Raw genomic sequence first — 72,089 nt, forward strand, 5'->3', positions numbered from 1 at the left:
TAATAAATTGTGCTATATGTACACCATGGAATATTATGCAGCCTTAAAGAAAGATGGAGACTTTACCTCTTCCATATTAACATGGATGAAGCTGGAACATATTCTTCTTAGTAGAGTATCTCAAGAATGGAAGAAAAAGTATCCAATGTACTCAGCCCTACTATGAAACTAATTTATGGCTTTCATATGAAAGCTATAACCCAGTTATAACCTAAGAATATGGGGAAGTGGGAGAAGGAGGGAAAGGAGGTGGAGGATGGTTGGAGGGAGGGTGATTGGTGGGATTACACCTACAGTGCATCTTACAAGGGTACATGTGAGATTACTTAGTAAATGTAAAATATAAATGTCTTATCACAATAACTAAGAAAATGCCAGGAAGGCTATGTTAACCAGTGTGATGAAAATGTGTCAAATGGTCTATAAAACCAGTGTTTGGTGCCCCATGATCTCATTAATGTACACAGCTATGATTTAATAATAAAAAAAATTTTTTTAAACCTTTAATAAAATATGTAAAGTCATGAAAAATATTTTCAGTAGCTATTTATTGTAAAAGTATTTTTCATCTAACATTGGGCTAGTTGCATCAGAAAAAATAACCAAGAAAGAAAATGACATGATTCTTGATCTCATAAGCTTACAATCTTTTAGTAACATAACAATAGTACTTATTTATTTCTCTATCATTGTGCTGAGTGCTTTACTCACAATCTCATTGAATTCTTAAAACATCACTGTGAGGCAGGTCTCATTGCTCCAACCCAACCTAAAAGGGGGAGGGAGGCACCATTATTTAAAGAGGCTGGGTAGACTTCCCGAAGTCCCATGAGAAGTTAGAGCAAAAACAGGATTCTAATTCTAAAGTTCTTAAACATGACTAAATGCCTTTTAAGACTTTCAAACACAAAATATTTAGCAATGAAACAAATCAAACATAAAGTAGGACACAACTTTATATTTATTTATATTCTGTTGTCTTCCTCATGTAACATGACATGACAAAATAAATGATATAAACAACAAAGCATTTGTTACATTGGAAAGGCCTGTAAGAATAAATTTCTTGTCATGTATAGATCTTGAGATAACCTTTCAAAGGACTGCTATTCTTGGATGATTGGAGAAAATTAGGAGAACATTTGAGACTTTAGGGCACAGCAAAAAGAAAGCCACAAAGAATAAAAAATGGAGGGATTACAAGGAATTCACCAAAGTTGGACTTGCAAATAAATATCTTTTGAAATAATGGATGTATAGAGGATGCTTGAAGATCAGGTTGGAATGGCAATAGTAGGATATCAAAATGCCACAGGCTACACTTGTCTGGACTAACCTGAAAACTAAATGTATGACATCCATGGTTTGTTGATGGTATTACTAGTCTTTATGAGCCAACTTATTTTCCTCATAAAAGATGGTCTAAAACCAAACAATTTGGAAAGTTAAGCCAGTGTACATGAAAATAACTATTTTTAATTGAGTGTCATGTCAACACAAGATTTTCTCCAATTCTTCCTTTAAAACATGGATTTATTTTCATGCCACAAAAAATATATATGTAAATGTGAAGATTAAAATGTGTATTTTTAAATAATCTGCAGATTCAAGGTAAATCAAAGATAACCTACACCAGGGGTCCTCAAAATTTTTAAACAGGGGGTCAGTTCACTGTCCCTCAGACCATTGGAGGGCCGGACTATAGTTTTAAAAAAAAAAAACTATGAACAAATTCCTATGCACACTGCACATATCTTATTTTGAAGTAAAAAAACAAAACAGGAACAAATACAATCACACCGCCTCATGTGGTCCATGGGCCACAGTTTGAGGACCACTGAACACATTTAGAAGAAAAAAACCTATACTTTTTTAATTAAATTGCTAGTTAGTTCCTTACTGCCAGAGCTGCCCTCTCTAATGTGCAGCATTGGGAGCTGCAGGGAGGAGGGAGCCAATCAAGGATCTCATGGGTAAAAAATAAAGTATGCTGAATTTCTAGGTTATTTTTAAGAAAAGAAAGATAATAAAACATACTCAGTAAGAGTAAAGATACCCGCTGTATACTGTGTACCGTGTTGTGTTATGGTAAGGTATGTGGCAAATGGGGACTATCTTAAGGTTGGATTTGCCTGTACAAGAAAAGAGCTGGCTAGAGATTTGAGGAAAAGTCAACAGGAAGAGAAGCACCGAATCTGAAACTGAGCCTGTCTCCTGAATGTAGGTGAAGGGAATGACTCCTGTGGTCACAGCTGGACAGGAGCACAGCACCATGTTGGCAATGCAGGGTTTCACAGATTCCTGTTCATGCCACTTATGCCTTCTGTATATTCTCTGTGATATTTAAAGCACAGCCAATGGCTTCAAGAACGGGGATGACAGGGCAGGGAAAATATCATTTTTTACTGCATGCTACCAGGACCTGTGCTGCACATGGTCATTTACTAAAAGAGAAAGTGCAGAGAGAAGGTTAGGGCTGAATAGACTAAACACATGGTGAGTGCTTGATAAACGTTACCTCAGGGCTACTCTTCCCCAAGATTATCACAGTGATTTGGAACAAGACATCTGAAGGACTTATCATATGATTTTTGTTCATCACTAGGTGTAGGACTAGCATGCCCACAGAAAGATGTTGTGACTCTAAGATTTAGGTGTTCTTGTCCTGTGTTCTTTTGCTGACATAGCAAGTCTACCCCGGTCCCAGCCTTACCAAGTGTTACACTAACTGCATCTCTTAATGAACACAGTGTGAGAAAGAAAGCATCCCATGCCTTTCTTCTAGCTAGCATCAATCCTTGGCATTCTTTGGTTTGTAGCTGCATAACTCCAGTCTGTGCCTTAAACTTCCCATAACCTTCTTCCGTTCCTTACACAGATACTTGTTATTGAATTTAAAGCCTGCCCTAATCCAGGATGATCTCGAAATCTTCACCTCAATTACATCTACAAAGACCCTTATTCCAAATAAGGTCACATTCTAAGGTTCTGAGTAAACCTATCTTTTGGGGGCCATAATTCAACACATGACAGTTAGGCTGTACTATTCACCATTGTTTAACTGCTGTAATAAACAACCCTAATATCTCAGATCCTTAACCAACAAAAATTTATCTTTTGTTCACATCATAAATCAACATGGGTGCACTGAGCTCTTTGGCAGTCTATTAAATCCTTTGGACTTATTCTCAGAATAATGTTTTTAAAATAAATAAAATACAGATAATACATAAGATTATAATAAATACAATACACAAAATTACAAATGAAAACAATTATGAAATTTAGTTACCAGAATATTAAAAAATAGCAATATGTGTTTTTTTTATTAAGGCATTGAAACAAAATCTAGAAATGTATTAGACAAGTATGATAATGTCAACTACTTGAAGTTGTTATAGTTTGCCTTTTTTCTTAAAGGCAACAATTACCCTCTGGTAAGAAAATATCTGTAAAGTCTGTTGATATCAAAGTCATAGATACTAATTTGGTGAGATTTTGCCTTCAATCATAACCAAAGATAATGTTAAATTTCAGATAAAAGTTAGAGGAAATAAAAATGTGATTTTTGTTCCATCTTCACATTTATGGACTCCCTAATTTCTCTCCATAATTCTTTAGGGGATCATTGAACCCCAATAGGAACTCCTAATCTGGTGGTTCTGGCATTCCTTAGGTCTCAAAGCCCTGTCCTGTATTCTCCGCATTTTGTCAGCAGACAGGGATGAAAGACCACAGAGAATTATGCAGGAAGTTTTAGGAGCTAAGCCTGTAAATGGTACATGTCACTTCTACCCATATTTCATTGGTCAAAACTCTATCATATGGGCTGGGCGCAGTGGCTTAGGCTTGTAATCCTAGCACTCTGGGAGGCCGAGGAGGGTGCATTGCCTGAGCTCACGGGTTTGAGACCAGCCTGTGCCAGAATGAGACCCTATCTCTAAAAATAGCCCGGTGTTGTGGCGGGTGCCTGTAGTCCCAGCTACCTGGGAGGGTGATGCAAGAGAATTGCTTGAGCCCAAGAGTTTGAGGTTGCAGTGAACTATGATGCCACAGCACTCTACCAAGAGCAACAAAGTGTGACTCTGTCTCAAACAAAACAAAACAAAACAAAACTCTATCATATGCCCCCACCTAACTGTAAGAGAAACTAAAACTAAATCAGCAATACTGACAGAAGCCTACATGTCCAAGGCTGATAATATACTCCACTATTCCATACGCAAGATGAGGCTAAAAATTCACTCAGAGACAATGGTGAGTTCTCACAATTCTTTTAAGAAAAAAAGCTTTTAAAGAAGGTATCTTCACAGTCAGAGATGATTTAACAATCAAAAAATAGAAGAAAACCAATGAAAGAAAAATACATTCAGCAAATAGAATTTACTGTAGGCTAAATAAAGATAAGAGAGTGAAAAGGACTTTTAAATGAATACTTTTAATATCTTCAGAAAGAAATAAAGGAGGAAATCAGTAAGTAAGCAAAAATGAAATAGGAAAGGCAGTTAAGAAAAATAACCAATTAGATATCTGAGAAATGAAAACTACATTTGAAACTTTAAAATCTCAGAAGAGGGGCTAAATAGAATGAGATACAGATGAGAAGCAAATTAGTGAGCTGGAAGACAGAACTAAGATCCCAGAACCAAGATACAAAATATAGAAGAAATATTATAAGATATTTAGGATATATCTTTTCAGGAGGAAAGACTACAGAGAAAGGTGGGCGGGCATATCTTAAGAGATAATGACTTATAATTTCCCAGAATTAAAAAAAAGGACTTACGTCTTTATATTTTAAAAGTTTATCAAATGTTGAGCAAAATTAACATTTTTTTTGTTTTGGTTTTTTTTTTTTTTTTTTGAGTCAGGGTCTCACTCTGTCGCTCTCGGTAAGTGCTGTAGCATCATAGCTCACAGCAACATCAAATTCTTGGGCTCAAGGGATTCTCTTGCCTCAGCCTCCCAAGTGACTGGGACTACAGGTGCCTGCCACAACACCCAGCCATTTTTAGAGATGGGGTCTCTCTCTGGCTCAGGCTGGTCTCAAACCTGTGAGCTCAGGGCAATCTACCTGCCGTGGCCTCGCACAGTGCTCGGTTTACAGGCATGAGCCACTGTGCCCAGCCCCAAAATTAACTTTTAAAAACTCCATATGGGAATTAAGAAGGAATAAATGGGCAGAGCATAGAGGATTTTTAGGGAGTAAAATATAATACTCTGTATGATATTATAATGGTAGATACATATTACACATTTGTCCAAACCCAAAGAGTGTTCAATTCCAAGAATGAACCCTAATATAAACTATGGACTTTGGGTGACTATGATGTGTCAAAGCAGGATGACCAGTTGTAACAAATGTACCACTTTTGTTGTGGATGTTGATGATGAGGAAATCTATGCATGTGTGGAGGCAGGAAGTATATTAAAAAATCTCTGTACCTTTCTCTCAATTTTACTATGAAACTAAAACTACTCTAACAAAATATTCAATAAAAAATAAAAACTATACTTAACTCTAAACTCTTTCAGAGGAGATGAAATATGTCCATTGCTTCCCAGCAATAGGCAACTAGATTTATGAAACTATTCATTTAAAAAAAAAATCCAATCTCCGTATCTAAACGCATGATGAAAATTGTGAAAAATAATTATCAATTTTCCATATGGAGGGCAGCATCTGTGGCTCAAAGGAATAAGGCGCCAGCCCCATATGCCGGAGGTGGCGGGTTCAAACCCAGCCCTGGCCAAAAAAAAAAGAAAAATTTTTTTTCCATAGGAAAAACACAGAATACTATAAGGAACAAAAAAATACTGCCATTAACTTTCTCCTCAATAACACTGAGATCTAGAAGACAACAGAAAAATATATTCAAAATACTAAAGAATAACAAAAAAAATCCTTCAAACATAGAAAATCTTTGCCAAGTCAAACTATCACTCTAGTGATGACCGAATAAATTTTCAGACACATATGAATACAGAAAATTTTAAGAAGTAGATTTTTGCAATTGCAATTCTTGAAGCAAGCTTGGTTTCAGAGCTTCCCTTTCAAACAGTGTTAAATCAAAGTCAGGGGATGAACTTTTCAGAACAACAGAAAATTAGAGGTAGAGAAATTAGCAGAGACATCAGGTAACTATCTGTGCTTTGCCCAACACCCTCTCCCCTCAATCCATGAAAATGTAGCACTAAGGGTACTAATAGCTTAGAAGAATTTGATTTTCTCAATTCTGGAAGTTTGTTACCTGTGGAGAATGTCACAATGACTGTAGGTACCATAAGGAAATTAAAAAGTCTAATAAGAGTGGTTTTAGAACTCTACTTCTGACTGAGATGGGAGTAACAGGATCTAGATTTATCTAGCCACTAAAACAACTAGAAACAATCAAACAGGTAAAAACAGCAAAAAGAAGTAACTGTTTGCAGACACTGGACAATAGGAAGCACAGGACTGTGATCCCTAAGAGGAGGGGAAAAAACAAGCTGAGCCCAATAATTGCATGAGTTTCCTGTCTTTAGGCAGTTTCCAGTCTGCAGTTCAAGGGGATGGAATACAAATAAAGTCTGGTCCTATCGCTGGCTTGTGAAGACAGTGATTAGAGTTTGGGCAGCCAATGAATTTGTGGTACCAGAGTAAAAGGAGCTCTGCAGAGAAGAGCTCTAGACATCTGCAAAGGGGTCCCTCAAATCTTTTGAGTATTTATCTTTGTAAATGTGAGAAGAAACTACCCAAGATAGGATAGTGAAGTAGGCAGAACAATTCCTAAAGCATATACGGGCCTGGGAATAAGTTGTATTCCTATCAAAAAGAGTGGGAAAATCTCATAACACTCAAATGGGTTTATCATCTTGGTTGCAAGGCCTAATTAACCTTGGCCTAAGGCTACTCTAGGTATGCCATAACAAAACTTACAAGCCTCAAAAGCATCCAAGTAATTAGATATAAGTTAATGGCATATCATAAAATTCTATGTAAAGAAATACATCAAAATCCAAAACCATCAGTAGAAAATTTATAATGTCTGCCAATCAAAAAACTCACTCCATGTCTGTAAGAAAAATCATTCAACAGAAATTGACCCAGAAATAAGAGATAATGTAACTAACAAAGATATTAAGATACCTAATTTAAATATGTTCTATGTATTTAAGAAAATATGAGAAAATAAGATAATAATGAGGAGAGAAATGGAAAAGATAATGAAGATTCAAATAAAACTTCTAGAGAAGTACAAGCTCAGGAATGAAAAGTACACTAGATGGGACTTAGGGTGGATTAAACACTTCAGTAGAAAATATCAGGGAACTTGAAGACAGAAAAAGAAACTATCCAAAATGAAGCACTAAGAGAAAAAGACAAGGAAATAAAAGAATAGACATCTGGGATAATACGTGCATTGAGGGGTCTAACATCTGTGTTAATTGGAGTCCAAAAAGGAAAAGAGAGAAGATGACAGAAAAAATAGTTTAAAAAATAAAAATTTAGATATTTCTAAAATTCATGAAAACTACAAACCCACCTATCCAGGAAGCTCAAGGAACCCCAGGCAGAATGAAAATAGAGAAAACCACGTCAAGGCACAGCCTAACAAGATTGATGAAAACCAGTAATAAAGAGAAAAATGTCAAAGTAGCCAGTGGAGAAATGACACCCATGTACAGATGAACAAAGATAGGAATTACAACACACTTCTCAAATACCTATGCAACTCTACAAGATAATAGATGCATAACTTTAAATTACTAAAAGAAAAAAGACTTCACAAAGATTTCTTTGTCCTCTGGACAAAGAATGTAAAAAGTTGAAAGCAAAATCATTCTTCAGAGAAGCAAAAAGTAAGAGGAGTCATTACCAGCAGATCTTCCCTGTAAGAAAGGTTAAGGGAAGCAGAGAGAATGGCGAATGGACATATCTTAAGAGAGAGTGACTAACAATGGGGAAACTGCACTTGGAGGAAATTTGGATCTACACAAAAGAGCACCAGAAAAGATGAATATGTGGGTAATATAAAACGCACTTTAAAAAATTTTTTGGTTTCTTTAAAAGATAATTATCAAATTATCACATATTCTTTGAAAATATGTGGAACCATTATGTATTAATAAATAGAAGAAAAAGATAATTGATCATAGGAGGCTAAAATAATAATTTATTATTTATACAATATAGCTTTTCCTGTTTATTCTTGTTTATTTTTCCATATTAATTTTACCTTTTTTATTTTTTTGAAGGGGGGTACAAATGTTTTGGTTACATGAATTGCTTTTGTACAGTTTGAGTCAAAGTTATAAGTAGGTTCCTCATTCAGTCCAAATTAACTTTAAAATTAACTTTTTCAACTTCAGAGAAAAAATTGTTGGTATTTTTATTGGAATTATATTAAATTTATACACTAATATGGGGAGAACTATCAGCCTTATGACATTTAGTGCCTAACCAAAAATGTGGTAGGTCTTTCAATTTGTTCAAGTCTACTTTGTGTTTCTCAGAACTGTTTTACAGTTTTTTTCATAGAGATCTTGCGTATTTATTGAGAAACTTAAATCTTAAATATTAGGAACTGTTGACTTCTGAAAATGAACTAAAGACTACCTGCCTCTGAAATTAAAATACAAGTCATTGGGAAAGCAGGACAAATTATAAAGTTTTATTAACATGATTTTCCAAAGAAATAAAATCTAGTAAGTATTTATAAAAATAAGTGTGATGACTAATAACTATAATGAGAAAAAATTTTCCCCCTTGAATTTGAGTTGTTTTAATTAGTTTATAATCTACTAAAATTAGCAACTCACACACTGTTTTTCTGCTTTTTCTACCAATTACTGAGGGGTAATAAAATCTCCAAAATTAATTGTGAACTTTATATTTCTCTCCTTTCAGTTCTATCAGTTTTTGCTTCAAATATTTTGAAGATCTGTAATCAATGAATAAACATTTAGATTATTAAGTCTTCTTGATGAATTGACCCTTTAATATTATACAATGGTCTTCTGATGTCTACCTTGTCTGATATTAAAAATAATCTTTCCAGGGCCAGGCAAGGTGGCGCATGTAATCCTAGCCCTCTGGGAGGCAAAGCAGGTGGATTGCTTGATGTCAGGAGTTGAAGACCAGCCTGAGCAACAGACAGACCCTGTCTCTCCTGAAAATAGAAAAACTAGTCAGGCAGCGCAGGCCTGTAGTCCCAGCTACTTGGGAGGCTGAGGCAAGAGGATTGCTCAAGCTCAAGAGTTTCAAGTTGCTGTGAGCTATGATGACTGCAGGGCAGCACTCTACCCAGGGTGAAAGAGTGAGACTCTGTCTCAAAAAAAATAATAATATTCTGGGTGCAGACACAACAACAAGGACTCTTCCTAACAAATGCAAACATTGTAACCTAATTGTTTGTACCCTTGGATTAATCTGAAATTTTAAAAAACTCATTAAAAATAATATTTCCAGCCTTATTTTTTATTGGTGTTTGCATGGCATATCTTTTTCCAACTTTTTACTTTTAACTTCTGTCTTTACATTTAAAGTGGGTTTATACAGTGAGCATACAGTTAGAGCTTAATTTTAATGCAATGTCAATCTCTGTGTTTAGACAATTTAACTATTGATATGGTTGGATTACAATCTATTACCTTTTCTATGTGGTCCACCTCTTTTTTGTTTCTACTTTTTTGGGTTTTTTTTTTAATTAACTAAGGATTTTTATAATTCTTTTTCCATTATTAATTTATAATTTATACCTCATTTAAAATATTTTTTATTTACCCTATAGTTTATAATATATATCTTTGATTTATCACAGTCTACCTTTAAATATTGTATTGCTTCATAGTTGTAAGGACAACTATGTACTTACAATTCCTCCCTCCCAATTTTTGTGCTATGTTATCACACATTCCTTTTGCACATGCTATAAATCCACAATAATTTGTCACTGTTTGCTTTAGATAGTCAGTTATCTTTAGGGCAAATAAAAATAAAGGAAAAGTATCTTATATATGCCACTTTAACCATTTCTTCAGATCTTCATTTCATTGTGTGGATATAAGTTTCTTTCAGGACTCTTTGCCTGAAAAACTTCCTCAACATTTCTCATAATACAGTTACGGTAATGATAATACTGGTAATGAATTACATTAGTTTTGTTCTCTTCTAAAAATCTTTATTTCTCCTTCATTTTTCAAATGGAGATGTGGAGTCTAATTTCCCATCCTTTGAGTACTGGCCAGACATAGTTACTTGGCTCTAACAAATTAGCCAGAAGAAAGTTACAATGTGATTTGAGAGACTAGGTCCTAAAATGTATTTGTGGCTTATGTTTTTCTGGGTTTCTCCAGAGTTGGTAACACAACACCAAACAAAGCCACTCCTGAATTTCACCCACAGAAACTGAGATAACACACGATTACTGTTTGAAGCCACTGAGTTGTGGGCACACAGCAGTATGCACCTAATATTGAGGTTCTCCAGGCTTCTTGGACCTGTAGGTTTCTGTCCTGCATTATTTTTTTGAAATTCTTGGCATCGTCTCTTGAAATATCTCTTTGCTCCATTCTCTCTTTATTCTCTTTTCAAGATTCCTATTACACATATCTCAGACTGAATAATGTCGTGCCTAATGCTTAGATGCTCTATCTGCAGACTTTAATACTTGTAAATACTCACCTTAAGACATCAACCCCAGCAGAACAGTACTCCCTATGCTACAGGAAAACACTGGGCTGGTTCCTCTAATCTCCTAAATTTTAATAATTCTAAACTCTTCCATTTATTCCTCCAACCCTAAAGGGGTTAGCTTCTTCCTTATACCTTATTGTTTCCTGTTACATATTTCTGTGATATTTTATTATTTTCTTATTGCCTTTTCAGTGAACTGATACTGTATTCTAATTAACAATGCTTAAATTAACTTTTCTCTGTTCAAATAACAGGTCAGGTTTATGTTTCCTAATTAAAACTTGAATGACACAGAAATTGGTCAAGGAGTCCCAGTAAATAAGTCCTCAAAAATGGGAGTTTGAGATTAGTTTAGACATGTCCTTGGACTTGATCACACTGCTAAGCTCCTTGCTAACAGGAAGCAGAATGCTGGGATCCACTGTAGGATAAGTATATCAAATTGTAGTAGTTCAACGGAAGAGAAAATAAGCTCTTCCAATTTTTTTTGTGAGGAAGGATATGAGGAAAGACTTCCCAGAAAAGATTTTCTAATTGGAGTTTGAAAATGGAAAGGAGTTTCCCAAGCAGTCCAGAAACAGAAGGCATACACAAAAACTTGGAGACAAGACATAGTAAAGTTTTGAAGAAATAAAAGCACTTTTAGGAGGATTAAGCACCAGTTTGTGGCAGAGGAGACCAGAAATTCAGGTAAAGGCGAAATCATGAGACGAACTTTAAATGTCATTTCAAGGAACTGAGACTTAGGTACCAGATCATAAGAAGCCAAATATGACAAATACCATTTATTTTTCCTTTTCTATATTAGGAAAAATTTATCTTATCACACATGTAACAAACATCAGTTGAGAACATACAATACCTCAGGCATTTTGCTGACCACTGGATTATTCAATAGAGTTGTGCCACTGAAGTTCATCATAAATATTTTTGTGGATAAGGTAGATAGCCATGATTTTATTAATGGTTTCTATCCTCCCAGTTAATTCTTCACATAAGCCTGCAGGGCAGTATTTCTAACTCTGTTGCTAATGCCAACACCAACACTTTGAATAATTTCTGCCAAGCAGCAGATTTTTCAGCAACCCACTTCATAAACTGTAATTAGTTTCTATAAAGAGTAAATTATTTCCTTTATTGCTTTTCTAAATTTCATAGCTTTTATTATATTTTTGTTAAATATATACATACATACAATATCTATAAATTTCTATTTGGAGTTAGCCCAAAGGAATCCACATCTTTTCAGCCTACCAATGCTTCTATTTAAAACAGGATTTTCTATTACAGAAGAAAAAAAGAAAAAATTCCAAAATGAAGGGAATAGGCATCAGGGAGAGAGTAAGAAAGATCTTTAGAAGAAATAATGTGCAAAAGAGTTAATAAATTCTAAGTATTACAAGAAGAGTAACCCTTATCCATGATGCTTAGAGAAGTGTTTCAGATTTCATTCTGGGGAGAGGGATTTTGGAATATTTGCATACACAATGAGATATCATGGGGATGGTACCCAACTCTAAAAAATAAATTCATTTATATTTCACATACATCTTATACCCATGAGTAGAAGATAACTTTATATAATATTTCAAGAATTTGGTACATGGAACAAATTTTTTTTTTTTTTTTTTTTTATTTTAAGACAGAGTCTCCCTCCTTTGCTCTGGGGTGGAGTGTCATGGTGTCAGAACTCACAGCTACCTCAAACTCTTGAGCTCAAGAGATCCGCGTTAGCCTCCTTAGTAGCTGGGACTACAAGCATGCACCACCACGTCCAACTAGTTTTTCCTGTTTTTTTTTAGTAGAGATGGGATCTCACTTTTGGTCAGGCTGATCTCTGAACTCCTGAGCAATCCACCCGCCTCAGCCTCCCAGAGTGCTAGGATTACAGCCATGAACCACCGCACCCAGCCTTGAACAAAGTTTTAACTGTGTTTTGACCGTGACCTATCATATGGGTTAGATATGAAATTTTCCACTGGTGGCATTGAAGCACAAATTCGTTTGGAATTTTCACATTTTCAGATTAGGAATATTCAACCTATACCTAAGTAAGGAACACTAAGATTACAAGTCTGGATATTGAATCTCACAATTGCATAGAGAACTGACATAAATCAAATGGACATCGGTTAATTAATTCTTTATTAGGGGTTGAAGTAAAACTTGAAATTTCATAATTAGTGATGGCAAATAAAAAAATGAGAAGCACCTTGCTAAAGACAGTATTCTTTTAATGTGTAAAGCATATTCCCAAATATGTTGCATATCAGTAGATTGAATATTTGAAAAAAGTACTTGAGACCCAGATGAAAACAAATGTTCTGAAACTGATTGCTAATTTGATATAGACCAAAACTTCTAGTTACCCCATTACCATGATTGTCCATCAACAAGAGAATCAGATGCAAAAAAAAATATGCTAATATTGCAAAGAATCACGAATTTAGGTTAGCTATGAGGATGAGTGGCTTGAATGAGAAGGTTGCTCAATTTGGAACGGGATATTGTGAAGTCTTTTTCTCTGGACATAGGCTGGACTTGTATATCCTGCTGCTAATAAGAGAACAGGCAAGATTTCTCAAGATCCTGTCAAGCTTGGTGATCCACAAGTCTTTGGAAATGAAAACCTAATTAAGAGACTCCCTAGGGACAGATCAAAGTAGTTCTTTTATTCCTACCGTCCTTATCCCAATTCCTTAATGCCTTATTCTTTCCCTTTTATTCAGTCTACTCTAAAACTAAAAAATACATGTTACACCAATTTCCATCTCTACGTCCTCTAATGTAATTGCATTAGATTACTACAATTAAGAGCTTGAAATCACGTCTCTTATCTTTAAACAGATAATGTATATTTTTAAAAGTATTTTTGAATAGAGCTTAACACTAAAAATTCTCCTTAAACTTTTTTCCAGTTGCATAATTTTTTAAAAAACATTAAAGTTTGACTAAAATATTACAAAGTCCTCTGAACATCTTTATAATAAAGCTTAGGATAATACTTTATCAAATTCCAGTTCCATTTTATGTTCTTTTCCTAATTTCAAAGATTGTGGTTGTATATTAGTTATTTGGGTTAAATTCCTGCTGGAATTATATCAACAGTGTTTCACTTCTTCGAAATAATTTTAGGGGTGAGCATCTTTACAGTTATCACCCAGAGAACAGCAATTGATGCACATTTTAAAACTTGATATAAATTATTTTACAGTCTTAAGATCATGATTGTCATTCCCTTGATATTAAAAATGAGGCATAATGGGGCACTTTCCTTGTTCTTTTACATCTACCCAGCCCCGCATGGAAAATTAGTAATGTTGATTTATATACGTTTTAAACAACCTTGAAGAGATTAAAACGTTCTGGTTATGGCAATTCTCTGTGAATTTTCCAAAGTTTAGAAACACGCTTGGGTAACGCTCCACCCTGACCAGCAGTCTTCTCCAGACCCACGTCACACCACCAGATTAAAATTTCAACTTTTAAGGCTCAAACTCTTAAGATTTAACTACAAGTGTCTTCTTACCAACACACATAAGGAACATCTAAGAGTCAAGGTAGGCTTCATGACGCTAACTCTTAACACATCAAGACTCCAATCGACACCCTCAAAACAGCATCAGCTCTGCGCTAGTCAGCGATTACCCTCCAAATTCACGACGCAAGGTGGAGTTGCACCGGATTGGTTTACGTGCTTATCAGTCGCATCGAGGGGGTGGAGTCTTAATGCCCGGATCTGAACTAGACGCTGTTTGTACGTCATCGCTGAGCGACGAAAGCTGAAGAGGGAGGGGGTGGGGTCGCGTGTGAACCTTGGTGGTGGTGGTGGTAGAGCCGCCAGGGTATCATGGCTGCTGCCACGGACCTTAGTCGCCCGAGCAGCGATGACAGTATGCTGGAGCGAAGCTGTAGGCCCAACCTCTCCCAAGAGGTGCTCTGCAAAGTCTTTCGCTCCCTGCACGCCCTGGCTGAAAAGGTGAGAGGTGGCATGAGGGACTGAAGGCGGTGTGTGTGGGGGGGACCATGGGTCCCCTCCCCCCTTCTTTTCCTCTAGCAGAGGCGGGGGGCAGCCGAGGCCTACCGGAGTGTGGGACGCGGCCCTGGGACGAGCCGGGGCCTAGCCGCCTTGGGTCGGAGGAGGGGTATCGCCGTGAAGGCTTAGTTAGGTGCGGGTTGCAGACTAGATTACCCTGCATGTGTTCTTCCCTGGAGTGTGGATGGTGTAAACTAGTGAGGACCCCGGTTCGCGAGGAACAGGCTTAGAGAGAAGGAATGAGAAAAAGCTTCGCTGAGGCTTTAGGAGGCGGCTAACGCTCAGGGTCCTTTTTCCTTCCACTTACTCATTATAGGAATTGTTTGGTCTGTACGGCCTGAGATTTTTGGAAAAGCGCTCTTTTCGTCTTTTTAGGGTGACTAGTCTTAATAAGTCACTTAGTTCTGTTTGTTTTTTCCTTCTGACAGTTGTGTGCATCTGTTACTCTTTCGAACAGGAAGCAAAGTAAAAGGAATTCATTAGAAATAGCGTAAAGTTGGATGAAGTTATCCATGGTTGATGCTGTTTGCATTAGAACTGTCGCTTAACTAGTTATTTAACTATTAACTAGTTTAACTGGCAGATAAATCGCTTTTGCAGAAATGTCATAGTAAAATTGTGTTTTAAAAAATAGGCTCCTTACACTCTATTCAACCAAGTTATTACTTCGTTTCGTGATGAAAAATAAGAAGCAAATTTTAAAGAGAAACAACTTAAAAGAACGTGTGTTAAACTGCTGATTAAAAGGAAATATTTTCTTTTACATGTTATATGAACCATTTTCTAACTATGAAAGTTTGTTCTTGTGCTGGTAGGAGACACAGCAGGCATTTAAGTCAAAGATAATGTTAAATTCCGTGGAAAATAGTTTGTGAAAATCATTTTTCAAAGCCTTAAGTGAAGAGTCAGTCTTTTAAAAAGTTATTTTAATATCTTAAAAGATCTTTGCTTGTTCATTGTAACTTACAAAGAACAGTACTAAAGTGCTTAAACAGTCAGTTTTGTGTAATGAAGCAATTTATAGAATCTCCTGACAGATTTAACTTTAAAACTCAGTTTTTTGCCAAGGACGTAGCAAGAAAAAAAATTTTTTTACAGACTTGGAGACTTCTGTTATTAACATTTCAGTCTTTAAATGGTTTAAAAGAGAACTTTTTATGGCAATGTTGGAGCTTTAAATTTTACTCATATTCTGATGTTAAGGCGAAAAAAGTTTATGCTCACCTGTTATTTACAGAAGCTTATTTTTCAGTGATGGAATTTTTTAAAAATAAATGAACAATGATTTAAACATTTCTTTTGAAATATGTTGCATGCTGACTTTTTCAAACTCATTTAAAAATTTTAAACATTCTTACCTTTAGCAAAAAGTACAGATAGTAGAGTGGTTAAAATTTACTTAGTCACCTGTCAAAAATGTTTAGGGTAAATGTTTGGTGAGTTTACTCAGACACAGTAAAGGGACCTTGTGTACGCTATATATACAAGTGTCAAAACTAAGATTATCTTACCAATTAAATGCTTACTATTTTGATGACACTCAGTTTTTTGAAAAGTATTAAGAATGAAAACTAGAGTACCATACTTATAATGTTGTCACCAGGGGATCGCTATTTCCTTTTGTACCTAATTTAAAGGATTTTTTAAATGTATGTTATAATATGCCTAAATTAATCCTGCATCATCCTAACTTCATTGTATTATTAGCACTCTTGAGTACAAAACATAAAGTTGAGTGTTTAAAAGCATTTTCTACTTCAGCTCACAAAACTTACTAATTTTAACCTTTTTTACTTGCCTCTGGATGGCCCCTTTTACCAAACTAAAGATTTATTTTTAGTTTTTGTATTAAGTATGGTTTTTACTGAAAATAATTAGTGTACATTAGTAGACTACTAGAGATTTTTGAGTGAATTATTTACCCTTCCAAGTCCTATAGAAGAAAAATGGATAGAATTCACATTACTAAATTTGTGGAATGATTAGTTTAATGTACTGGGATAATTTTAAAATTAATTTGTGACATCATGTGATTTTTTTAAAAGACCAAGTATTCTTAATTGCATTTGTAATTAATAGTTCTGCTAAATTGAAATGGAGAATATGATCCAAACATTAACACCTATTTTCTATTATTTTCTCTAGAAAATGTGATGCTTTGCTTTCGTTGAGGATTTGTCTGCTTTATCCCCAACCATATTCATAAATTTGCTATAATCAATTGTAGATCTCATTGAAAACTGTAAAAGTATAATAATGGATTATTTCCATATATAAGTTGTCTAACAAAATCTTCATAGGCGTTAAAGTAATATAAATTAAAGTCAAAGCATTAATCTTTATGTAAAATCTTAATTAAATTAATATAAACTAATCTTTGCCAGAACAGCCTACATAAGATTTCGTATTTCTTTATATTTGTCCAATGTGGACTTTAAATGCTTCTGCCCTGGTGTTCAAGGGTGGTAAATTTCTACCCACATAGCATTTATTCAACATATCGCAGTTGGTTTTCTTTTGTAATTTTAGATCTTAGATCCTTGTATAGTGATTCATCTTTTGTTTTATTATAGTTACAACTTAAAAAATCTGTATTTGAACTCAAGACTTCACTTTGTAGAAAATATAATTAATTTTTAATAAATTATTTCTGAAAAATAAAATATAGTTAATATGATTCTACTGTGGACTGTATCCTTATGCTGTGCTAGTTAAAATACATGTCCCTAAAAAAGTTTATGGTAGGTAGTTTACTTTCATTCACTCAAAAACTGCAGATGGAGGCTCTCTAAAATTTTCACTGATTTTAATATTTATATACAAATTTTTGGTAGTTTTCTGGGTATGATTTTATTTAATGTATCACCAACTGATAAGAATTTTTCATATAATGAGCCCTATATCTTACTAGGAAATAGTATTTAATATAAGTTCTGGACATTGCATCCAGTTTCTGGCAATTTTTTCACTGTTGTGGAGAAGTCTTTGTTTTTTATTTGAAGTAGATAAATACATTGTCATTTATCGCCAGACTTTATAGGTATGAATAATCTTGATTTTTAAATTATTTTAAAAATAAGTTAAAGTTGAAAATAATAAAAATATGATTTGGAGGACATCGGAATAATGACATACTTCTGATATGTATTTGTGTACATATTAAATAAAGAGAAATGTTCGTATTAGAACTTTTGTGAAATGATTGTGCCTCCTCTGTTGAATGCTCTGAGCTAGAAATAGGAGGAGTCTGAATAGAGCAAGCCTATTTTGGACCCCATCCAAAGGTTTTTAGATACTGAAGTATCAAAAGAGCCTTCATCTTTTCATCTTTCATAGGTGGTTTCTCTTCTGAAACGGTCCCATTACGCAGACCCAAGAATAGAATCAGAGGGAGATGTCATTTTGTTGTCATTTTTAATGAAAATATGTAACTTCTTTGGCCTTGTAAAATGGTAATGGGGAAAGCATTTTAACGTTATCATTAAAAACTTGATAACTTTGAGCAAAATAGATATGTTACTCCAAACAGATCTTATTTTTGTGACAATTCCATACATACAGTTTAATCTTGCAATTTTTTGATGTTACTGGTTTGCCCCTTTGAAGCTGAGCCTCAGAGATGATGTGGTGAAAATGACAATCGATTGGAACAAGCTCCAGAGCCTCTCAGCATTACAGCCTGCACTGCTCTTTAGTGCACTTGAGCAACACATTTTATATTTACAGGTAAATTTCTTGTTAGAAATGCTAACGCACTATTGAAAGTAGAAATTAATTGTGATTAAATTTGCTGGAGTCATTTCTATCTTAACACTGTATTAATAGTGTTACGAAAGGTTACTTACATACAAATTGGCTCTAAATCGGTTAATTTCAGTAGTGATCAGGACAGTATGGGAATATAACCCAATAGGCCGATGTGGGCATGAGATTGAACAAATGCAACTCTATTCAATTCTAAACTTGCACTGAAAATTCAATACAGTTCCATCTATGGTGGGTTATAATTAAGCAATAAGACACGGCAGGTGTGTGTCATGCTATGATAATGATTCCATGCCTTGGGTGAGTTTGGAGGCTCATGGAGTGCTTTCAGTGGTTCAAGAAGTGGCATTATCCCAGCATGACACATCCTGGAGTGTCTATTGCAATTAAACAGTTTCAGCATAGTTTTTAAAAAGAAAGTAATTTCTGTGACATTAATGTCTCATCTTAGTAGCCAGTCACTATTTTAACAGTTGAAGATAATTCACTATATAAGTCAATATTGAATTGTTATTTATGAAGTATTTTTAATATTTTAGTTCAGTAACTAAACAGTATTATGAACTTGCTGGTTTCTAATTGAACATCTCTGTAATTAAAATTGATGTAAATTTGTATCTCTAATCAAAGTGTAAAATGTAAAGTGTCAAGAAGATAAGTGAAAGAACTGTGTACATTGGTCAGTTTACTCTGATTAACATGTTATCATGCTTTAGAACAGTATTTGGTATAGGAAATAATGGAAACAAAATTATGGTATGAAAAAATAATTGGAACATTTATAAGTAGTAGTAATTTTTAACTAATGGAAGAGGCATTAATGTTCACCCCTCCGGAATTCAGTGACATTGTGGGAAAATTCAACTCTGTGCTTCATGTTAAAAGTAATAATTAACCTCGGTTTTAAAGGGCAGAATATCGTTACATAAAACTAGAACGAGGCCTAATTATGGGGGGAGGGAAGACAGTAAACGGACCATATAACTTATTCAAAAAGGTATTTCCCACCCCCCCAATATAGTGATAGAACATTTATCTGTTTTCAGCTATGGATCGTGGTAAGGTTTTTTTCTTGCCTGTCCATTTTCTTCTTTAAAATTTAATTTCATGACCCAAGGAGATATTTTGCCATGTCAGGAAAAGTCTGAGTGTTCACTCAGCATAACACCTATATATTTCATGTCTGTGCTCTCATTCACATTGGCCAACTGCAGTTTCAAGTGGAGAATCTCCAGTGATATAGTGATAATGCAGGGCTTTGCTGAGTGAGAGCACTGGCTCTCGTGTGAAGGAGGAAAAATACTAAGCCTTAGTGTTCTGAGGAGGCATTTGAATGACATGTTAATTAAGTGGCATTGGTGCCAGAGACTGAAGGCTTTGATTTGGCACAAAATAAAAGATGAGTGACATAATGATTCTCTCAAAGAAAATTTTAAATTTCCTCAGGTTTTCTTTCCTTCTTTTTTAAAAACCAAATTTATAGCAAATGTTAATGGTCAGTATAACAGAGAACAGTAAACACATGTGGTCAGATGTATGTATTCTGATGTAGCAACTTTTTGTATTTAGTAATGATATTAAATATTTTCATTTACTTAGCAGAAATTTATGTAAATATATTAAATTAATTGCACAATTAATTTGGTTAGTGTGAACCTTAGCAGATGGAATTGTGTTTTTCTCAGCCTTTTTTAGCAAAACTTCAACCTTTGATTAAAGAGGAGAATACAACTGCTATTGAAGACATAGGAAAGACAGAAATGGGGAACAAGAATGAAATAAATGCCAAATTTTCCATCGGTACCCTGCAAGAGGAAGAAAAGCACAAAGATTGTGATTTAGGAGATGTGAAAAAGACACAGATCCATTTTGATCCAGAAGTAGTTCAAATAAAAGCTGGAAAAGCAGAAGTAAGACGTTTTGGGAGGGTGGGGAGTAGGAGGATATTACTTAAAAAAAAAAAAAAAAAAACTCACTTTGTTTACATCGTTAAAACATACTTATTGTTTGTAGATTGACAGACGAATATCTGCATTTATTGAAAGAAAGCAAGCTGAAATCAATGAAAACAACGTCAGGGAATTTTGCAATGTTATTGATTGTAATCAAGGTAACTACCTAAAAGTTAATTTTTATAGGATTTTAAGCACAATTTTTACAGTTCTAATCTATCTTTTTTTTTTTTCATGCAAAGTGGCTTTTATTCCACCTGGAGTGCAGGTGGGGTGAGATTCCTGACTAGGGAGAAATCCACCCTAATCTTTCATTTATTTCTTAAAATGAATAACGCTAAAAACACAATTTATTTCACATATTTAGTTAGTAACTAAGGCAATGGAATTTCCTTCTGTTTAATAATAGACTATATTACAAAACTTGTTTTCATTTTGGTTATTCAGAAATCAAATGCTAACACAAAAAAACTAATGTTTATCACAGGTGAAAAGATTATATTAAAATTCCTTTAGGAAATGAAGGGGAAGCGTGGGTTGCAGTGCTGCTCTGTCACTAGTTTAAGGAACAGAGCTGTATAAGTTTCAAACCTGTTAATGTACTTATGAAATTAAGATGTTAATATATAAAGTAAACTTAGTAAAGTTAATTATTCCTCCAGAGGGAGCAGTTTTCTCACTACTCCGGAGCTATTTGAAACATTTTATCTCTGGATGCAACCAATTTGCCACAAAGACCATGGCGTCTTAGGCTTTTTCCCTTTCTTATAATGCATACATGTACTGTTTTTCTTCTCTCCACTTGGTTGTAGTATGCTTACAGATCTGCAGGTATGCTGCAGAATACAAAATACTGCAAACTACTGCCATAGATCATACTCAGGCATCATAGTAATAATCAGAACAAGTAGTTCTTAGAAAAAATTATCGAAGAGTTTCATAATTGGAGTGAACATTTTTCTTGTTGCTTCTAATATCTCACGGCTAATTATGAACACAGAATTGTGAGATGAACCTAGAAGTTACTTGCATCACATTTACACACTGATTCTCTTAATAATGAAGTAAGAAAGGTTATGATTGGGTCGTAAGTTCATGTGTGTGCTACTGTTAACATTATACATGTATATCTTTGAATCTGGTATATTTTCCTGTTAAGCTTTTCAGAATAAGTGCAACAGAGGCAAAAATCTCAGATACTATAATCCAACTGCAAGCAACCCATGAGAAAGGGTTTGTTGAGGGAACAAGCACATGTGTCACTAATGTTATTCCTCTGTTCTCCTTGCTAACTCTATTATTATAAACCACCAGGGGATAGAAATTTACAAGAATTGAAATGCTCAGCAGGATTCCTTGCCCCATTCAATCCTTTGCTGGCTCAAAACAGTGCTAGCAAGAATTGCTGTGGAGAGTGACTAGCACTCATATATTCCCTATCTTCACACCATGCTGAATTTCTCACTGATGGGTCAGTTAATCTATATGTTTGGCATATAGCTCTGCAATGGATGATAGCTTTTTTTTTTAGCCCTTAACCCCAAGAAATGGTAGAAAGAGAATGGAGAAGTGATGACCCTTTAAGCATATTTTAAGGTAGCTCTAGAAAAAAACAAACAAACCTCTGTTTAGTCTCTACATATAAAAAATAAGTGGATTTGGAATTTTATTCACTCAACTTATCAGCATAGCTATTAAGGAAACAGACGAAGAAATATAAATGTATTTTAATGTGTTATTTAAATAGTGGATTTTTTTGGAAATCAGATTCCATGGGGAAAAAGGAATTTTTTTTCAGTATCTCACTTTCCATTTTTTACAAAATAACCAGGGGAATTTTCCAGGAAGTTTATTGCCAATGCATGGTTTTACAAATGTTACTTCAAACATTAGTATATTATTATTACTATAGTCTATCATATGTTACTATGTTAATATATAACATTTACATGTATAAAACACTAGTATATGTTAATATCTTCACACTTTTGTAATTTGTTGATTACTTTTCAGCTTGGAAATAAATAGAAGCAAAATTTTACAGCATTATCTGTTCTAAAATTGCATTTCTTGAAAGTAGTAGGATGGGAAGAAGTAGATGACTTGTGATTAGGGACTTTAAAAATAAGCACTGGAAATCTAGATGGAGTGGAAGGATACGTGTACTTTGGGTTTCAAGGTCTTTGTGCAGAGTTTTGAAATAAAAAGGTGTTTAATGTATAATTAATCCTTTTTATTGGGTGTTCACTAATTCTGTCAGTAATAGAAAAAAGGCTAAGTTTTTTAAAAAAGATATTTTAGTAAAAATGAATTCTATTTCTATGGTGAAGTAGAATTAAGATACTCTATAATATATAAATTATTTTCTCCAAAGGCCCAAAGGTTTTAGAGATAGTGGTTTTCATTAAAAATTCTGTTGCTATGCCACTTAATGGTATGTAAATCTGAACATTAGATATTATGATACATTTTTAGAGGGTAAAGGTCATTCACTGCTTATGTGATGGTAATTTAATGATTATTGTTCATAATTTAAAATTTTCTTATGAGTAATGTGTAATATGAATTGTTGGAAGTTTATCAAAATCTCATACATTTGAAGTGAAGAATATATTTAAACATATTTGTCTAAATTCTCCTTAGAAAATAGTTGTGCAAGAACTGATGCCGTTTTTACCCCTTATCCTGGATTTAAAAGTCATGTTAAGGGTAAGTAACCACCACGTATCTGAGTCACCAATAGGAGTTTATTCTAGCAAAATGGAATAGAAATAGCTTTCCTATCTAAATTTTATTTTAAAACAAAACAAAAAATTTTGCCTTCTTCACATTTGGGTTCATGGTTAGATGGTCTTTATGAAAAGATCATAAAATACACAGGCAGTCCCCAAGTTACAAAAATCTGACTGACGTATAACTCATACTTACAAATGGAGGCTATTATAAGTAATAGGTAAATGTACCTGTTCCAACTTACAAATTCAATTTAAGCACAAACCTATAGAACATATCTTGTTCGTAACCAGGGACTGCCTGTATTAGGGAGAGACAATTGCTGATTTTAAAATATAAATTTAGGCTCAAAAGCTTCTTAATTTAGTTTCTAGAGTTGTGAATACATATGGACCACAGACTAGATCTGAAGGAATTCAAGGATCAGTTCATAAACCTAACAACATGCTTCGAGATTGTGGGAATCAGGCAGTAGAAGAACGGCTGCAGAATATTGAGGCTCACTTGCGATTACAGACAGGTAAACCAGTGCAAGGTGGTGTTCCATAAGGTACACCTTTGCAAGTGGTTAAAAATTCCAGTTCATTTAGTTGCCAGATTTTCATTGAGTACCTATTATGTATGCTGGTACAAAAGTATTGTCCCTTCTCAAGGAATTTACAGTTCTTTTTGTCTGTGTTCTTCCTTCTTTCACACTTCTTCACTTTCTAAAATTGAGAGAGTCCTAGTAGAATGGGTACAGGTTCCAAATGAAAACTAGTCATCTTTGCCTGTCCCCTGTTTGATAACTTACAATGACCACCTCTCATTCTTATCACCTATTATGCTAGGTACAAAGTGTTAATTAAATGTCCTAGTCCTCAAGGAGCTGTCAGTGAGAATAAACATATAAACAAATAAATGCCATAGGAAAAGCGAACTAACATTTATTGAACTATAGTAAGTGCCAATCACTAAAATTGTTACGCACATACCAGCTCACTTAATGTTGAACAGTACTGTTGTGAGGTATAGTGCTGTTATCATTATACAGATAAAGAAACTGAAGTTCAAAGAGCTCAAGCAATATTCTCAGGATAGTTAAGTGCCAACTGGAAATGAATCCAAGATCTTAACTAGCTGCAGAACCTGAGTCTCCCTCCCCATTTAGTCATGTCCTATTGATGCTGCCTTCTAAATACCTCTCAAATCTACCCACTTCTATCTCCATTGCTACTACAATAGTTGAAGCCATTCTGATCTCTGCCTTGGACTAGTGGAAGGATATTAACTGATCTGCTTGCCATTAAACTTCTTCCTCTAGGTCTGTGTCTACTCTGTGACTAAATTGCTTTTTCTAAAGCTGAAATCTGATCTTCCTCCCTAGCTAAAAATTCAGAGATTGGAATCAAGTGTGGGTTGTAATTTTAAATAGTATGGTCCATACCTGTAGTTCCAGCCACATCTCTGGGCTTCTCATCTCCCACTGATTTTGCTGCCCTGCAGTCTTTATACCCATGTTCTTCTTTCTGTCTGTGCTTTTCCTTCCTGATACTAGACCAGTGCAGATTTCCCTTTTATATAGTCTCATAGCACCTTGTACTCCCAGCCCTCCTTTAAAACAGTTATGATTCTGTTTGTTTAATTTCCGTCTCCCCTGTAAGACAGTAAGGTTTGTAAGAATAGAACTATGTCTGTCATACTCATTACTTTTACCTAGTATAGCACCTGGCTTAAAGCAAGGGCTCAAATGTTTATTGAATAGGCAATTTCTCATTTTACCTTGTTAAGGAGCAGTGAAAAAGGGAATGTTGGGAACATGGAGGCTTCATGTGAAGAGGTTCAGGCATGGAGCTGAACCAGCTTAGAAAGGTACAGTGGTAAAGATGAGGGCATTATAGATAGTAAAGGTAGCACCAAGAGCAAAGTCAGATAAACAAGTGAGTCATTTTACTTTATTCAACAACAAGAACAATCAGAGTCCTAAGATGAACACATTCTCAAAAAAAACATTTTGGAGTTTTTATATTTAACAAGTTGATACTTTTTTTTTTTGAGACAGAGCCTCAAGCTGTTGCCCTGGGTAGAGTGCTGTGGCATCACAGCTCACAGCAACCTCCAACTCCTGGGCTCAAGCAATTCTTCTGCCTCCGCCTCCCAAGTAGCTGGGATTACAGGCGCCCGCCACAACACCTGGCTATTTTTTGGTTGTAGCCGTCGTTGTTGTTTGGCGGGCCCAGGCTAGATTCGAACCCACCAGCTCAGGTGTATGTGCCTGGAGCCTTAGCTACTTGAGCCACAGACGCCAAGCCAACAAGTTGATACTTTTAATATAAAATTTCACACATTCTTTAATTGCATAATGATTATCTAATCATGTTTTCATTCAATCATTAAATATTCAGCACCTGCTCTGTGCCAGCCATTGTAGTACAGTGCCCAAGCTGCACAGTCATACCCGATGAGCAAAGCAAATAAAACTCTCTCTTTATTTGGAACTTACATTAGAGTGGGGAGACAGTAAATAAACAAAATATGTGTATACAGAACGTTGGGTGGTAGAAAGAAAATGGAAAAAATTAAGATAAGGAGGATAGGGACTACTGGGTAGGGTGAGATAGTAGTACTACTGGTATTTTTTGTGTGTGTGTGATTTTTGGCTGGGGCTGGGTTTGAACCTGCCACCTCCGACATGTGGGACCAGCGCCCTACTCCTTGAGCCACAGGTGCCGCCCAACAACTGGTATTTTTAAAAGGATGGTCAGAGAAGTCCTTAATGATAAGACTTAGAGTTAGCCAGAGTGAATACGTCTTGGGATTATGGAGGTAGAGGGAACCACAGTTGCTAAAGCTGATGAGGTGCATATGGGACATACATCCCCTCTTTCCAGCCATATTTACGCTTTCTGTATTGCTAAGAATTTTACTTTCTAAGAAATAATCAAATGGCTAGAACTATTAAATACAGGTTTGGGGGAGAAAATCCATATTGTGTGGGGCCCTGTAGGACATCTTAAAGGCTTTGATTTTTAATTGAGGAAATGGTAAGGTATTGAAAGAGTTTGAGCAGAGAAATGATGTAAGTGCTTTGACTTACATTTTTAAAGGATCATTGGCTGATGTGTTGAGAATACTCTCTATGGAGACAAGGCAGAAGAAACAGGGAGCCCAACTGGGTGTTATAATCCAGGGAGAGATGTTGGTAATCTGGACCAGAATGGTCACACTGTGGAGGTGGTGAGAAGTGGAAGGATTCTGAATATACTCAGAAACTTGAAATCTGATGCTAATTTGAATTATCATACCACTCCCCAGAAAGTTTATTAGGTTAAAATTACAGTGAAGCCCCTTTTTAACATTCTTCTAGGTCAAAGGAAAAAATATGGCATATATAAATTGAGGAAAATAATGATATAACATCACAGTCATGGAATATTAAACCTCCCTTGTTACTATCAAGCCTATTAAATATAAAACATTCTGTATACAGTATTTTGTAAAATGAATTTAACATAAAATTCCTAGCAACATAGGAAGCTTAAATGGGTCTGGTGAAAGGTAATGTGTGTTCCATAGTGTATAATATGAAAATATGAGAGAAGGAATTCATTCTGTTTTACTTTTGTTTTTTATTTTAAGTTTAAATATTTCCCATTCATTTGCATAAGTGTCTTTGCATGCTATTTTAAAAATAAAAATTGTAATAACAATTACTCAGGGCTGGGCCTGGTGGTTCACGCTTAGTGCAATCTTAGCACGCTGGGAGGTTGAGGCGGGTGGATTGCCTGAACTCAAGTTCAAGACCAACCTGAGCCAGAGCAAGACTCCATCTCTAAAAATAGCCAGGGATTGTGGTGGGCGCCAATAGTCCTAGCTACTTGGGAGGCTGAGGCAAGAGAATTGCTTAAGCCCGAGAGTTTGGGGTTGCTGTGAGCTATAAAGCCACGGCACTCTACCAAAGGTGACAAAGTGAGACTATCCCCCCAAAAATTTATTCAGTAGTACTTCACAATGTTTTTTAATGTATTTAAGGTGGTCCCGTGCCAAGAGACATTTATCAGCGAATTAAAAAACTTGAAGATAAAATTCTTGAATTGGAAGGCATCTCTCCTGAATATTTTCAATCTGTAGTAAGTATAAGTATCTTTTTAAATAAAAATGTTACTTTATTTTAGGATTCTTTGTGGTTTAACAGCTTCACTTATTTGACCTATGTGTAAAACACTTTCAGTAATTCAAAAGTGAATGAGCATAGTCCTGTGTAGAGGTGTATCCAGTTCTTTAAAAATTCTGATTCTGAGTATTTTTTTACACAAAACATGGTCCATTTTCATGGCATAGTGAATCAGCCTAGATAGTGGTTGAAAGTGTCATTCTGAACCTGCTGCTATCTTGTGAAACAAAGGCTTCCTCTGGAATCTTGCTCTGAGAGTTATCACTTTTGTCTCTAATCCCTCTGTCCCCACACACCCCTTTGCTCAGCTATGCATGGTTATATTTTTCCATACTAAACACACACACACCTCAAGCTGCCACCCTTTTTATTTTAACCATACTTTTGGAAAGACTGTCTGTATTTATCTCATTCCTTAATTCTAGCATTCATTTATTCTTCTAATAAAATTAAACAATTTTGTGCTGGTAAGTATCTCCTTTGACACATCAGCATTTTTTAGAATAATCCTGAGCTGTTGTGTTACTTTCCTTAGTCTTTGGCAGTGATTATCTGTAATACCTACCTTTTCTGAGTTCATTTTAAGCAGTGCCTTGTTAGAAATAAAATAATGTAAAACTGAGATTATACTAAAACTCATTTCTGAGAAATTATGTAAAATAGCTCATTTTAGTATATAAATCCCTGGGGAAGATGGAGTTAAAAATAATTTTAAGTATAGGAGTAATCTTCCTGAAGTTACAGATTGGGTAATAGGGTCAGATACAAAAAAAGAAGCATTTCTAGAGGCCCAAGTCGGGTCACATAACAAAGGGGTACAAAAAATCCTAAATGACAGAAATTCAGAAGAGGAAATTTAGTGATTACTCTAAAATGTAAAAATGAGATTCTAAAAATACTAAGGGTTGAAGCAAGGATTAAATGACTTAATGCTGATCAGACACAGTGCCTAGCACATGGTAAAACCTCAGTAAATATTAGTATTTATTTAGTTTCAGAAACCGTGAAATGGCTATATAAATGTGGATAAGTCACTCTTTTCCTCTGGTCTTCAAATATCTACTTTTAGGAAATTTGTTGGTTATACCACATAATTACAAAGGTCTTTTCAGTTTTAGGATTATTCTTTCAATATATCTTCGTAGAAAACATAAAGACCCTATGACTTTTTCTAAAGCAATCTACCATTAAGTTTTTCCCATTCAAGCTGCCTGCATTAAGTAATCTATAGAAAGGTTATTTTTCCTGTTCAGTTTTATATCTTATTGATGTAATTCTTAAAATAGAACTGATCTTGTGAGAGACTGGGTAGTTAAGCACCTTGAGGACCTTGCTGCAAAATTTCTCTCTTCTCTCTGATTCTGATGAATAAAAACTTAACATATAGACTTGGTTAATCAAAAAACAGGCTCTTGGGCGGCGCCTGTGGCTCAGTGAGTAGGGCGCCAGCCCCATATGCCGAAGGTGGCGGGTTCAAACCCAGCCCCAGCCAAACTGCAACAAAAAATAGCCGGGTGTTGTGTCGGGCGCCTGTAGTCCCAGCTGCTTGGGAGGCTGAGGCAAGAGAATCGCGTAAGCCCAAGAGTTGGAGGTTGCTGTGAGCCATGTGACGCCACAGCACTCTACCCGAGGGCAGTATAGTGAGACTCTGTCTCTACAAAAAAAAAAAAAAAAAAAAAACAGGCTCTTCAGGGCAGGGCATGGTGGCTCATGCCTGTAATGCTAGGACTCTGGGAGGTGGGTGGTTTGCCTGAGCTCACAGGTTTGAGACCAGCCTGAGGCAGCAAAACCCCATCTCTAAAAATAGTCAGGGGTTGTGGCAGCTGCCTGTAGTCCCAGCTACTTGGGAGGCTGAAACAAGAGAATCGCTTGAGCCCAAGAGTTGGAGGTTGCTGTGAGCTGTGATGCCACAGCAGTCTAGCAGGGGCAACAAACTGAGACTCTGTCTCCAGAAAAAAAAAAAAACAAAAAACTCTTCGCATCATCGTCTTTTTTTTTTTTTCATTTGTTTGTTTTGATCTGTTGTATATAGGATACAATGTCTGGTTAAAGAGAGAGGTAGCCAAATTGTAGAGGACCTAAAATGCTGTGCCCATAAGTTTAAAAAATCTATTTTCCAGCACAGACAAGGGAAAGCTATAGAAAGTGTTTGAGCAGGAAAATAACTTTTAATGCAATATTTAGAAAGATTTATCTAATATACAGTGTGGGAGATAAATGAAAAAGGAGAAACTAAGGATTAGGAGGCAGTATTGTACTAGCTTAGATGTGAAGTATGATCCTAACATAGGGACATGAGTGTGAACAGAAAAGATTAATGCAAGTAGGAAAGAGAAGTTGACAGAGTACTAATGATTGGATATTGAAAGGCATGAAGCAAGGATCAGTCCAGTTTCTGGTTGTAAAAGTGATACCATCATTGATAGAAATAGGAATGTCTTGAGGGAGAGATATTTTTATGGAAAATGCAAACTTGAAGTCGTAAGAGGGTATGAAAATACAAATATCAGGTAACCTTCTTGAGATTGAGCACCTACACTGGAGACAACTGTGAGAGTCTATTTAGAGATGATAGTTAAAACTTCAGTGGGTAAGAATGCGAGACTGTCAGAGGCCTAAAGTCAGAATGTTGGTGGCTGCCCAATTTAAAGAGCAAGAAGCATCATAAATATAAACAGGAATGGCCTGGCCATGTTAGGCATTCAGAAAAGGGTGAATAATGGCAACCTAGCATAAAATTGATTTTGAAAGATATTTACAAGTCTGTTAAAAACAATATATCTTTGATTAGAAGAACCACTTCTGAATTAGTGTTGGAAGTGACATATCCAAATTAATGGTGACCTACAAGGGAGCACAAAACACTGGAAACTTCGAACATTTAGACTGATTTTTCCTCCAGGCCTATGACCATATATGGCACAAACCTTGAGGGAAAGAAGATTTTATAGTCACCTTTCAATAATAGAACCAATGAGCCATCCCTAGGAAATGCACTGTTTGGAGTCGAGCCATCTCTAGAATTATCCTTGCACATGGGGAAGTTGAGCACACACACTATAGAGGACATAGCATGTTATTCATCACCTTCATCTCATGCTGGGAGTTACATGCATGGTAATTGCATAATTTTGCATATTTATCCCTCAGAGGTATACAGAAGAAACTACATATGTAACAGTCCACTAGCTTCTTTGTAACAGAAAGAAGTTGAAGAAAGTTGAGCCCATTCAGTTTATTAAGGATTAAACTTTTGTTGTTACTTTTGAACTCTGAAAGATTTTAATTGAAGTATATTCATCTAGATTCACATGTAGATGAATTGTAAACATGTGGGAGCATCTTACAGTTGTGTAGAGATTATCATGGCTAACACTGAAGTAAAGCATATGAAAAGGAGAACATTAACAGGAAAAGATGTAAATTGTATTCATTTTATAAAACTATCAGATTGTGTCAATTTCTTTTCATCTTATAAAATAGATATAAAACTCCAAAATAAATTGTATGTAAAACAGGGATTATGACAAAGGCTAATATCGTTGTACCCTTTAATGTAAGATCTTTACTGTTAACACTGAACATGGAAAGATTTTAATGTGGTAATGTTTTTAGAGTTTTAAGGACATGGCTTAACAGACTATTTAAAAGATAGGAGCTTTATGACTTTCCAAAGAATTACTTAACTGATCTTAAATTAATGACACTTGAAAACAGTTAAGTATAACATCCTTTACAAGTATATTTCTGCAGCACTTTGTTCATTTTATAACACTTACCACTTACATATTTGCACATCTCTTTCTCACACTATATTTTGAACTTGTTAAGGGCAGGAACTGTGTCTTGTTCATCTTTGAGTACATAGAATATAGTAGACATGAGTAGATGTGTGAATGAATGGATAGGATTTGTCTTATAGTTAATTACTGGACTTTGAGAGTGTGTTGTCTGTTACAAAGTACTGACTAGGCATAATTTTTAGCCTATAATGGTAACTCCTGGTCTTAAAGGGAAGTTATGAGGGGAACGGAATGCTAAAGACCAAGTCAGCATCAGGTGCGTAGGCCATGTGTGTGAAAGTGCACGGTGAGCCTGAAGCATGAGTAAACAGCTGGGGAATTAAGATTGTAAACACATTTTGGTATATCTTAAAAGTCATACTATTCAGTTTGCACTTCCAGTATCAATGGAGCACAGCTAAGTTTTTGAGAACAAGAATAAAACCTGTCATTTCAGTTCCTGTCTCGTGGCATTGTAAAGTCTGAGTTGGAGAGAAACTGGAGTTAAGAAAATTAGGAAAGATGTCATTATCCAAGCCAGAAAGAAATAAGGTCTGAATGAGGAGACTGGGAAGAAGCATATGACATTGCATAGGTAGAATCAGTTGGCTTTTACAACTGATTAAAAGGAAGGAAAGTAGTTGATCATGGAAGAGGCCTTCTTAGTCTTGAGTTTCCTTATAGCACTGATTGCCTAGATGTGTATGGGTAGTATCTTTTTTATTAGGAAACAGGCATTATAAATATAAATTAGTCATGCTCCAGATAGCAGTGTTTTGGTCAACTGTGGACCACATATGCTACCATGGTTCCATAAGATTATAATGTGATATTTTTACTTACCTTTTCTATGTTTGGATATGTTTAGATGCACAAATACTTACCATTGTGTTCCAGCTGCCTACAGTATTTATTATAGTAACATGCTGTAAGGTTTGTATCCTCTAACCAACAGATTCTATCCCATGTAGTTGAGGTGTATCAACATAGCTATGTTTATGATGCCTGTGTCTTCATGATTATGGAGCTGTGGCTGCTGCTGCTGCCCAACATGCATGAGATTATTATACGGCATATCACTAGCCCATGAAAAAAATTAAAATTCAAAGTGTAATTTCTACTGACTGCATACCACTTTGGTACCATCATAAATTTGAAAAATTGTACATGAAATCATTCTAAGTTAGGAACTGTCTGTACTGAGATTTCCTTATGCCTAAAACAAATTGTAAAACTAGTCTAGTGTATCTGTAGTAGATGTGGTGTTTCTCGGTGTTCTACTTGTCAAAATATTCTGCTCATACCTAAAATAAGTCCCAGAGGCTGCATTATACAACGTTTTAAAGTTATTTAGCCACTAATGTCCTTATTATTATCATTCTGGTATTTTTCATTTTGGTTTCATGGTACAGTAATAATCTGACAGCTTAATGACATATCAATATTCTTCAGGTTGAACTGTTAGGAGAACCAAGGGGAAGTGTATTTTCATCAGGCATATAAAAAGCCAACTCTTAGGAAGTCAGGGGAGTGAGCAAAGGCCAAATTAAACATTAAGCCTTTCCCTGCCCATAGGCTCAACCACATGTATCAGCTCAGTTTGTCAAAGAAAGGAGAACATACGTATCGGACCTCTATTATTCCATAGATGTTTGTCTGACCCAAAAGAAAATAAGTTTTAATGTTCTCTTCTAAATCTCAATGCTCAGAAATACTCATGAGAAAATTCTGCCACATGTATTAACAGTGTCTTTGTCCAATATACTTATTTACTAATTTGCCATTCAAAGGCTTGTGGTGATCTAGAAAGAATTTATTAGATGATGGTTTAAAAGGTTCAGTACTGTGTCAGTGAGAATGTTGACAGATCCAGCTATACGAAATTTGAACTCAGACTGGCTTGAGCAGTATGGAGATTATCTTATAAAATAGGAAGTCCACTGGCAGCACAATCTTCAGAGTTAATTGTTCATTGGCTAAATTGTGAATGTCAAAGAATGTCCTTCCGCTCTCAGGCTGCTTGGTGTTGGCTTCTTCCCCAGGCAGATTTCAAGATGGCTACAGCTTTTTCAGGTGTCTTATCCAGAGAAACTGTTTTGAAGGCTTTTCTCTTGAAAGAAATAGGGAATCTTTTTCTAGAAGCTCTCCTCTTAATTTCCAGGAGAATTCTCCTTACTCATTGGCCAGAATTGGACCTTTGCCTATTTTGGTCACTGACAAGATGATGGGTATTATTCCCTTGAGTCACACAGTGAAGCAGTGGATACATAGCTGCTTACATAGACACATGGTGTCTATTATAGTTAGCCAAGGGGGTGTGTGTGTGCTGGTATGGAAAAATTCCATTTCTTTCACTATTGTTTTACTTGTTTGACATCCTGGAATGGAAGGTTATAAAAAAGGAAACTAAGTAGAAAATCTCCAGAACACCTCTTTCCATAGTCACTCAGTTCATTAGCAGCAGTTAATGAGAAAGGATGTATGCGTAAACCCAGGAATGAGCTTGTTGCAGGAATATTTCTTCTATTTTAATGTCCTTATCTGTTCAAGGGCAGCTTCCAGATAGAAGGAGATGGATATTGATTGCAAATAATGCTTGGTGGGTCAGTGGTTTTTATTTCTGTCAGGGTTCTCAAAGGCTCCACGTAATTTGTACATTATTGTATAAAGGAAAATTGATGCTTAGATTTTTTAAACATTGATTACTTATTTTTTTCTTTACTTTTAATCTAGAACTTTTCCGGAAAAAGAAGAAAATTTCAACCACCTCAAGTAAGTTATGTTACTGTTACTTTCACATTAGCTTCTGAAATCGTTTGCTTAGTTTTATACTTATTAACAAAGTTTCTACTGTGGTTGCTTTTAGGTCATTCCTGGGTAAGATTTATGATTAGAAAAAAGGGACAATATAAACTAATATATTTGCATTAGAGAAATAACTTTATTTTAAAGGTATGGAACGACTCCGATGGAATAAATATAAAAATCTTCATCCTGCTTTTTAATAGAATATTAGAAAAATGTATCATTTATAAGATACTTAAAAATAATAAGTGACTTCAGTCTCCTCACTGCCCCCTTTTGTGGGCACTTCTAGGAGCATCTAAAGAAAAAAAGGGTGTTTGGCAGAGGTTGACTTCAGTCCATCCCATCCAAAGTACTACTTTATCAATTAATTGAATCTTAAAAGTAAGGTTTTGCTAGCCTTAAAGGTGCTGGTGTAAATTTAAAATGGGGAAAGCTTTTAAAAATTTTTTTTGTTTTTTTTAAGAGTAGCATGTTACTTTTTTTAAATTATAAAATTTTGAGTGCAGCTATTTTTCCCAGGGGAAGAAGTTGATTGCAGTGGATCCCTCAAAAGAGAATTTCTAGGTGTTTTAAGTAGCTATGCTAATCCTAAAGTTTATTTTTTTACTATTGAAAGTAGTTAGGTTTTTAAAAAAAGTTTTCACTATTCTTTCAAAGTAAACAAGGTTCAGGAGAGAGAAAGAAAGAAATATTTAAGCCTTGTTATTTTGTACCTTTAAATTGGATATAGGCAATATATAGTTCAGTTTTAAAATTATTTTCATGAGAAAAAATCTGTCATGCTTTTGAATATTTTAAATATTTATAGTTCATTTAGCACTTTATCTGCATTAAGATACTTAAGAATCTTATTCAGCAATTTATGTTCTTATTGTTTACAGCAGAACTATTCACTGGTTGAACTTGATGAGAAAATTAGTGCCCTCAAACAAGCCCTCCTCAGAAAATCAAGAGAAGCAGACTCCATGGCAACTCACCACCTTCCATGAAAAACTCTCATCCTTGTCATTTTACTTTCTTATATATATGTGTCACTTATACTGTAATTAATTAAATGATATCTGTTTGTCAATGTAGATTTCTCTGTGAAGTCAAGGTTTATTTTCATATGAGTCCAGCTTACCGAAAGTAATCTTCAGATATTCTAGTGCAGCGGTTCTCAACTGACAGGAATTGTATTAAAGGGCCGCGGCATTAGGAAGGTTGAGAACCACTGTTCTAGTGAGTTTTGGAATAACAAATGCATTGAAAATAGCATTGTTGGGTGGTGCCTGTGGCTCTGTGAGTAGGGCACCGGCCCCATATACCGAAGGTGGTGGGTTCAAACCCAGCCCCAGCCAAACTGCAACAAAAAAAATAGCCGGGCATTGTGGCAGGCGCCTATAGTCCCAGCTACTCAGGAGGCTGAGGCAAGAGAATTGCCTAAACCCAGGAGTTGGAGGTTGCTGTGAGTGGTGACGCTACAGCACTCTACCAAAGGTGAAATAGTGAGACGCTGTCTCTAAAAAAAAAAAAAGAAAATAGCATTGTTGCAATTTATTCCCTTCTGTTGTAAAGAAGGTGTTTAGAAATTGAAGAACAGGTTCATCTTTTTCCTTTTGTGGACCACAGAAAGGAAGATTCGTTTTGATAGTGATATTTAAAAGGACTTAAAAATATTGTTAACTAGTTTATTGGTTTAAATTAGTACTTTGCATATAATAGGCATTCAATAAAAACTTATTGACTGAAATGAATTTTAATTGCATGTATAAAATTTTATTTTTCAGATGGTAACAGATTCTACTTGATGTCTTAAGTTGGCTCTGTGTCCTTGAACAAGTTACTTAAACTCTTTTTCTGCCTTAATTTCCTTCTCTGTGAAATAGAATTAGTAATAGAACCTGCTTAATTGATTATTACAGATAATAAGTGAGATCTTGCATGTTTGAAACTTGACTGTTCCAAGAGAATTGCTCAGTAAATGTTAGCTATTATTATAAAGTCAGGTCTATCTTTGGACAGCAGTTAGGGTGGTTCAAAGAAATTAAAATGTCTCTCCCTTGAGAGCCTCACCTTTACAGTACCCCAGTTATATCAGACAATGCATATACTGCCATAATTGCAAGTTAAACATTTAAAAGATGCAGCTACAGTCAGGTCAAGAGTCTTTCATGGAGCAGCTATTTAGGTCAAGAATTGTTTGGTTGGAAGAATCTGAAATCTACCTAAAATTTTAATTGCACGTATAAAATTTATAAGAAAAGAGTTGTTAAAAACAACCAGAAATGAGGAACTTAACTTGAAGGGAGCATCTACTTAATTCTGTTTCCGTGGACTTGTTTTTCGTAAGGCCTCTTCATTTCTGCTTCCCTTGGCGGGTATCAGGTTAGTTCTGTCTCTATAGCCTTGGCTTGTTTGTGCCTTTGAGCTGCTGTGGTGCAAGCTCTGAACACAACTCTGGGACTTCACAACTCGAATGATTGCTGCTCATCTCAGTCTTTGTGTCACTTAGTTCAACTTCTTCAGTGATTAAATCTGATTCCATGTTATCCCTGGCACACCAGTCAGCTATGATCAGGATGACAGGGCAGGATCTCTTCATAGGAATATGCAGTGTACACACAACCTTGTACAACTGTTTGTGGCAGCCTTGAAATTGTAGTTACTGGTAGAAAATAGAGGCTTTGGAATCATTCCGAAGATGTAGACTAGGTTGCTTTCTACTAACTATGGTGATTTCTACCACTACATTTTATCTCTGCAGACAGTATTATAGGTGCAACTACAAGTGTCTGCTCCCTAATCTCCATCTGGTCCATGTGATCACCTCCTGCCAGAATGACATCCTCCAGATTTAGTAACACATTTTACTACCAGCACACCAGCAATACAGTAGGGACAGCAATAAAAATTGTTAGAAAAGGAGGTTGCCTTAGAGGTGGGAAAGAAACTTAGAAAACAAGATCATATACTGTTCTCTGGTCCAGGCCAATGAATACTATCTATGAATGTGTTTGATGCTTGCCTTGGTAATTAAGTTCCTAAGTCATTCCTGACAGCCTTAGGGTCTGCCCATTAGAAGGATTTCCTTTCTCCTTGTCCTTCAGGCCTACTCTTGTGAGGGACACTGGAGTCTTCTCTCCACTTAAGTAATTATTGTCTGGTGCCGGGGTCTTTTTCTACTTGAGTCTGGTGCCTGTAGAAGAGGCCAGGACTCAACACCGTGTTGACATGGGTTGGTACAGGGACTCGTTCAAGACTAACGTTCTTCTGGTGCTAACTACCCCAGAACTCTAGTGGGCTTTCAGTCATTGTCTTTCTGAGTGTGTCTGAAGGGCGATGCTAGGAATTTCTGTGGGGTAAATTTGCTCCCTTAATCACCAGGCTGCCTAATGACCGTTCCTTAAGGATTTTTGTTAATCAGCTCTCTATCCCCATTGTTTCTTACTAATGGGCTTGTCCTTGGAGAGAGTAAAGGAGAACAAGTGGTTACTAAGAGCTGTGCTGGAAGGGACTGGAAAGTGTCTGCCCCTATAAGCCTCTCCCTACACAGGACACATTCCTGGCCGTGAACGTGTTTTACGAGGGGTTTGGGCACTAGCATGTCCGTACTGTGGACAGGGTTGGGCTTCCCAAACTAGCATGGCTGCCCTTAGATACTCTCACTTCAACTGTAGGCTCCTGAGCTTTTTCAAACTCAAGAATAATATCTGGACCTGGTCTTCAGTAATCTCAGAAAAGATTTCTTTTTATGAAACATAAATTTCCTGCTTTTCCCTATCTGTTTGTAGCTAAACAACCTGAATGTATGGTTTGGGTCCCAAAAGATTTTTGGTAAATGTTTAACTATATTATCGCTCACTTCAAAATACCAGTTTTTCAAAGAGTAGGGAATCTTTTCTGTCTAATCCCTGCCCCCAATCTTTATTTTTCTCTCTCTTTGCTTTATCCACAACTAGTTTTCCATTTTCATTCAGGATCTGTTATTTCAGCAATCTATTCCTGGTACTAATTTCTGTTTTAGAGATTTGTTTTCAAGAAACAGGAACCAGTTCTAAAATAAAAAGGTATTAGAAAGAATGGGAAGAATCCAAATTGCAGGACATTTAGCCAGGTTTTATCACCCTTTACCCCTCACTGGGCCGCACCATCTGGACCCTATACATCTGTTGCATCCCCTTGGCTTCTCTCAAGATGTCTTCCTTCCTCCTTCCTTGTAACTTAGGCTTACTCAAAGCTTCCAGCTCCATGATGTTACTAGTTCTGACCTGTTTGGCACCAGTGTCCCCTGTTTGTTTCTTAAGATTCAAAATCTTAAAGAAGTGAAATTCATATTCTTAAGGTCAACCATCCACCCTGGAACAGTTAACCTACGGTTTCAGTGGTAGGATCTCCAAGAACAAAAATAGCCACATGTGCCCAGCCCTTTAGGGAATGGACGGCACATCAATAAAGAGCTTGGGCTGAGAATCCTGACTAGAATGGCAGACATACAGCTGGCCTTTATAAAGTGTGTTCAGTTCCCTAAGAAATACTGTTTTTGTTTTTTTTTTTTCTTTTTGGTGGCACCTGTAGCTCAGTGGTTAGAGTGCCAGCCACATACACCGAGGCTGGCAGGTTCAAAACTGGCTAGGGCCTGCTAAACAACAATGACAACTACAACAACAAAAGAATAGCAGGGTGTTGTGGTGGGAGCCTATAGTTCCAGCCACTTGGGAGGCTGAGGCAAGAGAATTGCTTAAGCCCAAGAGTTGGAGGTTGCTGTTACCTGTGACACCACAACACTCTACCCAGGGCAACAGCTTCAGACTATTTCCAAAAAAAAAAAAAGGAAAGAAATAATGTTTTTGACATTCACTGAAACATTTTATGTGCCTCCAGGTCCATTGAACAGAATTTTAGCTCAGGGTTTCTTTTTTGAGCAGTTCTAACTACAAGAATTAATGTTCCATGACTTTTATTCTTTCTTAGAAATACTCCAAATGACAAAGAGAAAATTTTCATTTTAAAAATGGAATATAATGCCTATTTTTCAATTCCCGTATGTGTTCTTTGGACTCTTATAAATCTGAGATATATTATGGGATCTTAATGACTTAATTTTTCCTATATCCTTTCAGACATTTCATTTTCCCAGGAATTATTTAATTATCAACAATTATTCCCAACTACGCTAAAAAAGAAAGACTAAAATAATAAGTGGACTAATGATGCACCACCTAAAAGGATAATGTACTAGAAAAATAAATGATCACTATTATATCATCCTTCAGTTTTTATATAGCACTACCCAAAGGATTCCATCATCTTTAAAGAAAACCTGAAAGTCTGGAGAGATACCATTTTTGACTCCATTTTTTTATAGCTTTCAGTAAATATAGTTGAGAATTTTGAATTTTTCATTTTTTGCCCAAAATGGAAAATTGAAGAAACTGGAATTTTCACATTTATTTACAGAATCAAGGTGACTATAAAGAGAGAGGGCAGTACTCTAGAACCTAAGGATGCTGGTGAAATTATGTAAGCAAAAATCTCAGGTCCTGAGACTAATGCATATTCTGAATGAGCTTTTTCAGACTTAAGAATGGATGAGTAAACCAGATATTTCTAAGGACAACAAAGAAAGACAGTATTCCCATCCATGTACTGTATAGGTAAAGCTTAATTATGCTTTAATCAACATTTTGTGACCCAGGTCTGAACCACCTTATTTTGTGACAGTATTCTTAGATCCTTATCATGTTTGTAACCAAAATTTACTTGATACAGTTTCTAGGTTGAAAAATATTAAAGACAGCTATGTGTACAAAGGTAATGGAAAGCAATTAAATGATGTAGAAATGAAAAATTCCTGGACTGATGGTTCTAATTGGTGCTTATAAATCTAAAAATGAAACTGTTCTTCAATAATTGCCATCCTTCCACAAAACTATGTCAAAGTTTTTAAAAGTATTTCATTTTGGCAGTGCAAGTACCAGAAGAACCAGAAATGATACACTAGAACTGAACAGAAATGTATTTGAGATCTGAAATCACTATTTACAAGATGGATGTGTTCCAGGTTCAATCATGGTGGGTAATAAACAGTTAATTCAACAGACATTGCCCATTTCAGGAACATATACCTTCAAAACCAAGAAAATATGAGATTTGTTTTTACTGTGTTTATGTACTAACTAAAATTTTCTAATAAAGTTGTTTTTTTAACTACCACTTTATACTTCTGTAAATTAATCATAAAATGACTTAAAATACATTTTTAATAAGTTTAAGACTCATTGGAACTACATAATAAATGGTGATGACTTTTTCCTGGTATATTGAGAGTTAAAATGTATTTTTTTAAATCTGAAGATATTTGTACAATCTATACGATATGCCTAACATCAAATTTTTAAAATAGTGTCAACATTTTTTTTTTTTTTTTTTGGTAGAGACAGAGTCTCACTGTACCGCCCGCAGGTAGAATGCCATGACTTCACACGGCTCACAGCAACCTCTAACTCTTGGGCTTACGCGATTCTCTTGCCTCAGCCTCCCAAGCAGCTGGGACTACACCACAACACCCGGCTATTTTTTTGTTGCAGTTTGGCGGGGCTGGGTTTGAACCCGCCACCCTTGGAATATGGGGCCGGCGCCCTACTCATGAGCCACAGGCACCACCCAATATTTTGCAAATCTGTCATATATTATTTAGGCAAGATGAAATCACTTTTCAAGATTTATATAATATTTTTTCTAATGTTTCCTAGAGGACAGGTGCAGTGGCCATGCTGGTAATCCTAGCAGTTTAGGATGGTTTGAGGCTTGAGGCCAGGAATTGAAGACCTTGCCAGGCATGGTGGTGCACAACTATAGACCCACTATTCAGGGGGCTGAGGCAGGAGGATTTTTTGAGTCCAGGAGTTCAAGTTGCAGTGAGTCACTGTATTCCAGCCCAAGCCAAAAATGCAAAACACTCTGGAATAAAATATATTTCCAAGGAATTGAAATACATGTGAGATCATTTCCTCACACACACTTCCTGTAGGAAACACTAGTCAAGAGGAATGAATAAAAGTGTAAGAAAATTGTTAACTGTGAAATGTTCACATGCTTCAGCTGTTTAAAAAAAGCAAACATTTAAGTGGCCGTTAAACTGCCTTCCCTGTCCAGCACTGAAAAGAAATGAGCTATCAGACCGTAAAGAGATATAGAGGAAACGTAAATATGTGTTACTAAGTGAAATAATTCAATCTGAAAAGGCTACATGCTATACAATTCCAAACAACATTCTGGAAAAGGCAAAACTGGAAACAGTAAAATGATCAGTGGTTTCCAGGGATTATGTGAGAGGGGAGGGGGATGAATAGGCAGAGCACAGAGGATTTTCGGGGCAACGAAAATACATGCTAAGACACTGTTGTAGCAGATACAAATCGTTTGTCCAAACCTGTAGAACATGCACCACGAGAATGAATCCTAATGTAAACTGTGGACTTTGGGTGATGCCTTGTCAGTGCAAGTTCATCAGTTTCAGATGTGTACCCTTCTGCTGAGATATATTGATAAAGGGAGAGTCTATGCATGTTGTGGGGCAGGGAGGGTATGGGAATTCTCAGTATCTTCTTCTCAATTTTGCTGTGAACCTAAAAGTGCTTTTAAAAAAATATTCTTTAAAGGCCAGGCACAGTGGCTCATGCCCATAATCCTAGCACTCTGGGAGTCCAAGGTGGGTGGATGGCCTCAGTTCAAGGAATTTGAGACCAGCCTGAGCAAGAGTGTGACCCGGTCTCTACTAAAAACAAAAAAACTAGATGGGAGTTGTGGGCGGATGCCTGTAGTCCCAGCTACTTGGAGACTGAGGCAAGAGGATGTCTTGAGCACAAGTTTGAGGTTGCTGTGAGCTATGATGCTATAGCACTTTACACAGGATGACAGGGTGAGAATTGATCTAAAAAAAAAAAAAAGTCTTAAAATAGAAAAAGTGGGGAGACTTTCAAAAACAACCCATTCTTGTAGGACAAAATGCTTTCAACATTCTCATTTATTCTTACAACTTTTAGTAAGCACAGCACAGTCTTAAAAAGCCAATTTATCGTAAGACCACTTTCTTGTCTTTAAATGGCCTTTCTAGGATGGCCTTATCTACGCCAGTATAAATCACTAAGAAATAGAATTTTTTCCAAGTTATCTTAAAATTAGATGTTTCAATATTTATACAATTTTAGACTATCAGAGAGGGCTAAGTTTAATAACAGATTTTTGCCATTCTAAAATTACGAAGTTAGGAGCCTATTTTTTAAATGTATCATTTCAAACATACAGAAAAGTGCAGAAAATAATAGACAACTGTGTCTCACCACCTAGATTTAATAGATGTTAATATTTGCCATCTTTGCATCATCAAGCTTTTATTTTTAAAGAACTAGGCCAAGTACCAATAAAATCTACCTCTTTTCTTTCTCTCTCTCTTCAGAGGGAACCACAACCCTGAAGTTCATGGGCATCATTCTCATACATTTCTTAGCATTTTGTTTTTAGCATGTTAATCATATTTGAAACTTACTGCTCTTCATTGAACATTGTTTTTGAGTTTTAACCATACTGATTTATGTATATCTACCATACCTATTTTAATTGCTATTTAATATTCCAAATGTATGAGTATGCCAGAGTTTATCTGTTTATTTTCCAAATAAGAGACACTAAAGTTGTTTCTACTCTGTGTGTTTCTGGTATGGTATCCTGACCTGTGTGTAGTAGCTTTGTAAGCACGTAGCTTCCAATCTTCTAACCCAGAGATTTCCTAGAATATAATTTTTTTAAAAGGGAGATGTAAATTAACAAGTTACTTGTGTATTACAGATAAAACCAGATATATCAAGTGGTAGACAGAAAAGTATAACCAACCATAAAATGTACATTCACTTTTTAACTGTGGCATTTCTGTTTCTTTATCATCTCAGTTGAATTTAAACATTTAGGCTTTAACAGCCTGGGAATTATGCTCTGAAATTCACTGCATTGCTAAAGAACTCCAGTCTTCATGTGGCAGCCTATTAAATAGCAGCTATTCACTGCCTTTATTTTTTTTTCTTGCTCTCAGAATCCTGTTCTTGTTTTTCTGTCTCAATAGAAAGACAAGAGCTAGATGAACTCTCATGCCAATTAAAAAATCCGGGAGAAAAAATATGACTGATGCTTAAAAAGTCATGGCCTCTGACCGTCATATACCTTTATAAGGTAAAATCCAGAAAAAGAGACTCAAAAAAAAATTCTGTTAACATTCTCTTGCCTGAAGCTGTCAAGCCTATGCGTGATTGTGATAAAAGGAATTATGGAAAATTCATTTATTCATTCAACCTGTATTGAATAACAAGCACTGTGCTGCAGCTGAGAACTGATGGAATTTCTGTCCTCATAAATTTACCCTCATATACATGTTCTCCCCTGTAGCACTGACAATAGCTCCAGCTGCTTTTTGAGAAAGTGAGGTGGATCTGGAAATGCCCCACAAGAATAACTAACATGATCAAGAGAATGCATGGATGAAAACAACCAGGAAAGCAAAACATTATTAGACTTTGTGTACAGGTTGAGTATCCCTTGTCTGAAATGCTCTGGACCAGAAGTGTTTTGGATTTTTTAGAATTTTGGAATATTTGCATATACATAATGAGATATCCTGGGAATAGGACCCAAGTCTAAATACAAAATTCATTTGTGTTTAATATACACCTTATACGCATAGCTGGAAGGTAATTTTATGCAGTATTTTTAAATAATTTTGTGCATGAAATAAAGTTTTGACTGTTTGACTGTGACTGTGGAATTTTCTACTTGTGGTGTCTGTCATGTTGGAGCTCAAAAATTTCAGGTTTTGGATGTTCAGATTAGTGACATTCAACCTGTATGTATTATGCAGTTTGTGTATGCAAATTACAGAAAACTACTCAATTGGCTTAGACGGTGAGAAGATTTTTTTATTGCACATAAAGGGGTTTGGTTAGGTCAGGAGTTCTACACCATCGTCAATGAGGACCCAGGTTCTTCTCCTGCTCTGTCACCTGTAGGCCCTTCCATGGTGGCAACATGGCCACCACACGTCCAGATGAAAACAAGTAGGAAAGGAGAAGCAGCCAAGTTTCTTTTTGGGTGTCTCTTTCATTATCAGACATCTTCACACATCACATAGGCCAGAATTTCATCACATGCTCCTTCCTACACCCATCACTAGCAAGGAGAATTAAATTTCCATGATTGGTTTAGACTGATTTAACTCAATTTTAAAAATGAACACCTGGCTTGGCACCTGCAGCTCAGTGGTTAGGGTGCTGGCCACATATACCGGGGCTGGTGGGTTCAAACCCGGCCAGGGCCAGCTAAACAACAATGACAACTGCAACAAAAACAACCACCACAACAACAAAATAACCAGGCATTGTGGCGGGCGCCTGTAGTCCCAGCTACTTGGGATGCTGAGGCAAGAGAATTGCTTAAGCCCAAGAGTTTGAGGTTGCTGTGAGCTGTGACGCCCTGGCATTCTACTGAGGGTGACATAGTGAGACTCTGTCTCAAAAAAAAAAAAAAAGAGAACCTACATGCCAAATGTTCTTTATTTATAACCAGAAAAACAATACTATACACACCAACCAGAGTCCAAGCATTATGTAAAACTCAGGAGGATATAGACACTAATACGTGTATGAATGGGAAATATAAATCACTATGTTAAATAAATTGATTATTGTTTTTAATGTTTCCATCAGAATATACTAGTTATCTGCAATAGGGAGGGAAGACCCACGTTGAAATGTGCCTATTCCCCCATAAACCACAAATCTTCCTGACATGTTCATAATCTCAGCAAAATACTCACAAATTTGAAACTTCAACTGAGAAACAATAGAAATTAGGTATCACTTAACAGTTAAACTCCTGTTCATTTCACCAAGGTCAAAACTCTTCTCCCTTAAGTATAAGGGGCCGGGCACGGTGGCTCACACCTGTAATCCTAGCATTCTGGAGGCCAAGGTGGGTGGATTCCCTGAACTCACAGTTTGAGGCCAGCTTGAGCCAGTGCCAGACCTCATCTCTAAAAATTGCCAGGTGTTGTGGAGGGCGCCTGTAGTCCCAACTACTCGGGAGGCCGAGGCAAGGGAACTGCTTGAGCCCAAGAGTTTGAGGTTGCTGTGAGCTGTGATGCCATAGCACTCTACCAAGGGCAACAAAGTGAAATTCTGTCTCAAAAAAAAAAAGGAAGAAAGAAAAGTATACATATAAAAAAAAATGTATATATATATAAGTATGCTCCTGACTCTGTTTTGTATTTTGCCAATCAGTCAAATTTTATATCGATTATTAAAATAGAAGGAATTATTTTTGGATTAAATGATACTTCTGACAATAGGGAAATAATCTCTTATTTGTACTCTGGTGGAGTACTTTAATGTTTCCAAAGTTCTTTCTTACACAATAGTCTGAATTACATCTCATTTTTACTCTGGGAAGAAATGTACAGCTACATTCCCTCATTTTTTTAGATATGGGAACTAGGACATATCAAAAATTAAATGATTTTCCCAGGCTTCATGGCTCTGTACTTAAAGAATTAGAATTTTTCCCACATTGTCTAGCATTTTGGATTAAAAAAAAAACAGGATTTAAAAACTGAATTATTATATTCCCAATCCAATGCTTTTGAAGTGATTTAACAAAGTTTCTCATAATTTAAAATTATTTTACATTATACAAGCCTATTAAAAAAGCTAAAAGTAATCAGAATCCTATTTCTGAAAAAATTCAAATATGATGTCATTTAGATTTTACCTTATCCAATCTAGTCCCAGCTTTTAGGTCCCTCAAATTTAGGGACATTAGATTTTTAAGTTTGAATATTCCTTTTTCAAATGTTCTTATCACATTCCCTTGCTAGAAATTGATACATATTGCATATGAACTCAGAATCCAGCAAGCCTTGGCCTAGACTTTAAATCCTATTTAAAGGGTTCTGAAAAGATTCTGAAAGAGCCAAAGGTCAAAGTCAGTAAGATTACCTACAACTGTACCCTCAAAGATAAATTTGAGAAAATCTCACGAGGAGAGGCCTTGTGTAGAGAAAAATGACTCTTCCTACTTTCCTGGATTTCAGAGGGGCAGAAAAGCAAAGAAATGTTGTAAAGTCATCAAACTTCAACCCTAACTTTCAAAAGTGGGTGGATGATAAGAAACTAAGCAAAGCAATAAATTTAAAACTAAAAGGGAGAACAAAAATTTCCTTAAGACGACTGTGACCTGCCATTTCCCTTTGGAAACACTGATTTAAGTGGAGATTTCAGAGAACACAAAATTGATTTCCCCTACTCAGACCAGACTCCTATATCCTGTGATCCACTTGCAATCTCCCCTTGGATGTCTTGGGTCCAAGACAGACAAGCAATGAGTAACATTTTAGTAAACCTATCCCAAACGCAGATAGGACACAGATTTTCATAAATTCCACTCTTCCAAAACTAAACTCCTCATCTTTTCCTGCCCCAGTTATGTCTTTCCCAGCTCAGTCAATGGCAATTTCCCTCTTTCAGGTCAGAAAACTTTGGAGCCATCTTTAACCCTTACCTTTCATACCCCACATTGCACTTGTCAGAAAATGCTGTTGATTCTACCTTCAAGATAAATTGAAAATCTAACCCTCCCCCATTGCTTCACAGCTACCACCCCAGCCACCATCATTCTAATCCCTTTGGATCCCTGCAAAGCCTCCTATGGTCTCTGCTCTGCTCTACCATTCTGCTCTCTATTCTCAACACAGCAGCCAGAGTGACCCTTCACATTGGGAAGTCAGCTCACGTCATTTGTTTGCTGAAAACGCTACAGTGGATTCTCAGTTCACTCAAGAGAATAAACAAAGTCCTTCCAAAGGCTGGAGGGCTGTCCCTGATAGGCCTGACCCCCGTCCCCCTTCCTCCTCCTCCAACAGGCCCCCTCTCCTCCCCAGCCCCCCCCACACTCGCCTTCTCACTGCCTGGACACTCTCCTGGATTACCAGTGTCCCACCTCCCTTCATATCTCGATCCCAATGGGACAGGGCTGCCAGATACAATCCTAGACATTAGTTAAATGGAAATCTCAGATAAACAATGAGTAACATTGGAGCAAACTGTCCCAGCTATAGCATGGGACACAGATGCACACGAAAAGGTATTCATTGCTTATCTGAAACTCACATTTATCCAGTGTCCTGTTGTTTGGTTTTAGCTTCTTTCTAAGTCTAACATTCTACCTTGACCCAGGAGCACCCTGCCTCCTCTTCGCCCCCACTCTGGTCTCCTTACCTGCTCTTTTTTTCTGTAATACTCAGTTTTTACCAACAAGCTATGTAATTTATTTAAATATCATGTTTATTAACTACCCAATATTTACTGAATGAATTATTCTAACATTTTCTACTGGCTCAATAAAATATTGCTATCATTGTATTACTTCTGTCTTTATTAGAAAGTATATGTGAAAAAAAAAAAGAAAGTATATGTGAAAAATCAGTTGACATAGGACACATCTGTATTCAAAATTCTCTTCACTTGAGATTTTTATATTCTTTATTCCATGTTCCCATTTTAGGGAACTTCTATCATTGTCTCCCTCCTTTGGAAAATCATCTCCATATAACCAAGCATAAAAGCAACATTTAATTTGTGGGTAAAGAATTTTATTTTTCAGCACATTTTCCCCCACTGATTTACAGGGTTGGATGTTTTTAATAAAAATAAAAAATGGAGACTTTACAACTTTTACATTTACCTAGATGGAGTTGGAACACATTCTTCTTGGTAAAGTATGGCAAGAATGAAAAAAGAAATATCCAGTGTACTCAATGCTAATATGAAACCAATATATAAACAATTATATGCTCATATAAACAATAAAACACAAATATAGTCTAGTACAGGGTCAGGGGGAGGACACTGGGTGAAAGAGAGGGAGGGCAGGGGGATGGGGGGAGGAGGGGAGGACAATTGACAGAAAGAGGGAGGGCACGTTGTGGGATCTCACCTACTGTGCACATTGTGAGGAGCTCTTTACAACAGGCACTTTACCCTGGAAGTGAGAACAATGTAATCTAAAAATTTGTACCGTCATATTAATTTGAAATAAAAAAATAAAGAAGTTTGTAATGAAAGTATTTGAGGAAACACAGGTGCTTGTACCTCTGTACTCTTCCTATTGTTGCCCACCTAATACACAGGCATGGAAGTTAATATTGCTTTCCATTCAAATCTAACCATTACTGTAGAAGTTTGCCTTAAAAAAAAAAAAACACACTGTACACATAGCTGACAAAATAGTAAATTCCAATGGTAAAAAAAAAAATTACTTTCAAACAAATCTAAACATTTTGATTGAAATTCCCAATTATAGCAGCCAAATACAGATATATATTTAAAATTAATAAATAAGCATTTTTTCTGCAGCAGCAAGGCCATCTGTTGAATTGTGTAGTTCAATAAACACTGTAGAAAATGTAACCACCTTGTTCTTTGTTTATTAACTATTGTCGTTGTTTAGCTGCCAGGTGTGGAGCACTGTGTCAGCATTGGGGAGAAAGAGAGAGAAAGAGACCCTGGAGAAGGAATTAGGGTTCAGCTCCAAAGGGTCTTGCAAACCACTGGCTTTGCAGCCAGTGGGAAGAGCTGGTGATGGCCCAGTCAGACTCATTCATTAGAAAACTCACTCTGGCTTCCAGCTACAGTGTAGAGAATAGATTTTTATGCTCAGGTACATCACGTTTGGTTAAGAAGTTATTATAAACAGGGTCTTAACCTTAACCTCTGGGCAAAAAATTTCAGACGTTGGCCCCTTTGAAGAAATCCCAGTAGAACTGTTTTTGAATACCTCATTATGATCTATTTAAATGTAGTTTTGGGGGTTTTTTGGTTTGTTGAGACAAAGTCTCACTTTGTTGCCCTTAGGAGAGGGCCCTAGTGTCATAGCTCCACAGCAAGCTCAAACTCTTGGGCTCAAGAGATTCTCTTACCTCAGCTTCCCTAGTAGCTGGGATTATAGGCACAACACACACACACACACACACACACACACACAATGTGTGGCTAGTTTTAGAGACCGGGTCTCACTCTTGCTCAGGCTGGTCTGGAACTCCAAGCAATTCACCCACCTTGGCCTTCCAGAGTGCCAGGATTATAGGCATGAGCCACTATGCCCTTAAATGTAGTTTTTAAAGTAATTATCTGTATAGCAAACATTTGCAATTCTATTCAATTCTGTTAATTTTTACTAATAGATAAGAGACAAAAATGGAGAAAAAGGAAGAAAAAGCTGGCAGGAACTAACAATTTTGAGTGCTGTACTTACTCAAACCAGACAAAGCATGAAGGACTTCTCCTGTGTTACCTCATTCGATCATTACAATAAGCGAAGAGGCTATTGTATTATTATTCCTATCTGCAAATAAGGGATTTCTGGCTCAGAAAGGAGAGGCGTCCACCCTTTATAAGAGACAGGGTTGATTAGCCTGCCTGCCCTCTCCAAAACGCATAGTTAGATACATTTACAGTACGATCAAGTTAGGCAGCAGTCAGGTCGGAAAAGGCTGAGATAACCTTAAAGAAAAACAGAATAAAGAAGAAAAAATAACCAGCGAGACAACGGGGAAAACAAAATCCTATTTATTAACTTGTTTCAAACAACCCCTCACATGCCCTGGTTGGCTGCCGAGGCCTGTTCAGTATCAGAATCCTCTGAAAGCCGGCTGCATTTAGTAGAGGCGGCCGCCTGGAGGGGAGTATTCCTTGCCACAGGCAACAGTACATCTCTCCTCCCCAAGAGAAACTTGCATTTAGGCCCCGCTTGATGAAGACTCTTCTAGAGATGACAGAGAAACCTGCCCAAACCAGCTAGATGGCCACAAACAAAACAAAAACCCGACCTCAGGTTGCCTCCTTGCTCCAGCGGGGTATAACGTATTAGCATACTGAAAGAAACGAACTCCCAGCAGCTGCATGACAGTTTACAAATGCCGTGACAAATCTAGGAAGTTACCCCATATGGTTTAAAAAGAGGAAAAACTTGGGTGGCACCTGTGGCTCAGTAAGTAGAGTGCTGGCCCCATGTACTGGAGGTGGCAGGTTCAAACCCGGCAGAAGAAAGAAGAAAGAAGAAGAAGAACCCTCAGTTCTAGGAGCTTCCCACCGCTTTCCCAGAAATCTCATGAAAATTCTTCCCTCTGCTTACATACTAAAAATAAGGTATAAAATAAGACCCTGGAAAGCGACAAGGTGCTACTTGCCATGACCCTGAGAGGCAGCCACTGCTCTGCCTATGAAGCAAGGCTCCCTTCTGTTTCCTTTTTACTTCAATAAACTTGCTTTTGCTTTACTCTGCCCACTGGCTCTTGAATTCTTTCCTGTGCAAAGCCAAGAACCCACTTAGGTTTCTTTGCTACTTCAACAGACTTACTTTTTCTGTACTCTTGTCTGCTAGCTCTTGAATTCTTTTCCTGTGCAAAGCCAAGAACCCAGCTGGCCTTCAGGCTGGATCCCAATTTGGTCCATTTTCCTGTATCTTCTATTCCTGGAATAGAGAACCTCTGGAGGGAGGTCCAGTCACTCTGACTTTACCTGGTAAGATATAGATCCAGGGTTGGCTGGAGCATCCCATGGTCACCCACAGGGTGAGTTCTGAATAGCATAAAAAATGTCTCCTTCCTAACTGAGCCTCCCTACTACCTTGTGGAGAGCTTTGATTACTGTTCGTCATTGAGTCATTATCCCACTTACCTCCTTAACTAGACAATCAGCTACCAAAATTTCTAGGGAATAGAGCACAGAACTGCTAAGCTTTGATGGGGAGTGTGCAGGGGACCAGGGTGACCTGCATCCGTGAGAAAATCAGCTAGGCAGGAAGAAGCAGGAGCATCTACTTAGGAGAGGGGCTGGACAGTGCTACACACACAGGCGGCGCCCAGTGTTTCCTGTATAATTGTTGAGGTATAATGAGTAGAGATTAAGAGAGCCCCCAAACTAATGCTTACTTAACAAGTTTTTTACTAGCTGTAAAACTTCTTAGTTGAGAGGGAAAGTTTTTTTTTTTTGAGATAGTCTCACTCTGTCACCGTAGGGTAGAGTGCTGTGGTGTCACAGCTCATAGCAACCTCAGACTCCTGGGCTGAAGCAATCCTTCTGCCTCAGCTTGCCAAGTAGCTAGGACTACAAGCTCCTACCAAATGCCTCACTCTTGCTCAGGCTGGTCACAAACTCCTGAGCTCAAGCATTGTATCCCCCTTAGCCTCCCAAAGTGCTAGGATTATAGGCATGAGCCACTGTACCCAACCAACTTGCTTAGCTGAGTAAAGTGGTGGTGAAGTGAAGCTTCCATTAACTATACCATTTCCAGGGGACATGTGTGAGCTTTTTCCTTCCAAGTATGAATGGATATTTTTTGTGCCTATTTATTATTGACAAGGTAGTAAAGAAAGATGGAAGAGGAGTGGGAGAGAGGCAAGAGCAAAACTTAGTAATTCTCTTGACCCTGCCTCGCATCCTTGAGGCTTGCATACAACGTCAGGCAGGCAGTTCAACTGTAAATTGGTACACCTTTGCCCCCAAAGTGGCCTTTAGTGAGGAATACATTTTTGCTGAGATACTTAAAGTCTAACTGGCATTAGCTACCCTGGAGATGGAAGGGGAAAAGTCTTTGAAAATTCTGATTCAGTAAGCCCACAGCCAGTGTACTGGAGGCGAGCAGAGAGACATTCCATCCACCAGAGCATTTTGCTGGTAATTGAACAGGAGACTGACTCGCAGCGTGGGCGATTTTAGCATACCTGACACAGGGCTAGGCTGGCGCTCTCTGGATATCTCTTCCCACGCAGTTATGCTATTAGCTATTAGAAAGCTATTAGCTTTCATAACATCCTATGTGGGGGGAAGACAATTTCCTTCAAGCTATTCCATTTTTTCACTTACTAAAGAGCTTTGAGTTTAAAAGTTCACTAAAAAAACCATTATGTCCCATCTCAGACATTTCCTTTGTCTAACGGTAGTAACAAGATCATTATTTCAAATGCTCAGTACCCCTTACTTGAACATCCTACTGCCCGGTTTCACACTTGGGGCAGGCTATGCAATACACCTATTTTATTTTTTCGTTATTGTCTGCTTCAGAAATGCATGCAGGATTTTCTACTTTGCTATAGGAACAGATTTCTTCTTTGCAGCGGAGGAAGTGATTCACCTCTAGGAGGCTAATTTCTTATAGTCGAGTGCAGGATCTTAATAAATAAACCAAAAAGTGAAGTGCTATTTTGAACAGCCCTCACACCAGCAGGAAAAATCAGTGAATGAGGAACCATGGAAGACTGTTCACTACATACCCATTTACTCCAAAATATTATTTGGATCAGCATTGGATATTTTTTAATAAATTATAAGTGATTCTTCTTTCTGTATTAATTAAGAACTTACACTACTCCTCGAGTGTTTTAACTCCCCCAGTGCCAAGCTTAAGTCCTCTGGATTAATCCTGATGCACGAAGAGCTTTGAAGACATAACAATGGTAAGCAACAACCCTGGGTGATTAAGAAATCAAGATGTGTGTGCAGGTGCTGGTAACACACACACCCACACAAAGATGGCAAATGGAAAAATGGAAATCAGAAAGATTTCCCAGACATACCATCAGAACAAGCTAAAAATTTAAGGCTTAGAATATGCTTGATTTACATCTCAGCTCACTTAGGAAAAAGTGTGAAAGAAAGGGAGAATATGAAAAAGCAAAGCTCTGAGCAGAGGGCCTAACAAATAGTAAATATTCAATGAAAGCATGAGATAAGGAAAAAACAGTGACAAAAGAGAAATGGAAAGAAAACATTTCTGTGGTCATATGACAGATTATATAATTATATGATAGATTGACAGCACAGCAAAGAGACTCAAAGAATCTTTTGTCGGGCTTGTGACATCTGATGAGGTATCCTAGATAGGACTATCAATGTACGGTATCAGTTCAATCAATCAAGCCATCAAATCATTCTTCTGATGCCAACACAAAATTCTCTTTCTGTAACACAAGCCTCTTATTCACACAGAGTCTCTTCTCGGGAGCAGTAATAAATAATTCGATAAGACTTTCTTGACAAACAGTGAGTGGAAAATTTAAACAATACTTTTTTGGTTTCTCTCTCAAGGAAAAGTCCTGTTCAGTACTGATTTATTAAAACTAAACACATACACACTTCATTCCTATGATAGTCAAGTTCACTTTCACCTAAGCACATCTGAGCATCAATAGTTTTTAGTTTAGATTATAAAGTAGAAAACAAAGACAAGCTAATTTAATGGAATAATCTCTCTAGAAAGGAACAAACCATATCAAAACAATCCCTTTTCATGTAGACCTTCAATTAAACTGTGCTGTGTCATGGACAAAATACTCATCAGAACCTGGAATAGAAAGGTATTGTTTCTCACTTATTACGTGCAAATCATCTAATTTTTCAAGGTTAATGAGTGTAATCTTTGGTTACTGAAGGGGTTACATAGGATGCACAAAACTTAAGAGTTCATCCATTTCATTTCTGTTGTTGGTTCACCCACATTTGTTTGGCTTTTATGTCCATGTAATTGATTTGTATAATTCTGTCCAAAGCAGATGGGCAACAGCTCATGACCACTTGCAAATCATTTAGATTATTATTGTACTGATATTTATTCAAGGCCAAATGGGGAGAACATAAAAGGTGTGATGTTCAACTTAGCATAACAATATTATGAAAAATCTATTTGATCTCAGCAGCAAAATAGATTCTCTCTGCTGATCAGTTTCTTAACTGTAGGTGAATTGCATCTGTCTATGTGGTTAGACTAGCTACCCAAATTAATTATGGCACCATTTTCCAGTTCCATAATATAAAGCAAATTCTCCAAGAATATAATAAAAGGATAGTCATCTCCTTTGCTACTTGATGTTAACATTCACCCTGGAGATACACCTCTCCTTACACTTTAGAGCCAGTAGATAAAACAATACAATCATCTGTTAAAAAAATAAGTAGATACTATGTATATATTTGATAATCCTGAGAGCACTTGAGGCCACTCAAATAGTTCACTGATAGCATTTTTCCAATGACTAGATTTTTTTTTTTTTACTTAATATATTATGTTGAACCTCACACCTTGACAGTCTTCCTTTAGTTTGTAACTAGTACCACTGAAATACCAAAATACCACAATGTATATATAAGACCTTTTTGTTTTCTTTTCTGGGAGTCTACTATACAATTTTTATTTTGTTCTATGTTTAGATTTGACACTTGGATACATCTGAACACATTTAGGTTCATTGTTCATCAAGTAAATAGCAGTACATCTTTTTTTTTTTTTTTAGAGACAGAGTCTCACTTGATTATCACCCTCAGTAGAGTGCTGTGGCATCACACAGCTCACAGCAACCTCCAGCTCTTGGGCTTAGGTGATTCTCTTGCCTCAGCCTCCCAAGTAGCTGGGACTACAGGTGCCCAGCTATTTTTTGTTGCAGTTTGGCTGGGGCCAGGTTTGAACCAGCCACCCTCGGTATATGGGGCCAGTGCTCTACTCACTGAGCCACAGGCGCCGCCCAGCAGTCCATCATTTTTTTATATCAACAGAAGTTAATTAAAATTGTGTCTCTAAAATCCACGATCAGTTAAAATGCTTTGGAAAGATTAGAAGGATATAACTTTTTCTGTCAAGGTCTGATGATCAAAACTCAGTTCATGATACAGACCAGAGATGCCACAGAGACACTTAAGATACATGCATTAGTAAGCCAGGCTTGGAAGTGGGGAGGGCCAAGTGATAGAGAGGAAAATCAAATGACCTCTAATCTTTTGCTAAAGATCACTGTGGCTGGGATCTGGTATAGTCTTACCAATGCTATTTTCTTTATCTGGGCAGAAGAAAAGATTACACTTCCTGGGGAGATTTCTTTGTAGTCTATGAATCTGAGTTATGGCCATGGGTGGAAGGCATGATGTCATAAAGCGTGATGTACACTATTGCCTGGCCTGGCCATAACCTCCCAGATCACTTTTAGATTTTCTTTAAGGCCAATTCAAATTTACATGAGGAAACTTAGGACTGCCTTAAAAATCAAATTTTAGGCGATTAGGCTGAAACTTCTAAATAAGAAAGCTTTAGAATTCTTAAAGAATGAAAGCTATTTAAGCCAGTCTAAAAAAGGATATGAGCATTCCATTATATGTCTTGGAAACTGAAAGTTCCACTTAAACATATTACTATCAAGGATTAAGCTAAAATAATATAAAGAGGTTTTTAAAAATTCTACCACATATAATGCAACCTTGTATTTGATGATTGTGAAGACAAGTCAGAATTCCAAATGCCTTAGGTTCACCATTCTGAACATCTGTGTTCTCTGAACAGTACTGTTGATGCAGAAGATAAGGGTGACTCAACTGAATCTGGAGCAGCTCTAAGTTGCATTTTTTTTTTTTTTTTTTTGAAACAAGAGTCTCACTCTGTTGCCCTGGCTGGAGAAGTATTAGTCTAGCTCACAGCTACCTCAAACTCTCGGATTCAAGGGATCCTCTTGCTTTGGTTTCTGGAGTAGCTGGGACTACAAGCATCTACCACAATACCTGGCTAATTTTCCTAATTTTAGTAGAGAAAGGGTCTTGCTCTTGCTCAGGCTGGTCTCAAAACTTCTTACCTTGAGCTATTAACTCATATCAGCCTCCCTAGAGTGTTAGAATTACAGGCGTGAGCCACCTTGCCCAGCCATAATAAGAGTCTTAAATGCAAGATTTTAAAAATTATTTCTCTTTCTATGATACCACTACACAAAAACGCCTCAGTTATTTTAACCTTCCTATTTATTGAAAATGAATGGGAATTTATTTTACACATATTACGTTAATTTATTCATATTATAAAATCTATGTGTATACCCATTTCACAAACACCTATTACTAGACTCTTTCCCTAAGTGAAAGATTATTTACCAGAAATATAAATGATTCCACTCTTTGTACATATTGATATTTTTAAAACCTCTATGTAAAAGGTGACATTTTATAATGACGGATAAGATATTTCACAACTTACTCAAAGGTACAATTTAAATCCTATATCTAGGGTAGCACCTGTGGCTCAAAGGAGTAAGGCGCTGGCCCCATATGCTTGGAGGTGGCGGGTTCAAACCCAGCCCCGGCCAAAAACTGCAAAACATAAAAAAATTAAAAAAAAAAAAGAACAAAATCCAATATCTAAATACTATATAAAAGTTATTTATTCCCTTCTTTTATTCATTTATCTATCTAAGTTATTTATTCCCTTTTATTCATTTATCTATCTATAAATTCAAGTCCTTTGAAATGTTTTTCCTCTTATGTTTAATGTAGTCTAATATTTTCCTTAGAAAATTACATTGTTACATTTATCGACGTTCTGATAAGCTCCTTAACCAACCTTGCCTTATAAAATGCCAGCACCACAATGAAATGGCAGCACTGTGAATACTAGTGTGCGCGAGCACACACACATACTGTCTGTACATGTATACATATGTATGCACATATATACATATATTTTTTTAACTCCTTTCCCTTAAATAACAATTATTGGTTAAAGAATAGTCTTCCAAAGGAAGTTTTTGAGTGGTATGGTCCATAATATCCCATGATAACCTCAGAATGAATGAACTTGTCACTAGGGCATATAATCCTCAAGGCAAAAAATAAAGAGAATGTGTCAGACATAATTAAATACTTACTTTTGGGGAAAATATAGGAAAAGACACGTCATCTTTTGTCAAACACACTTTTGTTAACCCAGACTTTGCCAGATTTGCAGCACGTCAAAACTGGTCTGTTCCTTAGCCATTTAAGAACCAAGAACGCACACTCATTGTTCACAACTAGTTTCCGTTCACATGTGACAAAACAGCTAGTTGGAGAGTCAGCCTCAGTCAGTGTCTATTTAGGGCAAAATGTCAAAAAAGAATGTCCTGCATTTGGGGCTCAACAATAATGAACATGGCTAAATCTGAAAATTAACAAAAGAAAGTGAACAGCTTTTTAAATTCTGAGAACATTAGATTCTGGTGTCCTTTTTGTTCTGATTGTTGTGGCTTAACACTCTGAAAAGACCACCTGTTGGGCAGCCATTTTGTGATTGTATTGAATGCAGTGATTGCATAAAAGAACACTTTCTAAAATAACCTGGCATTATTATTCACTTATTTTATAGTAAATCTGCATTCAAAACCTGCATTGAAATATGAGGCTTTTTCTCCTAAGTGAAATTTAAAGCAAAAGTTTGATGTAAATGCATACTCAACTGCAAATGCATGATTTTATGGTCAAATGCATTATACTTAAAAATGAGTTCAAGTAAACCTTTGATATGGCAATTAGAGAGGATATTGAATAAAGTAAAACAGTTAAAAGTGGTGTACAGCAGACCGGGAATCCCAGAGGAAATGACACAAAACTGATAGCATATAATTATTAGACTGACACATGCAGACATAATGTAGCTAGAGAAAATTACTGTTGTCTATTAAAAGAATGTGATATCCTCAGCAATCCTGAAAGCATATTTTACTGGTACAATACCTCCACGTTCATGAATAAAAGAAAAAGCATATCCAAAATTCACAGGCTTTGCAATTCATTTATGCTCAAAATCTCTCTTAGAACAGTCTAAATAAAAACATCATTGTTTCAGTCCCATTAATGAAAATGAAAGTTTATGCGGCAAGTGACAACTAGGAAAATAAAGAGAAAACTCAAAAGAGAAACTGTTAGTAAAATAAAAAGATCACTTGCTCTACCTAGCTACCTAATACGTTTTTAAGCACATAAATTTTGATGTTAAATATGACACTTGTATCAAAAAATCATCTGTGGTGCAAGGACAAATGTTCTGGATGCCTGGCTCTATTTTTAGTTATGTGGCTAATTTATAAGAGCAGACGGAAGATCAGTTCTGTAGCTGTGATTTTTAGTACTACACAAGCCTGTAGAGTTGATGCATTTTATGAATTTGGAGAACCTAACAACTTTCAAAATATTTATTTTTATTTTTATTATTTTTTATTTTATTTTATATATTTTATTTTATTAATTTTTTTATTAAATCATTCAAAATATTTTTAAAAATATTACATTAAATAGTTTCTAAGACGTCTTCAATATTTCACATTTCAATTTATTCCTAATTAGAGTCTTTTTCTCAAAATAATTTCATTTATTTTAAATTTGCTCTACTTAATGACCTAAAGTAATTGGATGGAATAAAAGAATATATTGTCGCAAACATCCAAAAGTTTTTTCCTAAGGTTTTCAAAGTTTACATTCATTCTGGCCTTTACATCAATACATTTTTCAAATAGTAAAGATTTATTTCTATTCTTAAAAGTGAACTGTATCATGGAAGGGAAAAAAATTAAAAGTGCTTTCCTTAATCCTTATTTGCGAAGTGGAAATCACCACCAAAAAAAGAAGTTTCCGAGTTGATTACGTTTGTAAAAACTTCCATTGTTGATTTATGCAAAATATTTTGCACATTCATCAATTTTTCCATAAGTTCCTTAACTTACAGAGACTCTTGTATAGTACAAACTCTAAATAGTCAAAGTATGAGTTTAAAAAAATCTCCTTCTGGGTAGAGAGAAAGATATATATTTTTTCTGATAAATAAACACAATTGAATTTTATTTCTCTGACTTTATATTATTTAAAGAAAGGCCAACATCTTTCATATCCATAAGCAAATATAATCCCTGGTTTTCAAGAACATTATTTTTTTCTATGTTTCACAGCCTAATATAGAGAAACATAACATCAAAATAGAAATATGCAGAATACAGCAAAAATAGCAAACACAGTAGCACCTCCATGGTTGACCACCTGTCTCCACTGACCACCCTCTTAAGTTGGCCTGATTTCCATAGACAGACATGAACCACATGTTCATATCAGTACAATAGGCCTAGTTCCTTATGTTGACCAGCTTGTTACAGTCCCTTGGTCAACTTACAAAGGTGCTACTATTTAGGAATAGGAAGGGAATTAAATTAAGTCTCATTTATAAATTGGGTGTTTTCATGTTGAAAAATTATGAATATCCTCAAATTTCAATGCTATGCGCCTGGAAACTCAAGAAAAGAATTATTGGCAACTTTAAGTTTTTGTTCATCTCTTCTATGTTTAGCTCCCTAAAGATGTTTTTCTGGCATAAATGTCACTCAATGGAAATGCAATCTTCCATAAGAAAAACTGTATGAAAAAATGACCAGTGACATTATGCCATATTTAAATCATGTCCTATCATGTCCTACTCACTCAGAAGTCAGTAACTTGGTGCTGTTCTACGCTCAGAATAAAATTTGCTTTATTCTCCTGAGGAAAATAGCATCTTACAACCACCCTCGAAAGAAAGGCAAAATTATATATTATGCAATAAATTAATATGAGTTCCTTGTTTGCTAAAGAGGTGAGAGTATATGAACTTACTTAGAATCATGGATAGAGACTTGAATTTATGAAAAAATAAGTTTGACTTAGTGAAAAGAGGAGATGCATCTTTATGAGAATCACGTTATACCTGGAACTCTAAGAGTTAATAAGAGGTAAAAGGAGTTGAAGGAAAAGGAGAGATGGAGGAAATGAGAAAAACCCAGCAGATGAAAGAAAGGATTGAATGGAAGGTATTGTTGGTCACAGCTAGGTGTCAGAAACAAAACTAGAAAAATGGGAACTACTTCAACATTGGATGGAAAATTAAAAAAAAAAAAATGAATGTATACCGCATAGTAAAAAGAAAAAGAAAAATAAGAAATAATAAAAAGGCTTTCAGGCTTTCCGCAGAGCGTATCTGTGAAAAAATATAAAGCAAGCAAGCAAGAAAGGAAACAGTGAAATTGAAATTTTCTCCCAAGGTATCTCATCCAGAGGCTTCATTGTGCCTTCCTTTTCACATCAAGAATTTAATTTTGCATTCCCTTTGTCTGTTTTGAGGCACACTACCAGTTTATTCCATGGATTTCTTTTTCTTTATAAGTTCTTATTGGCTAAAAGAAAGGAATAAAAATCAGATCTTTGCTTAGTCTCTTTTCATCCCAAGTTTAGGAAAGATGGGAATGTCTTATTCATCAACACTTGGGTATTTGCTGATTTTCTCTGCTGCACCTGAAACAGCCACCTTTTTCATTGTCGTTAAGACACTCTCCTTGTGACACTAATATACTAACAGACATTATACTATCAATTTACCGTTAATCATTAAAGCTCTCATGGAATAGAATATAGTAAGTTATGATAAGTTGAATTATTCTTTGTAACCCTGGGGGTTGTGTTTCTAAACTGAGGACATATTTTATTTCTGACCCCAAAGTCTGTCCAGGCGGCCAGGGAGATTGGGAGCTCCATCAGAAGGGGTGATTTATTTGGGGATACCAAGGCTACCCTAAAGCTTTGCTTTAATAAACTCAAATTTGAGACTTGGCTCTGGAAGAAGTCCTTCCATGATTCTTTTGCTGCTTTTGGCCCAAAGCTACATAAGCTTACCAAATTTTGGTCCATATTTGCAGGTTGGGGTTAATTCTGATCTGAGCTAAACTGTAATTGGGAAGGATCTCCTTAAAAGACAGCACAAAAGAAAAGGACTAAGACCTGGGCAACTTAATGGGGTTACCAAGTGATCCTCCAAACCTGCTCATGATACCTGGCCAAGGAACTTGAGTCTCTCTATAAATTCTAGGCTATCAGTTATTTCTCACTTCCCAGGGATATCAGAAGCATATAGACCCATTCTCTTCCATGGACCACCAACAATACATAGCATCTGTGGAGGCCCCATGGAGTAAAGACCGTAATCCACTGATGCTGCTGTGCATTCTAGTTGTACCCATCCCTCACAAGTCACCTGAAGCAGCAGTCCTTACACTGAGCTGCTCTGGTGCCCCTAGCAACCCCAGCTATTAGTGGTGAAATGGTACCCTAAGGTTGTTTTCTGGGTATATTTTTTTCCTGAAATGTTTTTGAAATGAACTGTTGATGCCACAGTTTTTGTACATCCTTCAACTTGGGCAGAATTCACAGCCAGAGCTCATGAGCCTGAATCTGATCAGGTTTGCTAAGCCACACCATTTCAAAGCTGACTTATGCAAAAAATAAAAATGAAAATAAGTGCTGACATATGCATTCTTACTGATTAAATGTGCCATTTAACAGAATCTTTTCTCATTTTCCTCCTTTTACTATTTTTTCTTAATTGTTATAGTAGAAAACTATTTTGAGGAGCAAACTCTTGCAAAGCTCTACTTCAGATTTATCTGAACACACATTGTGTGTATGTACATGCAAATACTTAAACAATTATGAAGTTAAAAGCACAGACATATTCTATATAAAAGGTCCCTATAGCTTCCTTTTCAAATTATGGCTTCTATGAGCTAGCGTACAAAACAAATTGATATAATAACAGAATCTTTTAAACCTGTGCACGAATACATTTTAAAAATTATTTGCTCATTTGTACATTCTTTACAATCAATTTTTGATTCAAAAAATGACACACACATCAGTTTCTGAGAAGTTTGCTACTGTCCCAATAGCATTTGCTAATATTTTCTGGTTTAACCTATTTCCTCCCAGAGTATATCTGGATAGCACACTGATTTGGGTACTTCCACTTCCACTGAAATTGTTTATCCATTTTTGCTTCTCTCATATGATTTTTATCTTTTAGCATTTTAAAATTGTATTCATGGAATGTGTCTGTTTTTAAGATACTAACACTCCTTCATTTGTATGTCACCTGTTAAGGGAACATCTTTTATAAACTGCAATAGAACGCCAAGTTAATTGCCTAGTAGAAAAGCTGGAACTCTGTCCTGGAATCATTCACCTCTGAAATGTAGCCACTTCTTAGTTAAAAAGCAACAGTTGTGTAAAAGCACAGAGCTGCTAACACTGCACTCCTGGTTAAGACAAGTAATAAATAGACTTGCTCTACCTGAGTCTGCAAGGGGGAATTCTAAAAACTGGAATGGGATGACCCCATATAGGAATTTGATCCCAAAACTCGGGGTTAAAACTTGCCTTATAATAAAAGATGGATTAGGCCCTTGTTACCAAAGAGAAGATGTCACTGGGGTGGAGAGGAAGGCCGTCTCTAATGGCATTATTGAGGGTAGCAGCTCCTGGGTAATTCTCTTGTGGTGACCTAGGGCCCAAGTGGAACTTGGGCCCAGACCGCTGTGCTGCAGCAGTGCTAGGGAGGCGGTTACAGTCACTCATGCCATGGGAAAAGGAGTTTCTGAATTCTTTTAGGAAGCACTGGCACAGGCAGAAGGAAGTTAAACCTGACAGGTTCACTAGGAAGGGCCAGGTAGTTGCTGTTAAGAGATGGCCTTTTTCTGTGAAGTGTTCCATTAATTATCCAGGTGGGCAGGAATTGTTTCTCTTGAGCAGTTACTGATACAGATATTCAAACAGTTAATGAAACTCAATCTGTAGAGGGGCTTCCAAGTGGGAATGCAGGCTGAATTCATTAGTTTCAGATGTGAGGCTTTTTTTTTTTTTTTTTTTAGCAAAGAGAAAACCCAGAGTCCAAACAAACAGCATTTGTAAGTTCTGAAAAGAGCTTGCTACTAGAAATGGGAGCTGGGGAAAAAATAAATGCTTTTGAGCAAACCCTACTTTCTTTAAAATAAAAAACAATGGTAAAGGTTTCCATATGTAATTAAAATCTCATTATGAAGTTACCATTGCCACTGGCTTCCCAAAGGATTTGGTTAATGGGAAACCACAAAGAATATGGTATTTTCTCTAAGATGCTTTAAGAAATGCTCCTAAGTAGACAAAAGGTTGGGTAGTAGCTTTTAGCTACAAAAGGATAAGCAATTATGGTACATTCCAGGGTAAAAAAGGGGAGAGAGTAAGACTAAGAAAATATGTTTATGATTTGATAATTAGATTTTTAAGTGTATATGTTTACCACCAATTGCACAAAGTCTAATTTAACTAAGAAAGTTATCTTACTTATTTTTGAGACAGTCACATTCGGTCACCCCATGTAGAGTGCTGTGCATGATTTTAGTTCACAGCAACTGGCTCGACTCTTGCCTCAGCCTCCCTAGTAGCTGAGACTACAGGCATCTGCCACTACTCACCTCCTCCCAGCTAGTTTTTCTATTTTTAGTACAGATGGGGAAGGGTTTCACTCTTGCCCAGGCTGGTCTTGAACGCCTGAGCTCATCCTATCCACCCTCTTGGGCCTCCCAGAGTGCTAGGATTATAGGTGCCAGCCACCCACACCCGGCCAAATTTCTTTCTTTATAAATAAACTACAGTCTCTCCTCTTCTCCCTCATTTAAAATATTTCACCTGAGAAAGGAAAGGTGATTGCTCCTTGCACACCTGGCTAATGTCTCTTTTCCCAGCAGGCTCTCTTTTCTTACAATTGAAGACCAACTGCACAGTCCTGGGGACCAGCTCCCCCTGCCCAGGAGTGGGCCAGGTGCCTCAACACCGTCAGGTTTCATTTACGAGTATTAAGGGAGGCCTACGCTGGTGTGCGGAGATGGTAGAAAGAACAGAAGTGACAGACTTTTATGTCACTCTGCGTGTTGGTGAAGTTGGCAGTGAGTGATTTGATAAAGCGGTGCTTCAGGTGTCCCCCTCTTTCAGTTGGCTGAAAAACTGGATTTTTTAAATTCGGTACCTGAAACAGCCCATTGCATACCCAGGCCAGCGACCAGGCTTCGCCCCTGAAGACTGTTGACCGCCACCCACACCTGGGTGCAGCCGGTGCCTGCGATTAGGGCTAATGAACAAGAGCGGGGACACCTGGGATGTAAAATTTTAATTATAAATAAATCCGAGCAAACTACTTGTTAAGTCTCTACCTGTGAGGACCTAAGAAGACTAAACAGCTCCTTAATTTCTGGACTTTGCTTTGGATCACAGAGGCAGACCCTGGGAATTTTCCGATTCCTTCTTTTCTTACAGGGCTTTTTTTTTTTTTTTTTTTTTCTCCAGTCCTTAATGGAGATCTTGAACCGCGGAGCCGCCGTGTCAGAACTCAGATGGTTAACATTCACTTCTTGCTGTTTTATTGCATATTACGGTGCGCGCCTGAGCAGCGGGAGCAGATTCGGGCAATTACAATCAAGTCAGGGCACACGCCGCGGCGGAGCAACGCGGGCATGATGAGGATACTGATGAGGCACTTAGCGAAAACCCCACATCATCCACACTCATCAGCCACAACATGTCACCCCAAATGAGGCATCAGCTGCCTTCAAAAGGCTCATTGCACAGTGTTTACCGCATCCCTCGGACCCACTTTTGATTTTACGGTCAGAACTGGGTTCAAACAGCAGCTGCCTGGCAGAGGCAGGTCTGCGGCTCCCGCCGGAGTCGGGGCTTTGTCTGCGGAGCTGGCGAGGCCGGGCGCCGAGGCGCGGGGAGGCAGGGAAGTGTCCGGCTCCGTCTCTCGGAGAGGAATCCCTTTTCCAGAAGGGGCCCTTGATTAATCTCAAGCACTAGCACACAGTGGTGGCATAAGGGGGTGGGGGGGTAATAAGGATCTTTTCCCAGGTCTCCTTAAAATAGTAACAGGGTGGGTGGGACCGCTCACGCAGACAGAAGCCCCAGAAAGGGCAGTCCCTTAGGAAAAGACAGTGGAGTCGTTCAAGTGGTGACAGTTTTTAATTCTTTCCTCATCTCTTGGGTAGGGGGGTGGGGGGGCCGGGGCGTTCATTATTTATGGGAGAACTCTTCCCCCAAACCCTGTTTTGTTGTTTTTGCCATAGGAGGAAGACATATTCCTAACTATACTCCTTGAAACTACTGGCTGTTGCTTTGGGTTAAGGCAACTTGCAGCTAAACACTTGTTGGGGGAATCTAACTGTCTACATTTAAAAGAATATGAAAACCTTTGCGGACTATTTTTCAACCTATGTTTTTCCTGCTAGGGGGAAGGCACTAGACTCATCTTTTTTTGCACCTATATTTTGGGGGGATGGCATAATTAATGCATTTTAAAGCTAAATGTTCTTAATTTTGTAAAACTTCATCCCACAGTAAGACATTTTCTAGTTAGACAGGTTGATCCATACCAATAAAATCCACAAAGACTCAATTTTTCACTCTTCAATTTTTCAACCCTTTCATTCTCCTACCCTCAAGCCCCTAGTGAGTGCTCGCTTAGCCATCCCATTACTAACAAGAAACAGCACCTGGGCATGGAGCCTGGCACCAAGGGGTAAAGGTGGCGGCCTCCCATCAAACACACCATCTGTCCTGGAGAACAGGGGCAGAATGCTGTGTGGCAAAGGGGCGGAGGAAGATTAGGTAGGCTCAGAAAGACAGTGTGGGGATGGGATAGGCCACCAGCAAAGCCACAGACCCTGACCCAGGCTCCTAGAACTTAGACACAGCCCCAAGGTACTTGGCACAGGTCTGAAGTGCTCTTTTGGGTATAAGGTGTAATGAATTCCATTCTTTTCCAGGTTAATCACACCATCGTTACTTTTCCACAATTTTTGTATAAATCTATAGCATTCTATGGCATTAGGCTTTTAATAGTATTTTTAACATCTTTACAAAAAGTGGGAAACCAAACTAAATACTTAAGTAGACCTCTGGTTTTGAAGAACTTTGTTAATTTTGAGAAATTAATTTACTTTTTCTGGTGAGTCATTTTGCCCACTTTTAGACATTAAGAAGCCAGAGTTTCCAGAAATTTCATAGAAATGGCTGCTTACTTTCTACAATTTCTTTCTGTTGTTGCCCCATAGATTGTGTGGTTTTCTGTCCTCCCAGATCCCTTTCTCTTCTAAAGTTTCTAAATCTCATATCAGTATCCCTAATCTGATGCTATTCTAGTTTGGCCCTTTCTACCCAAACTCTTCTCCAGTTTCCAGGGGTCTTTCCTAAGTTTAAGCCCACAGGATTGTACTACATGCTTGGATTCAGGGGAAATCCCCATGACAGGGTCTAGAATGGTGAACATAAACCTCAGAGCATCATCTTCATTAGCTTCAAGGGAGTCTAGGAAAGAGGAGGCAAACTTGTGCCTACATTTAACTTCATCATATTGGACCCTGTGGAACTTCAGGCTTTGTGCCCTAAGAACCTGTGTTTATTGCATGATGGTAAGTAAGCACATGATAAAAGGAATGGGAAATATAAATGAGGAAAGGAAAAATGGGTGGGCACCGGGGGTAGAGAGAATTTTGGAAGGTCAGATTACAAATTAACTCATGAGTCTCAGATTCATCTTGATCCTTCCAAGTTTGGCGTATGATCCTTTTGCTAAGTGATGTCTTACCAACTTTTAACTTAGTTTCTTTGTACAGCCTTCCCAGTAGTTGACATCTATCAATGATACAGAGCAAAGATGAGTATTTATTTAGAGTTCAGCAGTTGATTATGGACAGGATTCGTTAAGCGATGCATTTGAGTGGGCTTGAGCAAACTTGTGTTAAAAATGGACCAGGTACATGTGAAATTTACTAGGTGTAGAATATAAATGTCTCTACACAATAACTAAGAAAATGCCGTGAAGGCTATGTTAACCATTTTGATGAAAACATTTCAAATTGTATATAAAACCAGCACATTGTACCCCATGATTGCATTAATGTACACAGTTATGATTTAATAAAAAATGCCTGCCTTCAGTGTGTACTGTTCGGGTGAAGGATACACCAAGGGCCTTGATGTCACCACAGTGGTGTATAGCAATGTAGCAAAATCCCACTTGTACCTCTGAATATATACAAATTAAAAAATAAAAAAGAATGCCTGCCTTGGTTGTTGGGTCTAAGAGTTGCAAACATGTCATAATTCTTCAGGGTATTGTGTGTGTGTTTTAAGTGTTTATGTTTAGCTACCTTTCAATATGTTGCTATTGATAATAGTTGGGGGTTGAGGAGAGGTGGGAGAAAGACTGCAGATGAAAATGAGAAGTGGTAAATTCTATCCAAACCAAATGAAAAGAAATTACTCAGTAGAGAATCGGAGGATGACTGGTCAGATGACTCTTGAGGCTCCTAGTTCTCAACTGCTGGTTTAGGAATCTAACAAAAATCTTGCCGGGTCCTTGCTGCGAGCTTCAGAGAAGATCCAGGCAAGAAAGACTGTTTGCCATGTGTGTATAAGCATACAGCATGCATGTCTGGAGTGTGTGTGTGTTATCTCTTTGTGGGGTCATCATCTAACGCTCTTTGTGATGCACATTCTAAATTAGGCAAAAGGGATGCATCTTTCAAATGCAGATCATGTTTGCATTAGAAGAGCAATGAGAACACTTGTCAGTTTCAGAACATTTATGTGCTAGAAGTACTGTTAGCAGAAGAGCAGTTTAGATAAATTCAAGACTTTTTTTGCTGATCACAAACATTAAGCTTCACACCTGAAGCCCTCAACCCCCTGCTGTGCTCTAATCCTACCACCATTCACCCTTAGAGACTCAGAGTGCTGTGCCTCAGCTCTCAAACCTTTGATTGCCCTTAGTTTGAATGCCACCACCTGCAAAAATGCCTTTTTATTCCCTTCGAGCCTCTCAAGAAGGAAGTAAAAATGATAATTCATGACAAACATTAATTAATTGTTTACAAGATGATCTTTTCTTTTTCCAACTTCTGTTCAGCAGACATGTTGAGCTGCAAGATTCCACTCGTGACGCCAGAATTTGTCAAGAGGCCTGCATTGTTGTTTCGCACTGAGGCATAGGACCAACTGCAGGCCATTGTTTCTCCTGCTCAAGTGGGCCTGTCTGGTTCGTGTTGGAAGAATGGGGGTGACATGCGTGAGTTCCTGAGTATAAAAGAACTAGTGGTTCTAGGAAGGAAAGGAGGTTAGCCACTAATGCAGAGTAAATAAACATTTTTCACCACCTCTGCTGTGTGTGATTTTTAAAGGTCAAGAGCTGCCATTACAGTATTTTAAAAGCTTCAAATTACATTTAAAGAACGTATCACTAAACTCACAGAAACCTTATCAGAATTTAGGAACCTACTGTGATCATTTGGTCCTTGAGTTTGTCATCCCTGGAAGGTGGGGATTGTAAAAGGAATGCAGATGCCCTGTTGTTCCTGATATCCAGCAATTTGCTCAAAGTGAATGCCACTCAAGTTCTTCCAAATTTTCCTTCAAGATACAGAAAGTGTTAAGACACTTTAGTTTCAAAATCTTATACAATCTACATTGCAGGTCAATCATTTAGGACAGGCCAGGATAAGCCTCTGGGGGGCTTTCAAGACAAATATGTTCAAAATGCAAAGAATGGCTCACGTTGTTGTGAAACCTCCATTTGTGTGTGTGTGTTGTGTGAGTGTGAGCATATGTGTGTAAGAATAAGAAGTAAAAGGCAGAGGGAGATTTCTTTTATAAATTAAAGAATAAAAAGCTTACTTCAAGGAAGTGTGGAGTAACAGCAGAAAGACTTCCTCAGCAACTGAGGTTTTCACATTTCAAATTAGGAACCCTTAGATCACGGCTGCTAGGCTAAAAATCAATTCTATATTTTCTGAGTTAATACTGAGGATTGCACTTAACAGACATGGAGACTAATAAGGTATGCAGAAGGAGTGAAAGCAGCGCACACGCACAAATTCAGGCCTTAGTTTTGGCCATGATCCAGCACAATGATGTTTCAACCAGATTTGAAAAAAAAAATCAATAACATCTGTGGTATAATGGTTAATTAAAGCAGCCTCTTCAGCAGAGCTCAGGAGGAGAGGCTCGGCCTGAAATTCAGACAGCTGAAGCTTGATTATCAGGAAAGAATGCTTTTTTAGCTATGAGTGGATAGGCCAAAAGCTGCAATGTGCCGAAATGGGGAGAAAAATTGCTTTTATTTTAACTTTCTTTAAGTAATCAATACATGTTTTTCACCTGCATTAGGACACTGCTCAGCTGCAAAGCCTGTTACTCCACTTCAGCATAAATTCTAGCTACTGTCTATGGAAACTGAGGTTTAAAAAGGAGCTCCCATCCCTTGTAAAAAAGAAAAAAGAATATGCAGGTTTCAGTGCATGTTCTTGAGACAAGGTTTAATCCATGAGCTATGTGCAAAGCTGACCTGATCTTGGGTAGACAGAGGTCACAGGAAAAGCACTAAGGCTTCACTATAAAACTACTAAAAATGCTCAAGGAAACTGTGAAGAGCAAGGTCAAATTTCCCACTTCTTTTTGTCTTCCTATTGTCTTGAGTGCTGTACAAAGCATGTTTTCTGTCCTTTTTTAAAGACAAAGGTCAGAGATGTCTCCTAGCAATAGATAGCAAGGTCAGAAGGTGACTTCTCTAAAGAAAAAAATAACTGGTAACATCCATCTGGCTGTTTTCTTGGCACTTTGCTTTGGTTTTCTGTTTCTAATATTGTCTCTGGACAGTGGAATCTGTACATTCACATCATCATTGTCAAACCTCAAGAAACAGTTGTAAAACCATATTGCCCTCTCTGGATTACACTAGTCCTCATGAGAATATCATATATGGTTAATCAACTGGTCATCTATTTTTTCTTTCAACAAGTTTTTTTCCAGTGGTAAGCATGAGCCTCTCACTGTGCCGAGTGGTTCCTACACTAGGAACCACTGTCTGAGGCTGTGTGCTTGTGAACAAATACCTACAAACACAGTGGGAAAATCACTTGAATAGAAGTACCTACAATGGTTACAAATTTTGAAGCTCCCTCCAGTCAACTCTACTTGGGAAGGGGTAGAGTGAGGGCTAGGGAGCTTCAACAGGGAAAGACACTGCAGCAAAGGAAGAGAAGGTATTCAGAACTTACTTACATTTATTTATGTGAATTACAAGGATTAATTCAGAAGCTTGTATATGGAAGAAGTGACGCCAATGTTTTATAAAACTCTTCAGAATTTTTTGACTGATACATAATATGCATTTTGGGGGTACATGTGATATTTTGATATGTTTATATAATGTGTAAAGATCAAATTGGGGTAACTGGTATATCCATCACCTTAAATATTTATCCTTTTTATGTTAGGAACATGAGAATTATTATACCCTTCTAGCTGTTTTGAAATGTACAATAGATTATTGTTAACAATATTCACTCTACTAATGTATTAAATGCTAGGTTAACAAGATAGATATCTTGTCTATCTAAATGTGTATGTATTTGTTCCCATTCATCAACCTCTATTCATCCCCCACTTCCTCCCTACCCTTCCCTGCCTCTAGTAACCATCATCTGGTAACTTTCTCTTCATGAGATTCACTTTCTTTCTTTCTTTTTTTTTAATGTGGCTACCCATCAGGTACAATGTAGGGTATATGGCACCTTGCAATTCACTTTTTTAGGTCCTACCTATGAGTGAGAACATGAGATATTAGTCTTTCTGTGCTTGGTTTATTTCACTTAATGTAGTGACTTCTGGTTTCATCCATATGGCAGCAAATATATTTTGCATCATCTGTCCCTCACTATCGAGGTCAGAAGATTCCAATACCTTCCTCTATAGCTATCACCAACAAATAGTTCTTTCTTTAATCAGAGTACACTGTCACTAGAGGTTGAAATTCTTTGGTATCTTTAAATTAAATGCATTCAGCAACTCTATCTTTTTCTCAGGAATCCAATTTTTCATCCTATGACTCTTTTTTTGACTTTTGTTGGAGGCCCCTTTCAGATTCCCTTACTTTTCCACAATTTCAAAGTGTGAAGTAATTCAAAAGGAGCTGAGAAGCTGGTCTTCCCATCAGTATGCTGTATGTTTAAATACGCCTTAGAAGAACTAAGCAAAACCTAGTCTTTACACACACACACAAAAAGAAGAAACTAGCCAGGTGTTGTAGCAGGTGCCTTTATTCCCAGCTACTTGCCTCTTGATGAGGCAAGAGGATCGCTTAAGCCACAGCACCTGTATCCAGGACGACAGAGTGAAACTCTGCCTAAAAAAAAAATAAGAAAAGAAAAGAAAAGAAAAGAAAAAACTAATGATAATACCTAACTAACACTTTTCATCTTTAAAGTGTTGGTCATTGGGTACAATCCTACTCCCCCACTTACTGTGTGATCTTGGGCAAGTAATACAAATTCTCTGGCCTTCAATTTCCCGTCTGAAAAATGGGCATAATAACAATGACTCTCTCTTAAGGTTGTAATGTGAACTCACTGGGTTAATATTTGTAAAGTTTTTAGAACAGTAGAATTGCTATCAGTGATTGTTAAATAAATCATAATTACCAGCACCTATTTAGCACATGGTTCTCTGACCTGGCTCATTTTTGTCATAATTTTGTTTGTTCATTGTATTGCCTCAAATTCTACCCATTAGTTGTGTGACTCAACCTTTCCCTGCTTTGATAAGAATCAGTTCTCAAGTGTCATTCTGAATTTCATTTTGTCTTTTAATCTATTAGCTATTTACACTGAGAGCCAATTATTTACTCCTGATTTTTCATTTTATTATCCATCTTTCAAAGTTATCACTTTAAAATTATATTGCCAGATTTTCTTCCTTAGCAGAGTGACCGTTGACTTCACATTTCTCTGTACAATTTATATGATTTTGCATCTTGAGAACTAACTCTCTGTGCTTGCATTTGTTTTCCTGACTTAGTCTTTATGCTCATCCTTGCTACATTGGGATAATTTCAATTTTTGCAGTCATTTATTTAGCACCCCATCTTCAATTCTTTTTGAAATAAGGCAGGCTTAAGTAATTAAAAAATTACTTTAAATTAAATTACTTTAAATTAAAATTTAAAGTGCATGTGTTCTGAGCAAATCCCAATTTATGTACCATGCTATCGGTGTAAATGTAGAAAAATGGTGTGCACTGTTTAGGATGTGTTTCAGCTACTATTAACAGAAACATAACTATGGAGGGTGGGATGAAGTGGCTCAGGCCTGTGATCCTAGCACTGTGGGAGGCTGAGAGGGGTGGATTGCTGGAGCTTAGGAATTCCAGACCAGCTGGAGCAAAAAATGAGATCCCCATCTCTATTAAAAATAGAAAAACTAGCCAGGCGTCATATTGAGCACCTGTAGTCTCAGCTGCTGAGGAGGCTGAGACAAGGGGATTGCTTGATTCCTAGAGTTTGAAGTTGCTGTGAGCTATGATGCCACAGCACTCTACCCAAAGCACAGGAAGGGAAGGGAAGGGGAGGGCAGGGCAGGAGGGGAGGGGAGGAAGGAAACTGTATGGCA

The 72,089-nt window shown here is 36.9% G+C and overlaps 1 protein-coding gene across 3 annotated transcripts; it reads left to right on the forward strand.

The window, feature by feature from the left end:
* The first annotated feature begins 14,443 nt into the window (after positions 1–14,443).
* Positions 14,444–40,096, forward strand: MBIP (MAP3K12 binding inhibitory protein 1). 3 transcript variants are annotated; one of them, XM_053593849.1, is made up of 9 exons: positions 14,444–14,657; positions 18,321–18,440; positions 20,165–20,389; positions 20,493–20,589; positions 23,075–23,140; positions 23,532–23,684; positions 27,176–27,273; positions 33,833–33,871; positions 34,789–40,096. In XM_053593849.1, the coding sequence occupies exons 1-9, from the start codon at positions 14,529–14,531 to the stop codon at positions 34,894–34,896; spliced, it is 1,035 nt and encodes a 344-aa protein (XP_053449824.1). In that variant the 5' UTR covers positions 14,444–14,528; the 3' UTR covers positions 34,897–40,096. The 3 variants fall into 3 exon arrangements, with proteins under 3 accessions (XP_053449824.1, XP_053449826.1, XP_053449827.1); XM_053593851.1 differs by having other exon boundaries at positions 14,464–14,657; positions 34,792–40,096; XM_053593852.1 differs by lacking the exon at positions 23,532–23,684 and having other exon boundaries at positions 14,464–14,657.
* The last annotated feature ends 31,993 nt before the right edge of the window (positions 40,097–72,089 follow it).

The sequence above is a fragment of the Nycticebus coucang genome, chromosome 6, assembly GCF_027406575.1.
Source record: "Nycticebus coucang isolate mNycCou1 chromosome 6, mNycCou1.pri, whole genome shotgun sequence".
Classification (NCBI taxonomy): domain Eukaryota; kingdom Metazoa; phylum Chordata; class Mammalia; order Primates; family Lorisidae; genus Nycticebus; species Nycticebus coucang.

What these genes read in the sequence shown, in the direction of transcription:
- MBIP (XM_053593849.1), top strand. Translation starts at nt 14,529, where the DNA reads ATGGCTGCTGCCACGGACCTTAGTCGCCCGAGCAGCGATGACAGTATG. An exon ending in AACACATTTTATATTTACAG is followed by an intron (nt 18,441 to 20,164) that starts GTAAATTTCTTG and finishes TGTTTTTCTCAG; the next exon opens with CCTTTTTTAGCAAAACTTCA. An exon ending in TGTTATTGATTGTAATCAAG is followed by an intron (nt 20,590 to 23,074) that starts GTAACTACCTAA and finishes AATTCTCCTTAG; the next exon opens with AAAATAGTTGTGCAAGAACT.